This window comes from Populus alba, chromosome 6 (assembly GCF_005239225.2).
Source record: "Populus alba chromosome 6, ASM523922v2, whole genome shotgun sequence".
NCBI classification, from domain to species: domain Eukaryota; kingdom Viridiplantae; phylum Streptophyta; class Magnoliopsida; order Malpighiales; family Salicaceae; genus Populus; species Populus alba.
Window position 1 is genome coordinate 1,945,301 of NC_133289.1, and position 58,020 is coordinate 2,003,320.

Here is a 58,020-nt window from a genome sequence, read left to right on the forward strand (position 1 = left end):
AAACAAAAACAAGTGTAAAAATAAATAACGACGCGGGTCCAACACCCATCCCGTCATGTTATCGTTCGTGGGTCCAAAGCCCAATTCTTGGATATGATTATACCCATTTCTCAACGATATCAAAATATTTTTATTTTATAAACGAATATTGTTCATCGACACGTCTCTTTTTACAGAAAAGGACTGATGTCAAAAAGTTTAAATACCAAATATGGATTATGTCCATAGTTTTTTCCGTAACTTAGACGTACTTCTCCTTTTTTGGGTTAAACGTCAATATTTTAGACGAGTTTCCTATTTTTAGGAACTGATGTCATTTTTTTAACACGTCTCCTACGAATGTTGTTTGTCGACACGTCTCTTTTTACAGAAAAGGTCCGATGTCAAGGATATTTATACCAAATATGGGTTATATCCATTATTTTCTCTTGGTAACTAAGACGTAAATCTCCTTTTTAGGGTTAAACGTCAATATTTTAGACAAGTCTCCTATTTTTAGGGACTGATGTCGTTTTTAACGTGTCTCCTATTTTTAGGGACCGACGTTAACTATTTTATAAAAAAAAATAAAAATTGCAAATAAGCTCAAAATATAATAGCAATTCGAATCAAATATAAAAACACACAAGTAAGGGTAACCTTTCTTTTGAAAGGATGTTTTAAAGGTGGTGTCTACCTTCCCTTAATCATAACTAACCCAATACTCGAATCTCTGGGACCAGTGTCTAATTTGGGATTTCTAGTTCCCTCATATTACTAGATGGCGACTCCAATAAAATCTATTTCCCCCAACCAATAAAACAATCTTTTTTGTTAAAATAAACAAAAGAGCGGAGCCGTCGCCCGACGTCGTGTATCGACAATTATTATTATTATTATTATTATCTATTTTTGGTCCCCACACAAAAAATATAAAATTACAAAAAAAATCAATTAATCAAAAAAAAATATAGCATGAAAAGAGGATGTTAGAGTGCCAAGAAAATATCAAAAACAATTAGTTGAGGTAAAAAAAGAATAAAAAGATTGGAATTTGACAGTATATCATTGACCAATGAGAGGCTTGTTGATAAAGAAAATTTGACTTGAGAAAGAAAAGTACAAAATCAAATGTTTATGGACTCAATTAAATTTTATTGAAGGTTTAATTGAATTTATGGAGGGTTGATCACAAGAAAAATTTATTTTTAAGTCAATTTAGGCTTTAGTTGGAAGAAATTAAAGTTCTAGGGTCAAAACAGAATTTTTTAGAGTTGATTTGGTTAAATCAGGGGCTTAATTGCATATATATTAAAGTTTGATAGCCAATTAGGGACTTGATTGAAGAAATATAAAACCAAGGACCAAAATAAAAAATGCACGTAGATAAAAGGACTGCAATTGACCAAATCAGGGGTCAAATTGAAGAAATTGAAAGTTTATTGATCAATTAAGGGTCAAATTACATAAATCTGAAACCAAGGACCAAAAGGAAAAATGCGCCGAAATATGGGGTTTAAGTTAAAGTTCTTAATGGGTAAAATTGTACAAAATTAAAAGTTTGAAGCCCAGCAGGGGTGTATAGAAAAATAAATCACAAATTGAAGGACTAAATCGTAAGATACTGTTAATCTCCTTCTCCAGCGAGCCTGGTTGGGTGGCCCCCTTCCCAAGGCATTTGGCGCCTCATTTCTTCACCAAATTGGATTAAAGGTAGACTAAAACGATCATGTGATACCTGACTACACACTAATGTAAGCGTTTTGGGTTGATCATGGCTGCAAAGGTGGTGGCACAGCCCCAAAGTGGCCAATTTGACAAGCCATTTTTCTGCACAAAACTGACAGTTCATCATTGCTACTTTCAGCCGATGATTGGTATGCTTTTGGGTCAAAACATGGACTGAGATTTTGCACCAGAAGAGAAACGGTGTGCCTCTTCAACCACCTATAAATAGATTTTATCTTCATGTTCTAGGGAAGGAGGATCGAGGGTTCAAAGTTAGGAAAAAATCATCCTTTGTTCGGGTTCCTAGCAGTTGCTCCTCTCTCTATTTCTCTCTCCACCGTGGCCTCATGCCACAACCACCAGAGCCACCGTCCTCCTAGTCGTCAATAATAGCACCTGCATTGTGAGAAACAAAAGAAGAAGCAAAAACAGAAATAGAAGGGGGAGGGGAGCAGTGGAAGAAAAAGAAGAAACTGGAAGAGAGAGACAGGGTAATGAAAGAGCAGAAAGGAGGAGAAAGACAAAAGAAAAGGAAGAGGAAAAAGAAGAGTCACCGTTGCTCTGCCACCATTAACAGCACCACCACCGCTAGAGAATAAACCACAAAGAATATGATAAACACAGGAGAGGGGCAGAGGCAGTATAAGGGAACAGGAAGAAGAAGAAGTAGCCCTTTACAACAGCCACCATCTGCCATTGTAGCAACACCATCGGGGTTCCCAGCCACCGCTACCCTAGATACAAGCCGCCACTAGCCCAACTCTTAAAACGCCTCCATTACATGTAACTCTCTGCTCTCTCTTGTCTCCATTTCGCATTTCTTTTCATTGCATGCAGAACGTGCACTGTGCACGTTTCTGCAGGCAATGAAAAATAATTACCTAGTTAATATGCATAAGCACAGTACCCGACTAATTATTTAATAGGTTACTATGCTCATTAATTGCTTAATTATTTAACAGGTTATTGTATATGAGCATAGTAACCAGCCCTGGTGGCCACGGGCCAAATAATCAACCTAGCCCCCGGGGTTAGGCTGAGTCCAGCCTTGTAGCAAAGGTCCTGTCCAGTTTATTTTTTAAAAAAAATTAAAATAAAAATATTTTTGAAAATTTATGATTTTTCCATGTATTTTTCTACATCATTTTGATTAATATTAGTTTGTATTTTTAAATTGTAAGGATACAAATCTGGTATTAAAATTCCCGATATTTCAAAAAAAAAAAATATTTTTGTTTTCATACATACGACCAAGTCTCTCAAAACTAAAAAAATATTATATTGTATTGTCATACAAGAAAGAAAACTTCAATATATATATTAACATGTATTTTGGCTTTAATAATCAGTTTATTAAAGTCACGAGAACTTGGAAAATATTTTAAAAAATCAAAAAAATATTTTGTTTTGTTTTAATGTCTGTGATTATAAATTTATACGTGAAACGTAGTCCCGATATTAAAAGGGTAGTTCGTTTATAAACATTAGAACAATTAGGTTTTACCCTATAAGATAAGAACCTCCTTACTGAGGAGGGCTTTTCTTGAATCATAGACGGACCGACAATTAAAAAAACATGACAAGACCTTATATTTTTTTTTATCAGACAATAAAACAATGCAGCTTACCTTAGATAAAACGTATTTGGGATGTTAATACCTTCCCTTTATGCAATCAGTCTACATACCTGATCTCTGAGACCAGTTAGGGTTCCTAGTAACCAAAAACTAGGTGGCGACTCCCTTTTTTTTTTTTTTTCACTGATAAGAGACAAGAATTCATTATTTCTCTATATTTGCCAGAATAGATAGACATACTAAACCTGAGAGGGTAAACGATCGCCGCAAACGTGCGATAATTATAGTTTTAAAATCTAATTTAAAGATCAAATTGAAACAAGACCTCAGTCACAGGTTGAAAGGGTCAACCCGTGATGAACCAATTATATATATATAAACAAAATAATCAAAGTAACCTTGTTTCGAACTTAATTTTCTTTTAAAAAAAAATCAATATATTTTAACCCGTATTTTATCCAGGTTGACTTTGGTTCTTTTACTTAGTGAGGTCGGATTAATCATTTCTTTATTTTTTTCTTAAACTTGGATCAATCCAAGCTCTATATCAGTCAAGTCTCATCTAATGTCTACCAAATATAAAATAAGATAATTTTTTTAGTTTCATTCAAAATACATTAAACACAAAACAAGACAATTGTTTCTCGAGTCCTATCTAATTTGTTCATGTTTAGTCTAGTTCAATCAATAATAACTAGCATTTCAAACAATACCTAAGTGACTACCTTAAGTTGTACTTTGAAGTTATGAAGTGTGTGGGTTGGTAAAAAGGCCATTAATATGAACCATACTCTTCGGTCTTTCTTTTCCCTAATGGACCTAACAGGGCTAGACTAAAACAATTATAATCTCATGTTTTATCTAGCTTATATATATTAAAGTTTTTTAATGAAATATAAAGTTCATTATATATATTACATGGATAACTAGCTTTGAGTTTTTTTATTTCACTGATTATGGAATCCTTGATTGTTTCTGTAAACACAATTTTGAGCATCTGAAATTAAACAAGCACACGTAAACAAATATATGATTTTATTAAATATATGAATGGGTACAAACTCTATGTAATATATTCTTTCAAAAGAATATAACAATCCTCTGATTCTTCACTTGGATTTGATGTATGGTGACTTGATTTCTTTGAGTAAGCAAGCCAAGATTTGTGCTTTGCAAGAACGTGAATTTGAGTGTGTATTGCGAAGCGAGATGCTGTGATCTGATGCTTTGAAGAGTACCTTGATTTGTCTTCAAAGTATTGTTGAAGAACTATTATGGGGCATTTTGACTTGATCCAATAGAGTTTTGTTCTTTTTAGATTTCAAGCGTAGATAAAGGAGGCTTGAGAACTCTTTGAGAGAGAAAAAGAGAGAGATTGTTGAGGCCCTTTATTTATAGAGATCTCTAAGGGCTTTCAGGTCCTTTTCTAATGTCACATGACATAATTTTATTGGTTGATATTTATTGACAGGATTTTGTATTTATAACTAAATATTTGATGTGATCTTATATTTATAACAAGATATCTTGAATATCTCATCCCAAGTGTCAACTTTTTATTAACCAAGAAATATATGAAGGTTCATTTATTTTTCATGTTATTTATTTTAATTTTATTTTATCTTTTTTTTTAAAGAATAAAATAACACATGATGAAATTTAATCGGTAAAAAAAATTATGTTTCTACAATTTTACCTTGCTCGGGTCCTATTGTTTTTACAGCCACTGGTTTTTTAGGCACAGCTCGCAAGTACTCGTCCTCTTCATAATCACATGATCATCATTTACAAAAGTACAATTACAGGTAAGAAAAGTTGCATATTGCCCTTTCCATTATCAAAGGTTATTTCAGCTAAGATTCCTAGTATAAGACACTGTTTGTTTCCAAAAAATTAAAATATTTTTTTTTGTTAAAATTTAATATGTTTTGAATCGTTTTGATGTGCTGATGTTAAAAATAATTTTTAAAAAATAAAAAATTTATTGGCATGTATTTCAGTACGAAAAGTTATTTGAAAACCAACCGCTACCACACTACAAATATAAATGTTTTCTTTTACAATGTTTTATGTGATTTGTCACGGAATATAGTGATAAATATATATATAATTTTTAAAAATATATTAAAATAATATTTTATTTATTTTTTAAAAAAATTATCATGAATATATTAAAATAATTTAAAAATAAAAAAAATCTAAAATCTAAAGCAAAATAAAAAAAACATAACATATATGCTTATTGAAAAAACATCAGAACATATCATGGGACCCCAAAACAAGACAGAAAACAGAGGAAACAACTTATCTCCATGCGAATAATAATTCCAGATTTCTAGAATTTAGTTTTTTTCATGGCAAAAGCACTGCCTTCAACAACTCGTCTAAATTCATGGATGATGAACCACTTGGACCAGCGGCTTCCTCTGCTAATTTTCTCCACTCCTTGACTTTTTTCTTTACCTCCCTGCCCTTCTCTCCTTCCATCAACTCTCGAACAAGCTTCTCCACTTTATCTCTTTCCGCATTGCTATCAATCTCCATTCCAATGCCCCACTCATTGCAAGTGTACCTACAGTTCGTCTGTTTGATCAGCAAAAGAATGGCAAAACAAAGCATGGGCACCCAGAAGAAATGCTCTCAGCTGTTGAATTCCATCCACTATGTGTTAGGAAACCTCCTATTGATGGGTGGTTGAGAACTTCCTCTTGCGGACACCAGTTTGAAATAAATCCTCTGTCTTTAGTCTCGTCAGTGAATTCCGGTGGCAATATGGCGGAGTTGCCTGTGACCATGTCAGGCCTTATTATCCATAAAAATGGGTGACCACTTTTAGCAAGTCCCATTCCCAATTCAATCAGCTGCTGCTTTGTGGCGACTGCTACGCTACCAAAATTCACATAAAGCACGGAGTTTGGTTTCTTGGAATCAAGCCATTGGAGACACTCAACCTCTTCTTTCCATAGATTATATCCAATAGAATCTAGATCATCTTCTTTCATTTGATTGAGAAGTAATTGAAGTGGACCGATCGTGTAGACACGAGGAAACATTGAGGAAAGAGCACTCAGGACCTCTTTCTCCAAAGCATCAAAAGTATGGAAAATCACTGCAGAACCTTCAGATGCTCTCTCAGCACATTCCATGCAGAAGTTGAAACGGCAATCATCTGGATCTGTTGTACGAAGAAAACTTGGAAGATCCCTTAACCGCATATCTTTCATTCCTGGAATCCAGTCTAGTACTTGATCCAAATAGCCATTTGTTAAAAAGCTCTCGTCTGCGAACAAAAATTAAATGCATATGTAGCATACCAGTATGGGCTGGTAAATGAAGGCAACAGCAGAAGAGGAATTAGCGTAAAATCAGAAGAGAAGAAAGGTTCCCTAGCTTGAACTCAAATTTCAGGTTACGCAGCCGAAGGGCTACCCTGGAATTATAACCACGGATCTAGTGCATGTACTATACCATGATCCAGCATAAACTAACAGGATATTGTACCATTCAATCAGAAAGTTTTAGTCCATAAGAACTCAGTTCATGTAGCAATCTATTTATTTCCATGGATGACGGCTACGATGATGCAGCACATGAACTACTAGGATATTTGTCTAATGCCCAAATGAAATAACAGAAAATCATAATGAAGTTGTGATTTCAATTCCAATTCTTGCTCTTACCTTTTAATGGAAACAGTCCTCTTTCTTTGAGCTCTTTATATTGCTTAAACCCCATGAAACTGCAAGCAGAGATAGAAAAGAACAAGGCAACAGGAATTCCATGCCTCTGAGCAGCAGTGATGGCAGCTGGCACAAATCCATCAGATACAATGCAAGTCACTTGAGGACCATCAGAAGATGCTGTATCATTGAGCTTGGCAAGCAATTCATTAAATGGAGCTAGCAAGTTCTTCTTGCAAGCCTCCAAAATTGCCTGTCCATCTTGGGTAGCATTCTCATCTGAAGGAGGGAGGCCATCTGGGATAGATTCGAACCGAAAGTCGGGCAAGCCATTCAGGGAATAAGGACCTCTAGATTTAAGCAAGCGTCTATGGTTGAACTCTTTGTTCACAAAGGTTATGTGAAAACCTCGGTAATGCAGTAGTTTTTGCTAAGTTTAAGCATTGCCTTTACATGGCTTTGAGCTGGACAGGGAATACAGATTACATGAGGCTTGTCAGCTAAGATTTTGCGAAACATGTCTCTAGCTCTTTCCTTCTTTCTCTAACTCTTTCTTTAGAGTAATTGTTTTTGCTAAAATCGTCTGTCAAAGTGAAGCTAGCACTTTACACAGGATACCTTTTCTTATCAACAAGACTTTCTGTAGAGGTACAATATGGATTTTATCTTCTCTTTTAATTTTAATCTAATTAAAATCATTATTCTAGACTGATGCGGGACTTGGAAATTAATGGCTTACATATCAGTACTTTGATAACGGGAAAATTTTCGTGGTTGTCTATGCATGAATGTCAGGCTGCCGTCCGTCAAAAACGTTTCACGTTAGAAAGGCCGGAAACAGTCGTTACTATAGAAATGGAGCGGTGATCTTACACATTGGAGTGAGATGTGAGGAGGATATGCCTTCATAGTATACCAAAATTAAATTAGGGATAAGAACATTTAAGTATAAACTAGTAAATTTAAATCGAATGAACATATATAATTCAATGCATGATAAAAATAGTCAATAATTTATCAACCACCATGCACATGTTTTGACGAGTTATTCTTTCCTCGTTGTTTATTGGTTTTTCTTTTTCAACGAATTCCAAATATCTTGAAGGTATCCTTTCAAGATTTATCTATCAATAATTAAAAAAAAGTAATTATTTGCCTTTAAACCTTTTAAACGTTGTCCTTCTATCTGTATTATTTGCACTTCCATTATTGTGGATCCTCGAGTAGTTGACAACGACCTAACCCCAAGTACAATGAATGATGCAGTAGAAAAACACAGTAAATTAATGCTTTTTATTATTATTATTATTATTATTATTATTATTTTTCAATTATTTTAAGGTGTTAATTTCAAAAAAAAAAAAATTAAAAATATTTTTCAAGTAAAAAATACTTTTTAAAAAATAAGACTCCAGTTTTTGCTATTTTGATCTAAGAGTTTTAGTTTGTTTATAGAAGTGATAGAAAGGAAAATTCAAATTGTTATTATTATGTGGATAATTTTTAAAAAGAGTTTTTTGTTTGAAAATATATCAAATTATTTTTTATTTATTTTTGATATCATTACATCAAAATTATTGAAAAAAATACTAAAAAAATTAATTATATATTTTTTCAAACAAATATATATTTGAAAAATATCCAAAAATTTCAGCTTCGCAATCCCAATTCCAAATAGGATCTTAATCGGTGAAAGACCACCAATAATTGATTAATTACTTTATAATAAAAGAGAGATGCAATTTCCTAGCAAAGAAGTCTACATCTCCAGGACACGTTAATCTCATGCATCCAATAAAACATTAACTAATACAATGGGACTAGCATTACTTCAACTTTTCTTCATGATTTGTTAATGATGCAAAGCCATACTACATAATAGGCTTTGAAAACTTGCTCTTATATATGTAATTTAATCACACTCCACATGAAAAAGCGACTTTAAGCCGGTTCAATCATGATTTCAAGCTGAGAAGCATACATTTAAAAACGATCACATCGAAACAGTAAGTTTTTTGCTTGCAGCTAAAAGAACACCAAAATTTAGTGTGGAAAAAATTATCACCGAAACCAATTATTGTAGCATGGTCATTTGTATCGATTGCTGCTGGAGAGATGTTCTGCAAATCAGCATCATCATGTCTGGAAAGTATACAGAAGGAAATGAGATTTTAATGAAGGGATTTTATTGTCTTTTAAAAAAAATAACAAGAAGAAGGAATTCTTTTTTGTTGCTAACAAAAATAACAACAACAGAAATTCATGTGCCGGACTGTTTCGAGGTTCGAGCTCTCTATTGAAAGTAGACTATGTTCTAGTTCTGAAAAACAGAGGAACCGGTTTACTGGTTGAAAACCGGTCAACCAGTTCAAAAATGATTGACTGATTTAGTCGATAGAATAAAAATTGCTGTTTAGATTAGAGTTTTCTTATATTAGTTTAATTCTTCCTTGATTGTATGGAACTTTATGCCTATAAAAAAGCTTGTAATTCAACATTATGAACAAGTACAAAAAAGAGAGAAAATAGCTAAAAGAGCTTTGAGAGAAATACTTAATAAAAGTATATCCTTTTCTCAAACTTCTTGTTCTTGAGTTTGAGATAACAAATATTGGTCTCATGTCCTACTTCTTAGGAATTGAAATTAAACACGGAGAAAATAGAATTTTTATGAATCAAGAGAAGTTTGCAAGGGAGGTTCTAAAAAAGTTCAAGATGAAGGATTGTGTAAAAGTGAATATTGTTGCTGCGTGTGGAGTAAAGACATCAAACAATGATGAAAGGGAGAAGATTAACTCTACAACATTTAAAAGCTTAGTTAGGAGTTTGAGATATTTGACATGCACTCGTTCCAAATATATATATATATATATTTTTTGGGAGTAGGACTTGTGAGTAGATTTGTGGAGACACCTGCTATGACACACTTAAAAAGCTTTGAAGCGAATTCTTCGGTATATCAAAAAGTACTGTTGATTTTGGCTTATTATATGGTTATTCTAATGACTTTGAAGTTGTAGGCTATAGTGATAATAAATAATGATTGGATGAAGATATGAAATTATAGAAAAAACAAAAGTTTTATTTTCTAAATGGGAGACACATCATTCACATGGAATTTGAAGAAGCAATCTATAGTCACTTTGTTAAAAATAGTAATACAAAGTCAAAAACTCAAGAATAAAAAGAAGATTGAGAGGAAGATATACTTTTATTAAGTGTTTCTCTTTGAGCTCTCTTAACTATTCTCTTTCTTTTTATACTTGTTTATAATGTTGAATTACAAGCCTTTTTACAGGCATAAATCCTAGACAATCAAGATATTTGACCAGGAGTAAGGCTGCTGCTACTCCTAGTCAATCAGGGAAGACCTCACGACAGAGTCATTCCAACAGCTCCTTTTCAGATGAGACTACAGGCAACACAACTTCTTCTTCCTCACCCTCCTTATGATGTTCCTTGGTTTGTCTTAGGAACTAGTTATTTGTACCTGCTTTGGGTCTTAATCCCTTTTAGTTCTATATGCTGATGCTTTTGTTAGCTTGGTTAATGTTGGTGCTGGATTGGTGGCCTTTGGGTCTGTTGTCTGGGATCCTAGTTGTTTTGCTATTTTGTTGCAGTTTATTGCCTGTAATTATTATGTACTAATGACTGGTGACCTTTGGGTCTGCTGTTAGGGATTTCCTAGTTGTTCTACTGCTTTTTGTAGACTGGTTTCTTGATGTATTGCTGGCTTCTGCTGGACTTGGTTGCTAATTGATGGCTAGATGCTGTTTGGGATTAACTTACTGCTATCAGCTGCAGTTTTGGTTTGCAGGTTTTGAGGTGCATGGCGGTTTCAATGCTATGGTTGTTTTGGGTTTCTTGATGTATTTCTGTGGTTATTCAAGGGAGTTTGTTCCCTTTGATGATATATGTAATGTACTGCTAGTCTCCAGCTGAATCGCAAGCATGTCTTGCTGATATGCTAGTTTATTTTCCTATTGCAAATGGCTGTTATAGGGAGTTTGTTCCCTTCACCGATTTATGTAATGTACTGCTGGCCTTAGCTTGTTTCACAAGCTTGACTTGCTATTTTTGATCTATATAATTCTTACATTTGATTAAAAAAAAAATTAAACTAATACAAAGAAATTCTAATATGAACAGGAATTGTATTATGCCAACTGAACTAGGTGACCATTTCTAAATTGTTTGACCAATTCAACTTATTCAAGTCGGTCAACCGGTTTTCAATCGATAGACTGGTTCCTTTATTTTTTAGAAATGAAATCTGGTTTACTTTCAAAATCCCCTTAAACTTGATGTCTCTCATCTTGATAAAAAAAAAAAAAAAAAACATTATATTTAAGTAGTTTTGTGAATATATTTGCAACTTGATCTTGTGTTTTTACATACTCGACTTCAACTTTCTTGTATGCGATGTAATCTCGTAGGTGATGAAATCTTGTATCAGTATGCTTTCTTCTATCATGAATTACTGAATTGGTTGCTAATGCAATAATTGAGGAATTGTCCACATAAATTTCAATTGGATTCTTTTATGGTATTCACAATTCCTTCAATAATCTCCTTAGTTATATGGAATGACAAACACATGTTGACAAAGTGACTATAGATTACTTCTTTGAACTTCATGTGAATGTCATGTCTCCCATATAGAAAAAAAAAAAAAAAAAAAACTTGTAGTGCATTTTCTATCATTTATATCTCCAACCCAATCACTATCACTGTAACTCAAATGATTAAAGCTATTAAAATATTCATAACATAAGCCAAAATCAAGTCACATGTCCTACCATAAAAATAATATCCCGATGAGTGGATGTCAAATATCTTAAACTCTCAACTAGGATTTTGAATGTTATAGAGTTTATCTTTTTCTCTTCCTCATTCTTAGACATCTTCACTCCACACTCAACTGGAGTATTTATTTTTGCATAATACTTCATCTTGAACTTAAAAACGAGAAGAAGATTGAGAGAAAGATATATTTTTATTAAGTGTTTCTCTCTAAGCTCTCTTAGTTAATCTATTTCTTTTTTTATTGCTTAATAATGCTGAATTACAAGGTTTTTTTTTACAAATATAAAGTTCTAAATGATAAAAGAATTAAATTAATATAAAGCAAGCTTGATCTGAACTGAACAAAGTCCGGAGAAGGAGTCAAGAAATTTGTTGCAAAAACATTACAAAGAGAAGTTTGGTCATGGGTGGTCTCAATATCTAAGGGAGGGAGACCATCAGGAATGGTTTCGAAACGCAAGTCAGGCAAACCGTCAAAGGCATCAGAGCCTTTTGATTTCAAGAAACGTTTGTGATTGAATTCTGTGTTTACAATTGTTATGAAGAAACCTCTACAACGCAGAAGTTTTGCCAATTTAAGATTTGCTTGATGTGGCTTTGAAATGGAACTGGAACGACAAATCATGAGGCCTGTGTGCTGGCTTGGGTTCCATTGTTTTACCTGGAGAAACTCATGGAGCTTTGCTTGCTTGTTATTTCATAGATAGCTGGACGATATTTATATCTAGTTAAATGCAGCCACTGTTTTATGGCACAACTTGCTGGTACTTATCCTCTTCAAAATCACATGATCATCGTTAAAATCATAGAATTCTTCATTATTTTAATTCAGTTCTTTATCTTGCAATTCAGCTTTCACTCTCAAAATAATATGTAATTAGGTTTAAATTTGCACTCAAAAAACTTAATTATACAAAATAAAAATCTGATGATTAAATTAAAAATTTATATAAAAAAATACAATGCTGAAATTCAAAGTAAAATATAAAAGGATGAACAGTAATTAACATCGAAAATTGCTAAAGGAAAACCTCCAACTCTTTTAGTTTTTTACTATAATAAAATAAAATTATAATAGTTTCTCAATCTTCGGCCATTAAAAGGGGGTGAATCTAAAAGTAAATTGATGAAAATATTGCCTGTCGAGCAAAGAGCAGCTACACAGCTAGTTCTTGATATGTTTTCACAACTCATATACGAGTTTACCTCAACAATATATTGCTCCCTGTATTGCATCGTGATCTCATTGGTTCTGCCTTTCCTCTCCTCGCCTACTGTAATTTCTTTTGAGGGCTTTCAGCCCCTTTCTTCACACAAAAAGGTGAAAAAATAAATAAAAAAAAAGCACTTCATTACAATGAAACCACCATGTCACCTTGAGAACAATACATTCGTCTTCAGCTTTAACTGTCTTTAGTTTAGCATGCTGTTTTTTTTTTTTCACGACAAAAGCACCTCCTTCACCAATTTGTCTAAATTCATAGACGATGAACCACTTGGACCATTGGCCTCCTCTGCTAGTTTTTTCCACTCCATGGCTTTCTTCTTCATGCTCTTACCTTTCTCTCCCTCCATCAACTCTCTCACAAGCTTCTCCACTTTATCTCTTTTCACATTGTTATCAATCTCCATTCCAATTCCCCACTCAGAGCATGTGTACCTACAGTTTGTTTGCTGATCAGCAAAGAATGGCCAACAAAGCATAGGCACACCAGAAGAAATGCTCTCAATTGTTGAACCCCATCCACTATGTGTTAGGAAACCTCCTATTGATGGGTGGTTGAGGACTTCCTCTTGCGGACACCAACTACAAATAAAGCTTCTTTCCATGGTTTCTTCAGTGAATTCTGGAGGCAATATCTTGGAGTCGCCAGTGACCATATCAGGCCTTATTATCCATAAAAATGGATGGCCACTTTTAGCAAGTCCCATGCCAAATTCAACGAGCTGTTCCTTCGTAACGGTTGTTATGCTACCAAAATTCACATATATTACTGACTTGGGTTTGTTGGAATCAAGCCATTGGAGACACTCAACCTCTTCTTTCCAAAGATTGCATCCAATAGAACTTAGATATACTTCTTGAATCTGATTGAGAAGCAATTGTAGTGGACCGATCGTATAGACTCGAGGAAACATAGAGTAAAGGGCGTTCAGAACTTCTTGCTCCAAAACATCAAAAGTATGGAAAATAACAGCAGAACCTTCAGAAGCCCGCCCAGTACATTCCTAGCAGTATTTAAACATAAGATCATTTGGATCTGTTGTACGAACAAAACTTGGAAGGTCTCTTAGCCTTATATCTCTCATTCCTGGGATCCAATCTACAACTTTGTCCAAGTAGCCATTACTTAAAAAGCTCTCATCTGCAACAAAAAAAATAAAATTGAATTCATATACTAGCTTTTTGATAAAAGGTAATGCAACGTCAATGAATGAAAATGACCTTTTTCCCTTGTTCACGGACCATCCAATGAACTAGTAGAAAATCTTAATCAAAATACATATAGTTACATTTTTTTTTTCCGGGATCATACCTTTCAGTGGTGTAAGACCTTTCTCTCGGAGTGCTTGAAATTGTTTAAATCCCATGAAGCTGGAAGCAGAGATGGTGAAGAACAAAGCAATCGGAATTTGGCGCCTCTCAGCAGCATCGATAGCGACGGGCATGAAACCATCAGAGACGATGCAAGTCACTGGGGTCACATTAGAAGATGCTGAATCATTAAGCTTGTCGAGGAGGTCATTAAACGGAGCTAATAAGTTCTTCTTGGCAGCCTCACAAAGTGCAGCGACATCTTGGGTTTCATTCTGATTTGAAGGAGGGAGGCCATCTGGAATGGATTCAAACCGAAAATCGGGCACGCCATTCATGGCATCAGGACCTCTAGATTTAAGCAAACGTTTATGATTAAACTCTGTGTTGACAAAGGTTATGTGAAAACCTTTGTAATGTAGTAATTTTGATAGCTTAAGCATTGACTTAATGTGGCTCTGAGCTGGGCTGGGAATGCAAACCGCATGAGGCTTGTCAGCTAAAATATTAAAAATCATCTCTCTAATTCTTTGTTTCTTACTTTCTTTCAATATTTGCTCTATATATTGCCTACACACAATATAGAGATTCTGTCCCTGTATAGAGCAAAGCTACCATTTTTGGACGTGTAAACACACAGCGAAAGGTAAGGGTGTTTTTATAAGGAAAAGTTTTGAACTCGGATTGAGTTTTTCTAAAAAAATTTATTTAAAATGATTGTAATTAGTGTCTAGTAATTGTTTTTTTAAAATATATTTTATTTAGAAAACATATTAATATAATAATATCACGTATGATTATCTAATTGATTATAAGACATATTAAATTGCCATAACATACATGATTTTTATGACAAATCATGATCTTTAAAAATTACAAAACTCTTTTAATTAAAGATGGGTTAACTCGAATTTATTAAATTTTATTAAAATAATATTATTTTATTAAAAATAAATAAATTAAATATATATATATAAAACATGGACTAGATTGTTTATGCCTCAGATTCTCATAAATCACTCAAGTTTGAACGATCAACTTCTTCAACAATTCAAAACCAAACTTAGCCCCAGCTGAACTCCGAGTGAAGGGGTCATCGTATAAAACCACTGAGTTAAGATTTTATAACTATGCTGTCCATTATAAAAGAAATTAAAGGAGGAGGACAGATCATCAATTTCATCTTCTTCGTAGAAGCGAAGAGAGGTTCATTGTGTGCAATCACAACTTGCTGTCAATTATTATCGGCTGTCAATTATTATCAGGACGTATTTGTCGAGATTCATGAATGAGATAAGAACGTAGAAATTGCCATTTCATCTTGGCAAAGTCACAAAGGCATGAATATTCTCACCAAAATTGACATTTCATCTGGGTTGAAATCACGGCAAAAATAGTGAACTAGTGATTGCTTGGTTTTAATTTTCCTCATAAAAATAAATTGAAATAAAATCTTTTAAAAATATATTAAAATAATATTTTATTTATATTTTAAAAAAATTATCATGAATATATTAAAATAATTTTAAAATAAAAAAAATCTAAAATCTAAAGCAAAATAAAAAAACATAACATATATGCTTATTGAAAAAACATCAGAACATATCATGGGACCCCAAAACAAGACAGAAAACAGAGGAAACAACTTATCTCCATGCGAATAATAATTCCAGATTTCTAGAATTTAGTTTTTTTCATGGCAAAAGCACTGCCTTCACCAACTCGTCTAAATTCATGGATGATGAACCACTTGGACCAGCGGCTTCCCCTGCTAATTTTCTCCACTCCTTGACTTTTTTCTTTACCTCCCTGCCCTTCTCTCCTTCCATCAACTCTCGAACAAGCTTCTCCACTTTATCTCTTTCCGCATTGCTATCAATCTCCATTCCAATGCCCCACTCATTGCAAGTGTACCTACAGTTCGTCTGTTGATCAGCAAAGAATGGCAAACAAAGCATGGGCACCCCAGAAGAAATGCTCTCAGCTGTTGAATTCCATCCACTATGTGTTAGGAAACCTCCTATTGATGGGTGGTTGAGAACTTCCTCTTGCGGACACCAGTTTGAAATAAATCCTCTGTCTTTAGTCTCGTCAGTAAATTCCGGTGGCAATATGGCGGAGTCGCCTGTGAGCATGTCAGGCCTTATTATCCATAAAAATGGGTGACCACTTTTAGCAAGTCCCATTCCCAATTCAATCAGCTGCTGCTTTGTGGCGACCGCTACGCTACCAAAATTCACATAAAGCACGGAGTTTGGTTTCTTGGAATCAAGCCATTGGAGACACTCAACCTCTTCTTTCCATAGATTATATCCAATAGAATCTAGATCATCTTCTTTCATTTGATTGAGAAGTAATTGAAGTGGACCGATCGTGTAGACACGAGGAAACATTGAGTAAAGAGCACTCAGGACCTCTTTCTCCAAAGCATCAAAAGTATGGAAAATCACTGCAGAACCTTCAGATGCTCTCTCAGCACATTCCATGCAGAAGTTGAAACGGCAATCATCTGGATCTGTTGTACGAAGAAAACTTGGAAGATCCCTTAACCGCATATCTTTCATTCCTGGAATCCAGTCTAGTACTTGATCCAAATAGCCATTTGTTAAAAAGCTCTCGTCTGCGAACAAAAATTAAATGCATATGTAGCATACCAGTATGGGCTGGTAAATGAAGGCAACAGCAGAAGAGGAATTAGCGTAAAATCAGAAGAGAACAAAGGTTCCCTAGCTTGAACTCAAATTTCAGGTTACGCAGCCGAAGGGCTACCCTGGAATTATAACCACGGATCTGGTGCATGTACTATACCATGATCCAGCATAAACTAACAGGATACTGTACCATTCAATCAGAAAGTTTTAGTCCATATGAACTCAGTTCATGTAGCTATCTATTTATTTCCATGGATGACGGCTACGATGATGCAGCACATGAACTACTAGGATATTTGTCTAATGCCCAATTGAAATAACAGAAAATCATAATGAAGTTGTGATCATTTCAATTCCAATTCTTGCTCTTACCTTTTAATGGAAACAGTCCTCTTTCTTTGAGCTCTTTATATTGCTTAAACCCCATGAAACTGCAAGCAGAGATAGAAAAGAACAAGGCAACAGGAATTCCATGCCTCTGAGCAGCAGTGATGGCAGCTGGCACAAATCCATCAGATACAATGCAAGTCACTTGAGGAACATCAGAAGATGCTGTATCATTGAGCTTGGCAAGCAATTCATTAAATGGAGCTAGCAAGTTCTTCTTGCAAGCCTCAAAAATTGCTTGTCCATCTTGGGTAGCATTCTCATCTGAAGGAGGGAGGCCATCTGGGATAGATTCGAACCGAAAGTCGGGCAAGCCATTCAGGGAATAAGGGCCTCTAGATTTAAGCAAGCGTCTATGGTTGAACTCTGTGTTCACAAAGGTTATGAGAAAACCTCGGGAATGCAGTAGTTTTGCTAGTTTAAGCATTGCCTTTACATGGCTTTGAGCTGGACAGGGAATACAGATTACATGAGGCTTGTCTGCTAAGGTTTTGCGAAACATGTCTCTAGCTCTTTCCTTCTTTCTCTAACTCTTTCTTTAGAGTAATTGTTTTGCTACTGTCGTCTGTCAAAGTGAAGCAAACACTTTACACAGGATACATTCTCTTATCAACAAGACTCTATATATAAAATAGCAGCCCAGTAGAGGTACAATATGGATTTTATCTTCTCTTTTAATTTTAATCTAATTAAAATCATTATTCTAGAGTGATGCCGGCCATGGAATTTATTGGCTTTTGTATCAGTTGATAACGGGAGAATTTTCGTGGTTGTCTATGAATGCAGACTGCCGTACGTAAAAAACGTTTGACATTAGAAAAGCCGGAAACAGTCGTTATTATAAATATGGAGCGGTGATCATACAGATTGGAGTGAGATGTGAGGAGGATATGCCTTCATAGAATACCAAAATTAAATTAGGGATAAGGTCATTACAATCTAAATTAATAAATTTAAATTGAATGGACATATATAATTCAATGCATGATAAAAATAGTCAATAATTTATCAACCACACACATTTTTGCAACTAGGCCCAAATTGTCATCTTCATGTATACATCCCTTGTTTTTTATATAAACTTCATACCTATTTTCTTAAAGCTGACAAATGCTAGACAAATTTGTTTTCAATTCTAGATCAAAGAAACCATTGGAGATAGTATAAACAATATTCTTTTTGGTTTGGATTATTATCATCCCTTTTTCTATAATAAAAATTTTAGATTTATCATCAAACTTCACAAAATATTGATAAGATTCATTTAATTCAAAGAATATTGATTTATCTACATTCATATAATTGCTATATTCTGTGTCTAAATATCATAAAATTTTGTCATTTTTTTTATTACATGACAAGCCATCAATAAAGATATTTCATCTTTTTTATCCACAAAATTAGATTTTCTACATCATTCTTTAAATTTGTAATTTCCCATAAATGATAGTTAAGTTATTCAACCTTTGACTTGTCAGGCGAGATTTTTCATGGAAAGAAGCGTAGCGTGTAGTTTTTGTAAGGGATTCAGTCAGCAGGAACCCAAATTCATTGAACCATTTGGACGGAAATATGATGTTTTGTCCTTCGGGAAAATTAATACTAAGCAATCATTATTAGTTCAATATATACATATACAGACAGACACCACACTTCTCTGTAGCATATGAAAAAATATATATACATATAAGGCTGTATCAAATTTATGTCAACATTTTTCAACCATTATCACTCATTTTTCAACCACCATCATTTTTCAATCATTATATTTATTCCAGTAATTGGGAGCAGTGACAAAAACAGGAGGGGTGGTAGGGGCTCGGCCCCTACAAGGAAAATTTTCCAAATCCCAGCCCCTTCCTTATATAAAATAATTGAAATTTTAATTTTTTTAAAATAATTTTTTTAAATTCATCATCTTTTAATTATTTTTTTCTTATTCTGTCCCTGGTTGGATTGTTAGTTTTTTGTTGGTTGCTACAAAAGCTCTCATTTCATTTCTAAACAGAGACAGACAAGAGAGTGAGATCAATAAAAAAAGAGAGAGGAAGATAATGCAACTATGAGAGTGAGAAAATGCATGTTTAAGAAAAGCATTGTGCAAGAGTGAAATTTTAGGTTTTGAAATTGTATTAGGGTTGAGTTGAATGTTTATATTATTTCTCCAATAATATATAATTTGTGTTTTAAAAACACCATAAATCTACTTGTTTGTAATTTTTATTTGTGTTTATTTTCAGTATATTTGAATACATCATCTTTATCACAAATCGTGGTCCTTGGTATACACAATGAAAGGGTGCATTCGCTATTTATTTTTCCCCATCCATGTTTTTTAATTCAGTTCTTTATCTTGCAATTCAACTTTCACTCTCAAAATAATATGTAATTAGGTTTAAATTTGCAATAAAAAAAACTTAATTATACAAAATAAAAATCTGATGATCAAATTAAAAATTTATATAAAAAAAATACAATGCTGAAATTCAAAGTAAAATATAAAAGGATGAACAGTAATTAACATCGAAAATTGCTAAAGGAAACCTCTAACTCTTTTAGTTTTTACTATAATAAAATAAAATTATAATAGTTTCTCAATCTTCGGCCATTAAAAGGGGGTGAATCTAAAAGTAAATTGATGAAAATATTGCCTGTCGAGCAAAGAGCAGCTACACAGATAGTTCTTGATATGTTTTCACAACTCATGTACGAGTTTACCTCAACAATATATTGCTCCCTGTATTGCATCGTGATCTCATCATTGGTTCTGCCTTTCCTCTCCTCGCCTACTGTAATTTCTTTTGAGGGCTTTCAGCCCCTTTCTTCACACAAAAAGGTGAAAAAAATAATAAAAAAAAAGCACTTCATTACAATGAAACCACCATGTCACCTTGAGAACAATACATTCGTCTTCAGCTTTAACTGTCTTTAGTTTAGCATGCTGTTTTATTTTTTCACGACAAAAGCACTTCCTTCACCAATTTGTCTAAATTCATAGACGATGAACCACTTGGACCATTGGCCTCCTCTGCTAGTTTTTTCCACTCCATGGCTTTCTTCTTCATGCTCTTACCTTTCTCTCCCTCCATCAACTCTCTCACAAGCTTCTCCACTTTATCTCTTTTCACATTGTTATCAATCTCCATTCCAATTCCCCACTCAGAGCATGTGTACCTACAGTTTGTTTGCTGATCAGCAAAGAATGGCCAACAAAGCATAGTCACACCAGAAGAAAGGCTCTCAATTGTTGAACCCCATCCACTATGTGTTAGGAAACCTCCTATTGATGGGTGGTTGAGGACTTCCTCTTGCGGACACCAACTACAAATAAAGCTTCTTTCCATGGTTTCTTCAGTGAATTCTGGAGGCAATATCTTGGAGTCGCCAGTGACCATATCAGGCCTGAAGGGAATTCCGACCGGTGATGTACTGATAATTGCTCATCGGAGGGCAAGCACACTGACACAATATTTAACGTGGTTCGGCAAACCGCCTACATCCACGGGAGAAGCCATTTGATTATATAGGGAGAGAACAAGATTTACAACAATAGAGGAGGAGGAATCATCTCCTTTTTGGCAACTCTCAACCTCACTCTATTTCTCTCTTCTCAGTGCTGCAATGGCAGCTACTGCTGGCTGCCTTGGCAGCCCACTCTCTCCTACATTTCTCACATCTTCTTTTCTCTCAACTCTCTCTCATTTAGCTCTCTACACTTAGTGCCTATTTATAGTAGGAATGGTGGCTTCTCTTCTTCATTTTCCAGCAGCTGCAGCTGCAGTCAATGGTGGCTGCCATCTTCTTCAACAAAGGCTGCTGGTCAATGGTAATGTTAGGCACATTAAATGGCAACACACCTAACAAACCTAACAATCACCCCCTTTGACATTTATATGGGCAATTGTCCTCTTGCTTCTTCAGCACAATCTTGCATCCTGCAGCTCTTCCAAGCTTACCATTCCAAGAGCGTCTCCGGCCAAGTTTACAGGTACTCGCCAAACCTTTCAATCACCAGAGTCAACTAAGCACCCTTTGCTCACTCCAAAGGATCACTTCAACCAGATGGTTTGTTACATCTCATCTGAAGAGTGTTTAAATGTTTGTCTCTGGAACAACATTCCTTCAAGCATATCAACCATGCTTGGCCCGAAATGATTTATCAAGCCTTACATCAAGGCTTACAACACCCCCTCAAACTGATATTCCCAAGTGTGACAGTCATTGAGTATTTTAATGTGATCACGAGCTCACCACTCTTCCAAGAGTCTACTCATCCAGGAGTTGCGTCTGCCCTCTGTTCCACCTTAGGAACCACGCCTTACTTCTCCATGAGTCTCTCACTCTTAGTCTCAAGAGTTCGGGTAGCTATCCACCTTTACTTATGGGGGCAGCCCATTACAGATTGATCCATATCAATCTTCATACTCTGAGTATTACAATGCCATCTCCGAGCTCACCACCTTGACAAGAGTCAACTTGTTCCCGGAACCTGCGCATGCCCTCTGCTCCTTCATAGCAGTCGCGTCTTAATGCTCCACAAGTCACCCACTTATTGTTCAAGGCAAATGTCTTCTAGCTCATTGATCTTTAGCATGGGGGCAATATCCATGAAAGTCAATCCTGCATTTGTCTTCATACTCATCATAGCCACTTCATTGGCTATACACTTGTCCACTCATATCTGGCCATCACATCGGCTCTGGGGCGTTCTGAATTGGGGCTTCTATCCTGGCCCTCACACCTTCTCCTCAGGTGTCTCCGCTCGTCGTCATGTGGCGGTCTAAATCTGGGGCTCCTATCATGGCCCACACACCTCTTCTGAGGTGTCTCCGCTCGTCATCATGCGACGGTTTGAATCTGGGCTCACATCGTGGCCCATACCTTCCTCTGAGGTGTCTCCGCCCGTTGTCATGCGGCGGTCTGAAATGGGCTCACATTACGGCCCTCACACCATCCATCCGAGGTGTTTCTGCTCGTCATGAGACGGCCTGAACATGGACTCATATCAAGGTCCTCACACCTTTCATCTGAGGTGTCTCCGCCTGTCATCATGAGACGACCTGATCTTGGACTCATATCATGGTCCTCACACCTTCTGTCTAAGGTGTCTTCGCCTGTCGTCATGAGACGGTCTGAACATGGACTCATATCATGGTCCTCACACCTTTCATCTGAGGTGTCTCTGCCTGTCATCATGAGACGACCTGATCTTGGACTCATATCATGGTCCTCACACCTTCTGTCTGAGGTGTCTTCGCCTGTCGTCATGAGATGGCCTGAACATGGACTCATACCATGGTCCTCACACCTTCTATCTAAGGTGTCTCTGTCTGTCGTCATGGGGTGGTCTGAACCAAGTCTCTAATCTTGGCCCACACACCTTCCATCTGAGGTGTCTATACTCGTCATCATGAAACGGCCACATCCTCCTTCATAGGGGATGTCTCTAGTGGCTCCAAGATTCTCTACCACCATGTGGACTTGGGAGAGATCACTACCACTGATCACATAGAAAGAGAGAGTTGCGGTGCACTCTACGCAATCTTCCATCTCATTTTCTATGTTTGGAGCTTCTATGCCTTTCTGTTTGATAGCTCCACCCACACCAACTCTCTTTGGTGTCTTCGCCTTTCATCATAGGCGTTCGCACCCCCTCAATTAGGTGCCTCTGCAACAGCTCATCTTTCCATCCTTGCATGCACTGGAAATGTCCTCGCTTGTTGCCTTCATCAAGAGCACAAGAGACTTCTTGTTGTACAACTTTTTCACACAGTCTCTGCTCTGAGCTTCATCTGGGAACTCTTCTTCTCCTTGCACCTATTGTCTCATTACAATACCTCGTTGGATCCTACGGGTACTCCTGCACAATCTCCATGTGCTCTCGTGCAATTCCGGTTCTCCAGATTTCTCCCTATTCTTTGCTTTTATGTTTGACAGCAGCTCATCCTGTCACAACATTTATCCAAGTCAAAATAGGGTGCCAATCTTTATCCCCTTGCTGTATTTCTCTTCCATTATCAGGGTCTTCATCAATTCTCCCTTCGAGAAATCACAGTCACTGAATCTAACTTCTTTGGAGAAATCACCACTCCATCAGATCCTTGATCATACGGAACCCAATTGTTCCTTTGTGCCATCATCCTGCTAGTCTTCAACAGTTTCATTACAAACTGTTACATATACAAAAATAGTACTGTGTGGATGATCCTTCAACTAAGCAAGTTCCCAGGAAAGATTTGGAGGGGTCACAACGGTCCCGCTTAAAACCCAATCTCCTAGACAGAACTTCTTAGAACGTATCTATCCACCGTACTGCCTTTTTGTATATACAACCATTTGCTAGCTTTGTTGCGGCTTTCCTTTACAAGTGATCTGGGGTATCCCGGTTTTATACCTGATTTCTCAACATCTGGCGAGACTACCAGTGCTTAGATTCGACAAGATTGGTCTTCATCAGTTTTCACTCTACACCTCAAATCGTCCACATCTCGGGTGTCCTGAGTGTCCCAATTTTGCCTTCCATCAAGGCATTAAAATTTTCCCATTTAACAGTTCAGCACATGTAATTGGGTAAACATGTGCACCTTCTTCTTCTTCATCTCCATCGACCACCAGGATGACCTTCAGATGCCTCCTGATCGGGCAATCTCTCTTCAATAATTCACCACTGCCATTTTCGGTCTTGAATCTCAACGATCGGACCATACCATTGCATCCGGAATGATCAAATTAGCTGGAAACATGTCTTGAATCGTCCAAATCGCACTTCAGACGGCTAAGTTTTGATCAAAACAATTCTGACCTGATCAACGGCTCAGATTCAATTTCAGATCCGGTTGCACGTAGGATCAGCTCCACTGGATCCTATCCCTCGGCTCGCGGCTCGGCTCAGCTCCAATTAGGCTCGGCTCCCTCGGCTCGTCGTGGCTCGGCTCGCGGCTGATGACGTGGCAGGTGGGTCCCCCTATGCTGACATGGATGTTGACTAGTCAATTCCTTGCTGACTGTGTACTCTGATGTCATCCTTGCATCATGCTGATGTCATCCTTTGCATAGTACTGTTCATGGCACTGTCACTGTTCATGTCTACTGTTCACATGGGTCGGGTCAACTGGTATTCGGGTCGGGTCAACTCATCCGGGTGAAGAAGACACGTGGGGCGCGTCTGCGCGCGTGGCCGCCACCTCACGGAGAGTGATGGAGAGTGCGGCCATGTCCGACGTCCGATTTTGACGCCGTTTTCACCAGTGGCTTCGTCTCGGCCTCCTCTACACAGTGGGATGGTCAAAACAACATTTGACAACTTTCATTTTTGAGCAAAAAAATCAAAAGCACCACTTAAACCATATGCTCTGATACCAATTGTAGGGAATTCCGACCGGTGATGTACTGATAATTGCTCATCCGAGGGCAAGCACACTGACACAATATTTAACGTGGTTCGGCAAACCGCCTACATCCACGGGAGAAGCCATTTGATTATATAGGGAGAGAACAAGATTTACAACAATAGAGGAGGAGGAATCATCTCCTTTTTGGCAACTCTCAACCTCACTCTATTTCTCTCTTCTCAGTGCTGCAATGGCAGCTACTGCTGGCTGCCTTGGCAGCCCACTCTCTCCTACATTTCTCACATCTTTCTTTCTCTCAACTCTCTCTCATTTAGCTCTCTACACTTAGTGCCTATTTATAGTAGGAATGGTGGCTTCTCTTCTTCATTTTCCAGCAGCTGCAGCTGCAGTCAATGGTGGCTGCCATCTTCTTCAACAAAGGCTGCTGGTCAATGGTAATGTTAGGCACATTAAATGGCAACACACCTAACAAACCTAACAAGGCCTTATTATCCATAAAAATGGATGGCCACTTTTAGCAAGTCCCATGCCAAATTCAACGAGCTGTTCCTTCGTGACGGTTGTTATGCTACCAAAATTCACATATATTACTGACTTGGGTTTGTTGGAATCAAGCCATTGTACGAACAAAACTTGGATCCAATCTACAACTTAGCCTTATATCTCTCATTCCTGGGATCCAATCTACAACTTTGTCCAAGTAGCCATTACTTAAAAAGCTCTCATCTGCAACAAAAAAAATAAAATTGAATTCATATATTAGCTTTTTGATAAAAGGTAACGCAACGTCTATGAATAAAAATGACCTTTTTCCCTTGTTCACGGACCATACAATGAACTAGTAGAAAATCTTAATCAAAATACATTTTTTTTTTTTCCTTGCTCATACCTTTCAGTGGTGTAAGACCTTTCTCTCGGAGTGCTTGAAATTGTTTAAATCCCATGAAGCTGGAAGCAGAGATGGTGAAGAACAAAGCAATCGGAATTTGGCGCCTCTCAGCAGCATCGATAGCGACGGGGCATGAAAACCATCAGAGACGATGCAAGTCACTGGGGTTCACATTAGAAGATGCTGATCATTAAGCTTGTCGAGGAGGTCATTAAACGGAGCTAATAAGTTCTTCTTGGCAGCCTCACAAGTGCAGCGACATCTTGGGTTTCATTCTGATTTGAAGGAGGGAGGGCCATCTGGAATGGATTCAAACCGAAAATCGGCGCACGCCATTCATGGCATCAGGACCTCTAGATTTAAGCAAACGTTTATGATTAAACTCTGTGTTGACAAAGGTTATGTGAAAACCTTTGTAATGTAGTAATTTTTTGATAGCTTAAGCATTGACTTAATGTGGCTCTGAGCTGGGCTGGGAATGCAAACTGCATGAGGCTTGTCAGCTAAATTATTAAAAATCATCTCTCTAATTTCTTTGTTTCTTACTTTCTTTCAATATTTGCTCTATATATTGCCTACACACAATATAGAGATTCTGTCCTATATAGAGCAAAGCTACAATTTTTGGACGTGTAAACACACCAGCGAAAGGTAAGGGTGTTTTTATAAGGAAAAGTTTGAAACTCGGATTGAGTTTTTTTCTAAAATTTTTTATTTAAAATGATTGTAATTAGTGTCTGACAGTAAGATAATAATTATTTTTTAAAGTATATTTTGTTTAGAAAACATATTATATATATAATCATCATATGATTATCTAATTGATTATAAGAGATATTAAATTGCCATAACATACATGATTTTTATGATAAATCATGATCTTTAAAATTACAAAACTTTTTTAATTAAAGATGGGTTAACTCGAATTTATTAAATTTTATTAAAATAATATTATTTTATTAAAAATAAATAAATTAAAATAACATATATATATATGGACTAGATTGTTTATGCCTCAGATTCTCATAAATCACTCAGTTTGAACGATCAACTTCTTCAACAATTCAAAACCAAACTTAGCCCCGGCTGAACTCCGAGTGAAGGGGTCATCGTATAAAACCACTGAGTTAAGATTTTATAACTATGCTGTCCATTATAAAAAGAATTAAGGAGGAGGACAGATCATCAATTTCATCTTCTTCGTAGAAGCGAAGAGAGGTTCATTGTGTGCAATCACAACTTGCTGTCAATTATTATCGGCTGTCAATTATTATCAGGACGTATCTGTCGAGATTCATGAATGAGATAAGAACGTAGAAATTGCCATTTCATCTTGCAAAGTCACAAAGGCATGAATATTCTCACCAAATTGACATTTCATCTGGGTTGAAATCACGGCAAAAATAGTGAACTAGTGATTGCTTGGTTTTAATTTTCCCCAAGGACAAACATCATATTTACGTTCAATGGTTCAATGAATTTGGGTTCCTGCTTGACTGAATCCTTCTCAAACACTACACGCCACGCTTCTTTTCTTGAAAAATTCTCGTGAAATTAATGTTGCTCTTGCTTCTACGTTTTGTTTTAAAATATTGTTCATCTTGTAAGAAAAATTTAAATTGTTTTTTTACTATTTTTTCATGATTTTAATTTATTTATATCAAAAATAAAAAAATATATAAATTTGAGGTCATATTAAATCAACATATATCAATCTAAGTTAACATGTCAAATTTACGACCTGAATCATAAAACTATAACTTTATATAAAGAAAATCAAAACAAAATATGAAGTCCATTTCCCAAACAACCCGATATTTATTAAATGATGAAATTGAAAATTAAATAATTAAAAAATAAAACAAAAAAAAAATGACCCGAGTCAACCTAAAATAATTTGTCAAACCCACAACTCGAATTATGTAACCTCATAAAAAGTAAATTGAAATAAAATCATTAAGTCTAATTTTCAATCTACCTAATGTTAAATGATAAATTAAAAAAAAAATTATATATATAATGTTTAAAAATATAATTTTTTTTTTAATTTTATCATTTAACATTAGATAGATAGGTAGATTGAAAATTAAACTTTATAATTGAAAATTAAACCTGAGTAAATTCAGGTAAACTCATCAAACCTATGATTCAGATCATGAAACTAAAATAATATTATAGAAAGTAAATTGTAAAAAATAACTTGAATCAATATGTTAAATTTACAACCCGGATCATTATACTGAAATAATCTCATATAAAACTAATTTAAAAAAAATTATAAAATTCAATTATCAATTAACTTAAGATTAAGAGATAGATAGAGAGGGAGAGAGAGGGAGAGAGAGAGAGAGAGAGAGAGAGGTTGCTATAGACATTTGCATAGTGAATGCCATTCTATTATCTGGGATGAGTATGAAGATAGTGCGGATTGATTTACTTCGACGAAAACATGTGGTTTCCTTAATATTTGGTGATGTAATTAGGTGGATTTGGTGCATGGTACATGAATTGAAATCAGGTAAAGATGGTTCTAATTTTATCCAAAATCTCCTCCTCCACCTAACACCATTACCATCATCACTATTATTAAATAAAAATTATTATTATTATTATTATTATTATTATTATTGAAAATCAGCTAGCAAGTTCTTCTTGCAAGCCTCCAAAATTGCCTGTCCATCTTGGGTAGCATTCTCATCTGAAGGAGGGAGGCCATCTGGGATAGATTCGAACCGAAAGTCGGGCAAGCCATTCAGGGAAAAAGGACCTCTAGATTTAAGCATGCGTCTATGGTTGAACTCTGTGTTCACAAAGGTTATGAGAAAACCTCGGGAATGCAGTAGTTTTGCTAGTTTAAGCATTGCCTTTACATGGCTTTGAGCTGGACAGGGAATACAGATTACATGAGGCTTGCCAGCTAAGATTTTGCGAAACATGTCTCTAGCTCTTTCCTTCTTTCTCTAACTCTTTCTTTAGAGTAATTGTTTTGCTAAAATCGTCTGTCAAAGTGAAGCTAGCTCTTTACACAGGATACCTTTTCTTATCAACAAGACTTTCTGTAGAGGTACAATATGGATTTTATCTTCTCTTTTAATTTTAATCTAATTAAAATCATTATTCTAGACTGATGCGGGACTTGGAAATTAATGGCTTATATAACAGTACTTTGATAACGGGAAAATTTTCGTGGTTGTCTATGCATGAATGTCAGGCTGCCGTCCGTCAAAAACGTTTCACGTTAGAAAGGCCGGAAACAGTCGTTACTATAGAAATGGAGCGGTGATCTTACACATCAGAGTAAGATGTGAGGAGGATATGCCTTCATAGTATACCAAAATTAAATTAGGGATAAGAACATTTAAGTCTAAACTAGTAAATTTAAATTGAATGAACATATATAATTCAATGCATGATAAAAATAGTCAATAATTTATCAACCACCATGCACATGTTTTGACGAGTTATTCTTTCCTCGTTGTTTATTGGTTTTTCTTTTTCAACGAATTCCAAATATCTTGAAGGTATCCTTTCAAGATTTATCTATCAATAATTAAAAAAAAAGTAATTATTTGCCTTTAAACCTTTTAAACGTTGTCCTTCTATCTGTATTATTTTGCACTTCCATTAAAGTGGATCCTCGAGTAGTTGACAACGACCTAACCCCAAGTACAATGAATGATGCAGTAGAAAAACACAGTAAATTAATGCTTTTTTATTATTATTATTATTCAATTATTTTAAGGTGCTAATTTCAAAAATAATAAAAATATTTTCAAATAAAAAAACACTTTAAAAAAAAAAAATAAGACTCCAGTTTTAGCTATTTTGATCTTAGAGTTTTAGTTTGTTTATAGAAGTGAAAGAAAGGAAAATTCAAATTGTTATTATTATGTGGATAATTTTTAAAAGAGTTTTTTGTTTGAAAATATATCAAATTATTTTTTATTTATTTTTTGATATCATTACATTAAAATTATTGAAAAAATACTAAAAAAATTAATTATATATTTTTTTTTCAAAATAAATATATTTTTGAAAAATATCCAAAAATTTCAGCTTCGCAATCCCAATTCCAAATAGGATCTTAATCGGTGAAAGACCACCAATAATTGATTAATTACTTTATAATAAAGAGAGATGCAATTTCCTAGCAAAGAAGTCTACATCTCCAGGACACGTTAATCTCATGCATCCAATAAAACATTAACTAATACAATGGGACTAGCATTACTTCAACTTTTCTTCATGATTTGTTAATGATGCAAAGCCATACTACATAATAGGCTTTGAAAACTTACTCTTATATATGTAATTTAATCACACTCCACATCAAAAAGCGACTTTAAGCCGGTTCAATCATGATTTCAAGCTGAGAAGCATACATTTAAAAACGATCACATCGAAACAGAAAGTTTTTTGCTTGCAGCTAAAAGAACACCAAAATTTAGGGTGGGAAAAATTATCACCGAAACCAATTATTGTAGCATGGTCATTGGTATCGATTGCTGCTGGAGAGATGTTCTGCAAATCAGCATCATCATGTCTGGAAAGTATACAGAAGGAAATGAGATTTTAATGAAGGGATTTTATTGTCTTTTCGAAAAAATAACAAGAAGAAGGATGACGTAGCGGAAGCTAAGTGATCTCGAATCCACGAGAGAAGTTGTGTTCAATGAACAATTTTATTGATGAATGAATTAATAATGAAAACATCCTTGGGGACTAGTAATGCCGGTACTGCACACGGGCTCCTCCCAATTAATAATGCTCCTCCCAATTGGTCGATCATGTCTTGGATAGTAGGTATTGGATGCCGGTAACGGATGGTGATTCTATTGATTGCTCGGCTGTCGATACACATTCGCCAGGTGCCATCTTTCTTGGGGACTAGTAATGCCGGTACTGCACACGGGCTCTTGCTCTCCTGGATGTATCCTCTACATAATAAGTCATCAACTTGATCCTGTAGTATCTTGTGTTGTTGGGGACTCATTCTATAATGTGCTAAGTTTGGTAAGCTGGCTCCTGGAATCAAATCTATGTGATGTTGTATGTCTCTCATTGGTGGCAAACCCATTGGTAGCTCTGCAGGTGTTATATCAGAAAATTCGGTCACTAAAGGGAGGACCTTTTCAGGTATTCTTTCCTCTCTTGTGTCCTCCTCTTGAGCTAGTAACGCACAAGCTCTGCACTCCTCAGTCACATGTTTTGATGCTATGGTTAAAAGACTTTCTCCCTCCACTTGTCGTGCCTCTGTCTTTAAAATGGGTGGCTTCAAGATGATGTGTTTCCCTTTCCACCAGAATTCATAGGTATTGGCCCTCCCTTTGAAACTGATGTCTACATCGTACTGCCATGGCCTTCCTAACAAAATCTGGCAAGCATCCATCACCACTACATCACACACAATTTCATCTTGATAAGCATCCATCACCACTACATCACACACAATTTTTACCAATTGATAATGGTACCCTACACACTTCGTTCACCACATCAGCAACGCCTTCCACCTTTCGAATCCAACGTAGACCATATGGTTGTGGGTGCTTCTCAGTGGTTAGTTTCACTTTTTGAACCAGTTCTTTGGACACTAAGTTTTCAGAACTTCCTGTGTCTATTACTACCTTTGCTATCACTCCATTGATAATGGCATTGGTTCGAAAAACTTGATGGCGAGTCGAAATCTCTAGTCCCTTTTTTGGTGTCAAAAAAACCCTTTGAACAATGCAATTGAATTTTTCCTTCCCACTTTGTTCTGCTGCCAGATTTTCTATTGAATTGCACTGAGTTGATGTTGTTATTATTTTTTTTTCTTGAATGTCACATGGTTGACGCATCACCATTCCAACAAAGTCGTCCTCCTCACCCTCCTCAATTCCGTCAACCACCTCTGTATCATGATCATCATCTCCTGCTACGTCATAGCCACCTTCAGCAAAATGGACAGCAGGTCTTTGTGGACATTGATTCAATCGGTGTCCTGGTTGATGACATCTGTAACATAGCGAGGGTGTTGGTCTAGCATAGGGGTTTGGTGCTAGTTGTGGTGCAGCTCTCCTTGGTCGATGTTCAGCCGCCACGGTCTCATTGGTTGGTTCAGTTGCAGGTGTTACTCTGCTTGGTCCGGCTTGGTACTGCTGGTTTGTAAACCTGGGTCGTACAAATGGTGTTCGGATTGGTTCTTCAGCTTTTCGTGCCAAATCGAAAGCTTGGCCGAGTGTGAATGTATTAATCATCTTCATTTGATCCTGTATGTCCCGTTTCAAACCTCCTCTAAACCTTGCGATTTGCATGTTTTCATTGTCTGGTAGCAAGTTTCGTGAGTTTAATCGAATGAACTCGTCGATGTACTCTTCCACAGTTCGATTCCCTTGTTTGCAATTCTGTAATTGGACATATAAACGTTGCTCATAATCAGGAGGTAAGAACTTGCTCATGAATTTGCTTTTTATTTTCTCCCACGTTGCAATCGGAGGTTTTCCATCTAGCACTCGTTTGTTTTTCAAGTACTTCCAATAAGCTGCAGCTGATCCTTTTAGCTTATTGGCCACCACTTTGAGTTTCCGATCTTCAGAGCAGTCGATCACCCCAAATCCCGTCTCAACCTCGTCGATCCAAGAGAAAAATGCATCCACATTTTGTGTTCCTCTGAAGATTGGTATCTCCACATTGAGTTTATAATCTCGGTCACCTTGGGTTCTCCTTGGAGCCCAATCTTCAGTTTCAATAATTTGAAAATTGGTTGACGACATCATAGGTAATGATTGTGTGTTTTGGTATTGTGGTATGTTTTCAGGATTACGGGTCAATGACGTCGGGCCACAAGTGATCTCATCTGCCCCTCCACGTCGTTGATCGTCTATCCTGTTGCCATTAGGGGACAACGCCTCTAATCTTTGAAGAACCTCCTCAAGCTTAGCCTGCAGTAATGGAACCCCATCGAATAGTGGACGTATGTCATTGATGGCGGCAGTAACAACCCCGGTTGCTATGGCCCTTATTCGCTGATCATCGTCAGTCGAACGACTACTCCCAATATCATCGCGTGCCATCAGAAATTTTTTTTGCTGAGAGCTTAGGCTCTGATACCACTTGACGTAGCGGAAGCTAAGTGATCTCGAATCCACGAGAGAAGTTATGTTCAATGAACAATTTTATTGATGAATGAATTAATAATGAAAACATCCTTCCTGCCTCTATGCTTTTAAAGAGACAAAATAGAATCCTAAAGGAATTGGGAACTAATATCAAACAGGTTTGATTTGTTCCCAACACTAACAACTAATGATAATTAAACGAAATAATAAAAGATAGAAGACCTAACAGAATCAAATAACTAGAAATCCTAACAGAATCAAATAACTAGCTAACAGTATTAACTTCCAGCGGCCCCTTCCTCACGTCCTGCATTAACTTCCAGCTACCTCTTCCTCATGTCCTACATCAAAGGAATTTTTTTTTGTTGCTAACAAAAAACACGACAACAGAAATTCATGTGCCGGACTGTTTCGAGGTTCGAGCTCTCTATATATTGAAAGTAGACTATGTTCTAGTTCTGAAAAACAGAGAAACCGGTTTACCGGTTGAAAACCGGTCAACCGGTTCAAAAATAATTGACTGATTTAGTTGACAGAATACAATTGCTGTTTAGATTAGAGTTTTCTTATATTAGTTTAATTCTTCCTTAATTGTATGGAACTTTATGCCTATAAGAAGGCTTGTAATTCAACATTATGAACAAGTACAAAAAAGAGAGAGAATAGCCAAAAGAGCTTTGAGAGAAATACTTAATAAAAGTATATACTTTTCTCAAACTTCTTGTTCTTGAGTTTGAGATAACAAATATTGGTCTCATGTCCTACTTCTTAGGAATTGAAATTAAACACGGAGAAAATAGAATTTTTATGAATCAAGAGAAGTTTGCAAGGGAGGTTCTAAAAATGTTCAAAATGAAGGATTGTGTAAAAGTGAATACTGCAGTTGCGTGTGGAGTAAAGACGTCAAACAATGATGAAAGGGAGAAGATTAACTCTACAACATTCAAAAGCTTAGTTAGGAGTTTGAGATATTTGACATGCACTCGTCCAATTTATTTTTTTTTTAGTAGGACTTGTGAATAGGTTTGTGAAGATACCTGCTATGACACACTTAAAAGCTTTGAAGCGAATTCTTCGGTATATCAAAAGTACTGTTGATTTTGGCTTATTATATGGTTATTCTAATGACTTTGAAGTTGTAGGCTATAGTGATAATAATAATAATTGGATGAAGATATGAATGATAGAAAAAACAAAAGTTTTATTTTCTACATGGGAGACACATCATTCACATGGAATTTGAAGAAGCAATCTATAGTCACTTTGTTAAAAATAGTAATACAAAGTCAAAAACTCAAGAATAAAAAGAAGATTGAGAGGAAGATATACTTTTATTAAGTGTTTCTCTTTGAGCTCTCTTAGCTATTCTCTTTCTTTTTATACTAGTTTATAATGTTGAATTACAAGCCTTTTTACAGGCATAAGTCCTAGACAATCAAGATATTTGACCAGGAGTAAGGCTGCTGCTACTCCTAGTCGATCATGGAAGACCTCACGACAGAGTCATTCCAACAGCTCCTTTTCGAATGAGACTACAGGCAACACAACTTCTTCTTCCTCACCCTCCTTATGATGTTCCTTGGTTTGTCTTAGGAACTAGTTATTTGTACCTGCTTTGGGTCTTAAGCCCTTTTAGTTCTATATGCTGATGCTTTTGTTAGCTTGGTTAATGTTGGTTCTGGATTGGTGGCCTTTGGGTCTGTTGTCTGGGATCCTAGTTGTTCTGCTATTTTGTTGCAGTTTACTGCCTGTAATTATTATGTACTAATGACTGGTGACCTTTGGGTCTGCTGTTAGGGATTTCCTAGTTGTTCTACTGCTTTTTGTAGACTGGTTTCTTGATGTATTTCTGGCTTCTGCTGGACTTGGTTGCTAATTGATGGCTAGATGTTGTTTGGGATTAACTTACTGCTATCAACTGCAGTTTTGGTTTGCAGGTTTTGAGGTGCATGGCGGTTTCAATGCTATGGTTGTTTTGGGTTTCTTGATGTATTTCTGTGGTTATTCAAGGGAGTTTGTTCCCTTTGATGATATATGTAATGTACTGCTAGTCTCCAGCTGAATCGCAAGCATGTCTTGCTGATATGCTAGTTTATTTTGCTATTGTAAATGGCTGTTATAGGGAGTCTGTTCCCTTCACCGATTTATGTAATGTACTGCTGGCCTTAGCTTGTTCCACAAGCTTGACTTGCTATTTTTGATCTATATAATTCTTACATTTGATTAAAAAAAAAGTTAAACTAATACAAAGAAATTCTAATATGAACATAAATTGTATTATGCCAACTGAACTAGGTGACCATTTCTAAATTGTTTGACCAATTCAACTTATTCAAGCCGGTCAACCAGTTTTCAACCGATAGACTGGTTCCTTTATTTTTTAGAAATGAAATTTGGTTTACTTTCAAAATCCCCTTAAACTTCATGTCTCTCATCTTGATAAAAAAAAAACATTATATTTAAGTAGTTTTATGAATATATTTGCAACTTGATCTTATGTTTTTACATACTCGACTTCAACTTTCTTCGGCCATTAAAAGGGGGTGAATCTAAAAGTAAATTGATGAAAATATTGCCCGTCGAGCAAAGAGCAGCTACACAGCTAGTTCTTGATGTGTTTTCACAACTCATGTACGAGTTTACCTCAACAATATATTGCTCCCTGTATTGCATCGTGATCTCATTGGTTCTGCCTTTCCTCTCCTCGCCTACTGTAATTTCTTTTGAGGGCTTTCAGCCCCTTTCTTCACACAAAAAGGTGAAAAAAATAATAAAAAAAAAAGCACTTCATTACAATGAAACCACCATGTCACCTTGAGAACAATACATTCGTCTTCAGCTTTAACTGTCTTTAGTTTAGCATGCTGTTTTATTTTTTCACGACAAAAGCACTTCCTTCACCAATTTGTCTAAATTCATAGACGATGAACCACTTGGACTATTGGCCTCCTCTGCTAGTTTTTTCCACTCCATGGCTTTCTTCTTCATGCTCTTACCTTTCTCTCCCTCCATCAACTCTCTCACAAGCTTCTCCACTTTATCTCTTTTCACATTGTTATCAGTCTCCATTCCAATTCCCCACTCAGAGCATGTGTACCCACAGTTTGTTTGCTGATCAACAAAGAATGGCCAACAAAGCATAGGCACACCAGAAGAAATGCTCTCAATTGTTGAACCCCATCCACTATGTGTTAGGAAACCTCCTATTGATGGGTGGTTGAGGACTTCCTCTTGCGGACACCAACTACAAATAAAGCTTCTTTCCTTGGTTTCTTCAGTGAATTTGGAGGCAATATCTTGGAGTCGCCAGTGACCATATCAGGCCTTATTATCCATAAAAATGGATGGCCACTTTTAGCAAGTCCCATGCCAAATTCAACAAGCTGTTCCTTCGTAACGGTTGTTATGCTACCAAAATTCACATATATTACTGACTTGGGTTTGTTGGAATCAAGCCATTGGAGACACTCAACCTCTTCTTTCCAAAGATTGCATCCAATAGAACTTAGATATACTTCTTGAATCGGATTGAGAAGCAATTGTAGTGGACCGATCGTATACACTAGAGGAAACATAGAGTAAAGGGCATTCAGAACTTCTTGCTCCAAAACATCAAAAGTATGGAAAATAACTGCAGAGCCTTCAGAAGCCCGCCCAGTACATTCCAAGCAGTATTTAAACATAAGATCATTTGGATCTGTTGTACGAACAAAACTTGGAAGGTCTCTTAGCCTTATATCTCTCATTCCTGGGATCCAATCTACAACTTTGTCCAAGTAGCCATTACTTAAAAAGCTCTCATCTGCAACAAAAAATAAAATAAAATGAATTCATATATTAGCTTTTTGATAAAAGGTAATGATACGTCAATGAATAAAAATGATCTTTTCCCTTGTTCACGGACCATCCAATGAACTAGTAGAAAATCTCAATCAAAATATATATAGTTACATTTTTTTTTTTCATTGCTCATACCTTTCAGTGGTGTAAGACCTTTCTCTCGGAGTGCTTGAAATTGTTTAAATCCCATGAAGCTGGAAGCAGAGATGGTGAAGAACAAAGCAATCGGAATTTGGCGCATCTCAGCAGCATCGATAGCGACGGGCATGAAACCATCAGAGACGATGCAAGTCACTGGGGGCACATTAGAAGATGCTGAATCATTAAGCTTGTCGAGGAGGTCATTAAACGGAGCTAATAAGTTCTTCTTGGCAGCCTCACAAAGTGCAGCGACATCTTGGGTTTCATTCTCATTTGAAGGAGGGAGGCCATCTGGAATGGATTCAAACCGAAAATCGGGCACGCCATTCATGGCATCAGGACCTCTAGATTTAAGCAAACGTTTATGATTAAACTCTATGTTGACAAAGGTTATGTGAAAACCTTTGTAATGTAGTAATTTTGATAGCTTAAGCATTGACTTAATGTGGCTCTGAGCTGGGCTGGGAATGCAAACTGCATGAGGCTTGTCAGCTAAAATATTTAAAATCATCTCTCTAATTCTTTGTTTCTTACTTTCTTTCAATATTTGCTCTATATATTGCCTACACACAATATAGAGATTCTGTCCCTATATAGAGCAAAGCTACCATTTTTGTACGTGTATACACACAACGATAGGTAAGGGTGTTTTTATAAGGAAAAGTTGGAATTCGGATCGTGTCTTTTTTTAAAAAAATTATTTAAAATAATTGTGATTAATGTTTGAAAATATAATAATAGTTATTTTTTAAAATATTTTTTATTTAAAAAATATATTAATATAATAATATCACGTGTGATTAACTAATTGATTACAGGACATATTAAATTAACATACATGATTTTTATGACAAATCATGATCTTTAAAAATTATGAAACTCTTTTAATTAAAGATGGGTTAACTTGAATTTATTAAATTTTATTAAAGTGATGTTGTTTTATTAAAAATAAATAAATTGAAATAACATTATATATATATATATATATATATATATATATATATATATATATATATATATAACATGGAGTAGATTGTTTATGCCTCAAATTCTCATAAATCACTCAAGTTTGATCGATCAACTTCTTCAACAATCCAAAACCAAACTTAGCCCTGGCTGAACTCCGAGTGAAGGGGTCATCGAATAAAACCACTGAGTTAAGATTTTATAACTATGCTGTCCATTATAAAAGAAATTAAAGGAGGAGGACAGATCATCAATTTCATCTTCTTCGTAGAAGCGAAGAGAGGTTCATTGTGTGCAATCACAACTTGCTGTCAATTATTATCGGCTGTCAATTATTATCAGGACGTATCTGTCGAGATTCATGAATGAGATAAGAACGTAGAAATTGCCATTTCATCTTGGCAAAGTCACAAAGGCATGAATATTCTCAGTTGAAATCACGGAAAAAAATATTGAACTAATTATTGCTTGGTATTAATTTTCCCAAGGACAAAACATCATATTTACGTTCAAATGGTTCAATGATTTTGGGTTCCTGCTGACTGAATCCTTCACAAACACTAGACGCCAAGCTTCTTTTCATGAAAAATCTCGTGAAATTAATGTTGCTCTTGCTTCTACGTTTTTTTTTAAAATATTGTTCATCTTGTAAAAAATATTAAATTGTTTTTCAGTATTTTTCATGATTTTAATATATTTATATAAAAAATAATATATATATTTGAGGTCATATTAGATCAACTCATATCAATCTGAGTTAACATGTTAAATTCACGACTTGAATCATAAAAATATAATAACTTTATATAAAGAAAATCAAAATAAAATATCAAGTCCATTTCCCAAACAACCCGAAATATATTAAATGATGAAATTAAAAATAAAATAATTAAAAAATAAGATAAAAAAATGACTCGAGTTAACCCAAAATAATCTGTCAAACCCACAACTCGAATTATAATGTTAGGATAACCTCATAGAAAGTAAATTGAAATAAATTATAAAGTCTAATTTTCAATCTACCTATCTACCTAATGTTAAATGATAAAATTAAGAAAACATTACACACACACACACACGTATAACCTGAGTAAATCTACGTAAACTCATCAAACTTATGACTCAGATCATGAAACTACAACAATATTATAGAAAGTAAATTATAAAAATAACTTGAATTAATCTGTTAAACTTACAACCCAGATTATTATACTGAAATAATCTCATATAAAACAAATTAAAACAAATTATAAATAAATTATAAAATTCAATTATTAATTAACTTAAAATAAAAAAAATAAATAATAAAAAAAGAGAGAGAGGATGCTATAGACATTTGCATAGTGAATGCCAAACTATTATTTGGGATGAGTATGAAGATAGTGCGGATTGATTTACTTCGACGAAACACATGAGTTTCCTTAATTTTTGGTGATGTAATTAGGTGGATTTGGTACGTGGTACATGAATTGAAATCAGGTAAAGATGGTTCCAATTTTATCCAAAATCTCCTCCTCCTCCTAACACCATTACCATCGTCATTATTATTACTATTATTAAATAAAAATTATTATTATTATTATTATAACCCATTTTTTGAATTCCCGCACAAAAAATACAAAATTAAAAAAAAATCAATTAATCAAAAAATATAGCATGAAAAGAGGATGTCAGCGCGCCTAGAAAATGTCAAAAAACATTAGTTGAGGAGTTTAAAAAAAATAAAAACATTGGAATTTGATAGTATATCATTGATCGATGAGAGGCTTGTTGATAATGATTAGAGAAAGAAAAGTACAAAATCAAATGTTTATGGACTCAATTAAATTTTATTGAAGGTTTAATTGAATTTATGGAGGGTTGATTACAACACAAAATTATTTTTAAGTCAATTTAGGCTTTAATTAGAAGAAATTAAAGTTATGGGGTCAAAGTAGAATTTTTTAGAGTTGATTTGGTCAAATCAAGGGCTTAATTACATAGATATTAAAATTTGATGGCCAATTAGGGACTTGATTGAAGAAATACAAAACCAATGACCAAAATGGAAAATGCGCGTGAATAAAGGGACTTTAATTGACCAAATTAGGGGTCAAATTGAAGAAATTAAAAGTTTATTTATCAATTAAAGGTCAAATTGTATAAATCTGAAACCAAGGACCAAAGGGAAAACTGCCTCGAAATCTAGGGTTTAAATTGAAGTTCTTCATGGGTAAAATTGAACAAAATTAAAAGTTTGAAGCCAAGTAGGGGTGTACAGAGAAATAAATCACAAATTGAAGGACTAAATCATAAGATACTGTTCATCTCCTTCTTCAGCGAGGCTGGTTGGGTGTCCCCTTTCTCAAGGCATTTGGCGCCTTGTTTCTTCACCAAATTGGATTAAAGGTACACTAAAACAATCCTATGATACCTGACTACACGCTAGTTAAGCATTTTAGGCTGATCGAAGCTACAGAGGCAATGGCACCGTCCCAAAGTGGCCAATCTGACAAGCCATTTTCCTGCACAAAACTAACAATTCATCATTGCTATTTTGAGCCGATGGTTGGTATGCTTTTGGGTCAAAACAAGAACTAAGATTTTGCACCAGAAGAGAAACGGTGTCCCTCTTTAACGACCTATAAATAGATTTTATCTTCATGTTCTAAGGAAGGAGGATCGAGGGTTCAAAGTTAAGAAAAAATCATCCTTTGTCCGGGTTCCCAGCATACATCTACTCCTCTCTCTATTTATCTCTCCACAATGGCCTCCTGCCACAACCATCAGAGCCACTGCTAGCTACCACCGTCCTCCCAGTCATCGATAATAGCACCTGCACCGTGAGAAAACAGAAGTAGAAGAAAAATAGAAACAGAAGGGGGAAGGGAGCAACGGAAAAAAAGAAGAAACCAAAAGAGAGAGACAGGGGAGTGAAAGAGCAGAAAGGAGGAGAAAGACAAAAGAAAAGGAAGAGGAAGGAGAAGAGCCATTGTTGCTCCGCCACCGCCAGAGAATAAATGATGAAGAATATGATAAACACAGGAGAGGGGCAAAGGCAATAGAAGGTAGCATGAAGAAGAAGAAGTAGTCCCTTGCAGCAGCCACCGTTTGCCACTACAGCAACACCACCGAGGTTCCCAGCCACTGCCACCCTAGATACAAGTTGCCACCAGCCCAACTCTTAGAGCGCCTCCATTACAGGTAACTCTTCGCTCCCTCTCGTCTCTGTTTCACATTTCTTTTCTTTGCATGCAGAATGTGCATTGTGCACGTTTCTGCAGGCAAGGAAAAATAATTACCTGGTTACTATGCATGAGCACCATAACCAGCTAATTATTTAACAGATTACTATGCTCATTAACTGGCTAATTATTTAACGGGTACATGAGTACAGTAACTAGCCCTGGTGGCCACGGGCCAGATCATCAACCCAGCCCCCAGGGTTGGGCTGAGTCCAACCCTGTAGCAGAGGTCCGGTCCAATTCCATTTTTTAAAACAAATAAAAATAAAAATATATTTGAAAATTTATGATTTTCCCAAATATTTTTCTACACCATTTTGATTAATATTGGTTTGTATTTTTATATCATAAAAATACAAAATCCGGTATTAAAATTCCTAGCATTTTAAAAAAATATTTTTGTTTTGTTTTCATACACACAGTCAAGTCTCTCAAAACTAAAAAAAAAATTATATTGTATTTTCATACAACAAAGAAAAATTTAATATATATATATATATATATATATATGTGTGTGTGTGTGTGTGTGTGTGTGTGTGTGTGTGTGTGTGTGTGTGGGCGCGCGCGCGCATTTTGGCTTTAATAACCAGTTTATTAAAGTCACAAGAACTTGACCAATATTTCAAAAAATCAAAAAAATATTTTGTTTTGTTTTAACGTATGAGATTATGAATTTATAAGTGAAACGTAGTCTCGATATTAAAAGGGTAGTTCTTTTATAGACATTAGAACGATTAGGTTTTACCCTATAAGATAAGAACTTCCTTACTGAGGAAGGCTTTTCTTGAACCATAGATGGACCAACAATTAAAAAAACATGACAAGACCTTATATTTTTTTATCAGACAATAAAACAATGCAGCTTACCTTAGGTAGAGCGTATTTGGGGTGTTAATACATTCTCTTTAAGCAATCAATCTCCATACCTGATCTCTGATACCAGTTAGGGTTCCTAGTAACCAAAAACTAGGTGGTGACTCTCATTCTCTTTTTTTTTTTCACTGATAAGAGACAAGAATTCCTTATTTCTCTATATTTTCCGGAATAGATAGACATATTAAACCTGAGAGAGTGGACTATCGCTGCGACGCCGCACACGTGCGACAATTATAGTTTTAAAATCTAATTTAAAGATCAAATCGAAACAAGACCTCAGTCACAGGTTGAAAGGGTCAACCCGTGATGAACCAATTTTATATATATATAAAATAAAATAATCAAAGTAAACTTCTTTCGAACAAATTTTTTTTAAAAAAAATCAATATATTTTAACTCATGTTTAATCCCAGGTTGACTTGGGTTTTTTACCTAGTGAGGTCGGATTAATTATTCCTTTATTTTTTTTCTTAAACTCGGATCAATGCAAGCTCTGTATCAGCCAAGTCTCATCTAATGTCTATGAAATATAAAATAAGATAATTTTTTTAGTTTCATTCAAAATATATTAAACACAAAACAAGACAATTATTTCTCAGACTCCTATCTAATTTGTTCATGTTTAGTCTAATTCAATCAATAATAACCAGCATTGCAAACAATACCTAAGGGACTACCTTATGTTCTACTTTGAAGTTATGAAGTGTGTGGGTTGGTAAAAAGGCCATTAATATGAACCATACTCTTCGGTCTTTCTCTTTCCCTAATGGACCTAACAGGGCTAGACTAAAACAATTATAATCTCATGTTTTATCTAGCTTATATATATTAAAGTTTTTTAATGAAATATAAAGTTAATTATATATATATATAATATTTTTTTTTTTTGCATGCATAACTAGTTTTGAGTTTTTTTATTTCACTGATTATGGAATCCTTCTGGCTCGGGTCCTATTGTTTTACAGCCACTGTTTTTAAGGCACAGCTCGCTAGTACTCGTCCTCTTCAGAATCACATGATCATCATTTAAAAACTTACAATTACAGGTAAGAAAAATTGAATATTTCCCTTTCCATTATCAAAGGTTATTTCAGCTAAGATTCCTAGTCTAAGTGTTTTCTTTTACAATGTTTTATGTGGTTTGTCACGTGATTACAGTGATAAATATATATATTTTTTAGAAATATATTAAAATAATATTTTATTTATTTATTTATTAAATTTATTTTTAACATGAATATATTAAAATGATTTAAAAAATTTTAAAAATAAAAAATCTAAAGCAAAATAAAAAAACATAACAGATATGCTTATTGAAAAACATCAGAACATATCATGGGACCCCAAAACAAGACAGAAAACAGAGGAAACAACTCATCTCCATGCGAATAATAATTCCAGATTTCTAGAATTTATTTTTTTTTCATGGCAAAAGCACTGCCTTCACCAACTCGTCTAAATTCATGGATGATGAACCACTTGGACCAGCGGCTTCCTCTGCTAATTTTCTCCACTCCATGACTTTTTTCTTTACCTCCCTACCTTTCTATCCTTCCATCAACTCTCGCACAAGCTTCTCCACTTTATCTCTTTCCGCATTGCTATCAATCTCCATTCCAATGCCCCACTCATTGCAAGTGTACCTACAGTTCGTCTGTTGATCAGCAAAGAATGGCAAACAAAGCATGGGCACCCCAGAAGAAATGCTCTCAGCTGTTGAATTCCATCCACTATGTGTTAGGAAACCTCCTATTGATGGGTGGTTGAGAACTTCCTCTTGTGGACACCAGTTTGAAATAAATCCTCTGTCTTTAGTCTCGTCAGTGAATTCCGGTGGCAATATGGCGGAGTCGCCTGTGACCATGTCAGGCCTTGTTATCCATAAAAATGGATGGCCACTTTTAGCAAGTCCCATTCCCAATTCAATCAGCTGCTGCTTTGTGGCGACTGCTATGCTACCAAAATTCACATAAAGGACGGAGTTTGGTTTCTTGGAATCAAGCCATTGGAGACACTCAACCTCTTCTTTCCATAGATTATATCCAACAGAATCTAGATCATCTTCTTTCATTTGATTGAGAAGTAATTGAAGTGGACCGATCGTGTAGACACGAGGAAACATTGAGTAAAGAGCACTCAAGACTTCTTTCTCCAAAGCATCAAAGGTATGGAAAATCACTGCAGAACCTTCAGATGCTCTCTCAGCACATTCCATGCTGAAGTTGAAACAATAATCATCTGGATCTGTTGTACGAAGAAAACTTGGAAGATCCCTCAATCGTATATCTTTCATTCCTGGTATCCAGTCTAGTACTTGATCCAAATAGCCATTTGTTAAAAAGCTCTCGTCTGCGAACAAAAATTAAATGCATATGTACCTTAACAGTTATGGGCTAGTAAATGAAGCCGACAGCAGAAGAGGAATTAGCGTAAAATCAGAAGAGAAGAAAGGTTCCCTAGCTTGAACTCAAATTTCAGGTTACGCAGCCGAAGGGCTACCCTGGAATTATAACCACGGATATGGTACATGTACTATACCATGATCCAGCATAAACTACCAGGATATTGTAATTCAATCAGAAAGTTTTAGTCCATAAGAACTGATCAGTTAATGTAGTAATCTATTTATTTCCATGGATGACGGCTAAGATGATGCAGAACATGAACTACTAGGAAATTTATCTAATGCCCAAATGAAATAACAGAAAATCATAATGAAGTTGTGATTTCAATTCCAATTCTTGCTCTTACCTTTTAATGGAAACAGTCCTCTTTCTTTGAGCTCTTTATATTGCTTAAACCCCATGAAACTGCAAGCAGAGATAGAAAAGAACAAGGCAACAGGAATTCCATGCCTCTGAGCAGCAGTGATGGCAGCTGGCACAAATCCATCAGATACAATGCAAGTCACTTGAGGACCATCTGAAGATGCTGTATCATTGAGCTTGGCAAGCAATTCATTAAATGGAGCTAGCAAGTTCTTCTTGCAAGCCTCCAAAATTGCTTGTACATCTTGGGTAGCATTCTCATCTGAAGGAGGGAGGCCATCTGGGATAGATTGGAACCGAAAGTCGGGCAAGCCATTCAGGGAAAAAGGACCTCTAGATTTAAGCAAGCGTCTATGGTTGAACTCTGTGTTCACAAAGGTTATGAGAAAACCTCGGTAATGCAGTAGTTTTGCTAGTTTAAGCATTGCCTTTACATGGCTTTGAGCTGGACAGGGAATACAGATTACATGAGGCTTGTCTGCTAAGGTTTTGCGAAACATGTCTCTAGCTCTTTCCTTCTTTCTCTAACTCTTTCTTTAGAGTAATTGTTTTGCTACTGTCGTCTTGCAAAGTGAAGCAAACACTTTACACAGGATACATTCTCTTATCAACAAGACTCTATATATAAAATAGCAGCCCAGTAGAGGTACAATATGGATTTTATCTTCTCTTTTAATTTTAATCTAATTAAAATCATTATTCTAGACTGATGCCGGCCATGGAATTTATTGGCTTTTGTATCAGTTGATAACGGGAGAAATTTCGTGGTTGTCTATGAATGCAGGCTGCCGTACGTAAAAAACGTTTGACATTAGAAAAGCCGGAAACAGTCGTTATTATAAATATGGAGCGGTGATCATACAGATTGGAGTGAGATGTGAGGAGGATATGCCTTCATAGAATACCAAAATTGAATTAGGGATAAGATCATTACAATCTAAATTAATAAATTTAAATTGAATGGACATATATATAATTCAATGCATGATAAAAATAGTCAATAATTTATCAACCACACACATTTTTGCAACTAGGCCCAAATTGTCATCTTCATGTATACATCCCTTGTTTTTTATATAAACTTCATACCTATTTTCTTGAAGCTGACAAATGCTAGACAAATTTGTTTTCAATTCTAGATCAAAGAAACCATTGGAGATGGTATAAACAATATTCTTTTTGGTTTGGATTATTATCATCCCTATTTCTATAATAAAAATTTTAGATTTATCATCAAACTTCACAAAATATTGATAAGATTCATTTAATTCAAAGAATATTGATTTATCTAGATTCATATAATTGCTATATTCTGTGTCTAAATATCATAAAATTTTGTCATTTTTATTATTACATGACGAGCCATCAATAAAGATATTTCATCTTTTTTCTCCACAAAATTAGATTTTCTACATCATTCTTTAAACAGTAATTAACATCGAAAATTGCTAAAGGAAAACCTCTAACTCTTTTAGTTTTTACTATAATAAAATAAAATTATAATAGTTTCTCAATCTTCGGCCATTAAAAAGGGGGTGAATCTAAAAGTAAATTGATGAAAATATTGCCTGTCGAGCAAAGAGCAGCTACACAGATAGTTCTTGATATGTTTTCACAACTCATGTACGAGTTTACCTCAACAATATATTGCTCCCTGTATTGCATCGTGATCTCATCATTGGTTCTGCCTTTCCTCTCCTCGCCTACTGTAATTTCTTTTGAGGGCTTTCAGCCCCTTTCTTCACACAAAAAGGTGAAAAAAATAATAAAAAAAAAAGCACTTCATTACAATGAAACCACCATGTCACCTTGAGAACAATACATTCGTCTTCAGCTTTAACTGTCTTTAGTTTAGCATGCAGTTTTATTTTTTCACGACAAAAGCACTTCCTTCACCAATTTGTCTAAATTCATAGACGATGAACCACTTGGACCATTGGCCTCCTCTGCTAGTTTTTTCCACTCCATGGCTTTCTTCTTCATGCTCTTACCTTTCTCTCCCTCCATCAACTCTCTCACAAGCTTCACCACTTTATCTCTTTTGACATTGTTATCAATCTCCATTCCAATTCCCCACTCAGAGCATGTGTACCTACAGTTTGTTTGCTGATCAGCAAAGAATGGCCAACAAAGCATAGGCACACCAGAAGAAATGCTCTCAATTGTTGAACCCCATCCACTATGTGTTAGGAAACCTCCTACTGATGGGTGGTTGAGGACTTCCTCTTGCGGACACCAACTACAAATAAAGCTTCTTTCCTTGGTTTCTTGAGTGAATTCTGGAGGCAATATCTTGGAGTCGCCAGTGACCATATCAGGCCTTATTATCCATAAAAATGGATGGCCACTTTTAGCAAGTCCCATGCCAAATTCAACGAGCTGTTCCTTCGTCACGGTTGTTATGCTACCAAAATTCACATATATTACTGACTTGGGTTTGTTGGAATCAAGCCATTGGAGACACTCAACCTCTTCTTTCCAAATATTGCATCCAATAGAACTTAGATATACTTCTTGTATCTGATTGAGAAGCAATTGTAGTGGACCGATCGTATAGACTCGAGGAAACATAGAGTAAAGGGCATTCAGAACTTCTTGCTCCAAAACATCAAAAGTATGGAAAATAACTGCAGAACCTTCAGAAGCCCGCCCAGTACATTCCAAGCAGTATTTAAACAATAGATCATTTGGATCTGTTGTACGAACAAAACTTGGAAGGTCTCTTAGCCTTATATCTCTCATTCCTGGGATCCAATCTACAACTTTGTCCAAGTAGCCATTACTTAAAAAGCTCTCATCTGCAACAAAAAAAATAAAATTGAATTCATATATTAGCTTTTTGATAAAAGGTAACGCAATGTCTATGAATAAAAATGACCTTTTTTCCCTTGTTCACGGACCATTGATAGCATTCTCGTCTGAAGGAGGGAGGCCATCTGGGATAGATTTGAACCGAAAGTCGGGCAAGCCATTCAGGGAAAAAGGACCTCTAGATTTAAGCATGCGTCTATGGTTGAACTCTGTGTTCACAAAGGTTATGAGAAAACCTCGGGAATGCAGTAGTTTTGCTAGTTTAAGCATTGCCTTTACATGGCTTTGAGCTGGACAGGGAATACAGATTACATGAGGCTTGTCTGCTAAGGTTTTGCGAAACATGTCTCTAGCTCTTTCCTTCTTTCTCTAACTCTTTCGTTAGAGTAATTGTTTTGCTACTGTCGTCTTTCAAAGTGAAGCAAACACTTTACACAGGATACATTCTCTTATCAACAAGACTCTATATATAAAATAGCAGCCAAGTAGAGGTACAATATGGATTTTATCTTCTCTTTTAATTTTAATCTAATTAAAATCATTATTCTAGACTGATGCGGGACTTGGAAATTAATGGCTTATATATCAGTACTTTGATAACGGGAAAATTTTCGTGGTTGTCTATGCATGAATGTCAGGCTGCCGTCCGTCAACAACGTTTCTCGTTAGAAAGGCCGGAAACAGTCGTTACTATAGAAATGGAGCGGTGATCTTACACATTGGAGTGAGATGTGAGGAGGATATGCCTTCATAGTATACCAAAATTAAATTAGGGATAAGAACATTTAAGTCTAAACTAGTAAATTTAAATTGAATGAACATATATAATCCAATGCATGATAAAAATAGCCAATAATTTATCAACCACCATGCACATGTTTTGACGAGTTATTCTATTCAAAGTAGTCGGAGTTGTTGCCTCTTTCCTCGTTGTTTATTGGTTTTTCTTTTTCAACGAATTCCAAATATCTTGAAGGTATCCTTTCAAGATTTATCTATCAATAATTAAAAAAAGTAATTATTTGCCTTTAAACCTTTTAAACGTTGTCCTTCTATCTGTATTATTTGCACTTCCATTATTGTGGATCCTCGAGTAGTTGACAACGACCTAACCGCGTACAATGAATGATGCAGTAGAAAAACACTGTAAATTAATGCTTATTATTATTATTATTATTATTATTATTATTATTCAATTATTTTAAGATGTTAATTTCAAAAATAAAAAATATTAAAAATATTTTCAAGTAAAAAACACTTTAAAAAAAATTAAGACTCCAGTTTTAGCTATTTTGATCTTTTTAGTTTGTTTATAGAAGTGAAAGAAAGGAAAATTCAAATTGTTGTTATTATGTGGATAATTTTTAAAAAAGTTTTTTGTTTGAAAATATATTAAATTTTTTTTTATATCATCACATCAAAATTATTGAAAACAATACTAAAAAAATTAATTATATATTTTTTCAAGATAATTTTTTTTTTTTTAAATATCCAAAAATTTCAGCTTCGCAATCCCAATTCCAAATAGGATCTTAATCGGTGAAAAACCACCAATAATTGATTAATTACTTTATAATAAAGAGAGATGCAATTTCCTAGCAAAGAAGTCTACATCTCGAGGACACGTTAATCTCATGCATCCAATAAAACATTGACTAATACAATGGGACTAGCATTACTTCAACTTTTCTTCATGATTTGTTAATGATGCAAAGCCATACTACATAATAGGCTTTGAAAACTTACTCTTATATATGTAATTTAATCACACTCCACATCAAAAAGCGACTTTAAGCTGGTTCAATCATATGATTTCAAGCTGAGAAGCATACATTTAAAAACGATCATATCGAAACAGAAAGTTTTTCGCTTGCTGCTAAAAGAACACCAAAATTTAGGGTGGGAAAAATTATCACCGAAACCAATTATTGTAGCATGGTCACTGGTATCGATTGCTGCTGGAGAGATGTTCTGCAAATCAGCATCATCATGTCCGGAAAGTATACAGAAGGAAATGAGATTTTAATGAAGGGATTTTATTGTCTTTTAAAAAAAAATAACAACAAGAAGGAATTCTTTTTTGTTGCTAACAAAAATAACAACAACAGAAATTCATGTGCTGGACTGTTTCGAGGTTCGAGCTCTCTGTTGAAAGTAGACTATATTCTAGTTCTAAAAACAGAACCGGTTTACAGGTTGAGAACCGGTCAACCAGTTCAAAAATGATTGAGTGATTTAATCGACAGAATACAATTGTTGTTTAGATTAGAGTTTTCTTATATTAGTTTAATTCTTCCTTGATTATATGGACCTTTATGCCTATAAAAAGGCTTGTAATTCAATATTATGAACAAGTACAAAAAAAAAAAATATAGCTAAAAGAGCTTTGAGAGAAACACTTGTTCTTGAGTTTGAGATAACAAATATTGGTGTCATGTCCTACTTCTTAGGAATTGAAATCAAACACGGAGAAAATAGAATTTTTATGAATCAAGAGAAGTTTGCAAGGGAGGTTCTAAAAAAGTTCAAGATGGAGGATTGTATAAAAGTGAATACTCTAGTTGAGTGTGGAGTAAAGATATCAAACAATAATGAAGGGGAGAATATTTACTCTACAACATTTAAAAGTTTAGTTAGGAGTTTGAGATATTTGACACGCACTCGTCCGAATATATATTTTTTTTTTTGGAGTAGGACTTGTGAGTATGTTTGTGGAGACACCTATTATGACACACTTAAGATCTTTGAAGTGAATTCTTTAGTATATCAAAAGTACTATTGATTTTGGCTTATTATATGGTTATTCTAATAACTTTGAATTTGTAGGTTATAGTGATAATAATAATGATTAGGATGGAGATATGAATGATATAAAAAACACAAGTTTTATTTTCTACATGGGAGACACATCATTCACATGGAGTTTGAAGAAGCAATATATAGTCACTTTGTTAAAAATAGTAATACAAAGTCAAAAACTCAAGAATAAAAAGAAGATTGAGAGGAAGATATACTTTTATTAAGTGTTTCTCTTTGAGCTCTCTTAGCTATTCTCTTTCTTTTTATACTTGTTTATAATTGTTATAACCCAATTTTTGACCATTTTATTTTTATTATTATTATTTTATTTATGGAAAAGGAAAAAAAATGATGAAAAATAATGATGATGATGATGAAATAAATAAAGAATGAATTAAATTTTGGGTTAAGGGCAATATGAATGGAAGTTTTGGGGTTTTATTGAACTTTGGAATTAATCTAATTAAGTTGGAATTAATTTGTTTAATTAAGGATTTAATTGAAGAATTGATAAATTTTTAGACTTAATTAAGCTTGGAATTAATTTAGTTCATCCAATCAAGGGTTTAATTGGAAAATTAATAAGTTTTGAGACTTAATTAAGCTTGGAATTAATTTAATTCATCCAATCAAGGATTTAATTGGAGAATTGATAAGTTTTGAGACTTAATTAAGCTTGGAATTGATTTAATTAATCCAATTAAGGGTTTAATTGGAGAATTGATAAGTTTTGAGACTTAATTGGACTTGGATTTAATTAAATTAATGAAATCAGGGACTTAATTGAAGAAATATTAACGTTTGAGGGCACGATTGCAATAAATTAAAATCCAAGGATCAATATGTAAATGGCGCTGAGATGCAGGGGTTCAATTAAAATTTACCCAAGGACTGTACTGCAAAAATTCAAAATTTCAAGGATCAAAACGCAAATTGCCATTAAACACCCCACTGTTCATCTCCTCCATCCCAATTCAACAGAAACGGCAGAGAACGTGGCAACGTTTTTTGCCCACGATGTGCCATTAATGCATGCTAGGAGGTGTAAGGTTGCTCGGTTGCTTATAAAGAGAAGCACAGCAAAGAGAAAAAGGGGGACCGAGGGAGAAGAGAGAGGAGCAGAACCGAAAAAAGGAAAGAAAAACTGGGGAGAAGAAAAAGCCATGCACGACAGGGAGAGAAGACAGAGAGAGTGAGCGACCGAAAAGGAGAAAACAAAAGGAAAAAAAAACTAAGAGACAGGTGAGAAAGGGCAGAGACACAAACAAGGAAGAGAAACTGGGGAGAAAAAGGGAAGGAGACGCAGGAGACTAGAAGAAAAGAGCAGACTTTTTGTTCCCCTGTTTCTTCTCAAAGAAACAGAGGAGGCCACGGAGAAGGGTCACGAGCAGCTGAGGAACAAAGCAACTACCCGACCAGTCCTCCATCACGTCTCCGTTTCCCTGCTTCCAGAGAGGAAGTAACACCGGGAACACAACAAGACGAGCAAAAACAGAGGGCCATAAGAGAAGGAAATACACACAAAACAGGGGACGGACATGAAGAAACTAAGCGGAGAAAACCAAAAACAGAGGTGAAGCGAAAGAAAAAACAAAAGCGGAGGAAGAAAATACCCAGCCGGCCACGCCTTCGTCATCGTTTTCGTTCCTACTTTTAGGTAAGCTTCCCACCCAGCCCATGTGGGCTGAGATAGGCCCAGCCCAAAAAAATAAAAAAATAGAAAAAGTAAAAAAATAAAAAAGCAGAAAAATAAAAAATAAAAAAATGTGTATGCATGAATAAAAATAATGTAAATTTATTGGTTTATTCACTGACGCCAGAGTCAGGAATAAAAATACCAGTTTAAATTTATATTATTTTTATTCGTTGTATTTTTATTTTATTTAGCTAGAAAAAAAAATGTGCATGCGTAAAAATAAATTTTATTTTTATTTATTTATTCACTAGCGCTAGAATAGGGAATAAAAATATATTGATCTAATTTTTGTTGTAGCTACGAATTTTTTACCAACGTCAGAGTTGGAATTATTCGAGCTCGAATATTCACTGGTGCCAGAGTCAGGAATATTATAAACAAATCATGACAGCATAAATTAATAAATATTTAGCAATTTAAGACAAAACCAACAATGCAGTCTGCCTTAGGCAGAATGTTTAAGGGGTGATAATATCTTCCCTTTTACGTAACCAATCCCGAGTCATAGAATCTCTGTTGACCAGTTAGGGTTCCTAGTGACCATAATACTAGGTGGCGACTCCTCAAACGAGATATTTTTTCTAAAAGAACCGGATGCCAGAATCTGTTCTTTTTCCATAATTAATTCAAGAGAATTATTATTTTTTAGGGCCGCCGTGATGTCGAGTGCGACAATAATGTTGAATTACAAGCCTTTTTACAGGCATAAGTCCTAGACAATCAAGAAATTAAACTAATACAAAGAAATTCTAATATGAATAGGAATTGTATTCTGCCAACTGAACTAGGTGACCATTTCTAAACTGGTTGACCAATTCAACTTATTCAAGCCGGTCAACTGGTTTTCAACCGATAGACTAGTTCTTTTATTTTTTTTTAAATGAAATCTGGTTTACTTTCAACATCCCCCTTAAACTTGACGTCTCTCATCTTGAAAAAAAAACATTATATTTAAGTAGTTTTGTGAATATATCTGCAACTTGATCTTGTGTCTTTACATACTCGACTTCAACTTTCTTGTTTGCGATGCAATCTCGTAGGTGATGAAATCTTGTATTAGTATGCTTACTTCTATCATGAATTACTGAATTGGTTACTAATGCAATAACTGAGGAATTGTCCACATAAATTTCAATAGGATTCTTTTATGGTATTCACAATTCCTTCAATAATCTCCTTAGTTATATGGAATGACAAACACATGTTGACAAAGTGACTATAGATTACTTCTTTTGAACTTCATGTGAATGTCATGTCTCCTATATAGAAAAAAAAAAAAAAAAAAAACTTGTAGTGCATTTTCTATCATTTATATCTCCAACCTAATCACTATCATTATAACCCAAACGATTAAAGCTATTAAAATATCCATAACATAAGCCAAAATCAACTCACATGTCCTACTCTAAAAATAATATCCGGATGAGTGGATGTCAAATATCTTAAACTCTCAACTAGGATTTTGAATGTTATAGAGTTTATTTTTTTCTCTTCATCATTCTTAGACATCTTCACTCTACACTCAACTGGAGTATTTATTTTTGCATAATCCTTCATCTTGAACTTAAGAACGAGAAGAAGATTGAGAGAAAGACATATTTTTATTAAGTGTTTCTCTCTAAGCTCTCTTAGTTATTCCCTTTCTTTTTTTATTGCTTAATAATGCTAAATTACAAGGTTTTTTATATATATATATATATAAATATAAAGTTCTAAATGATAAAAGAATTAAACTAATATAAAGAAATCTTGATCTGAACTGAACAAAGTCCGGAGAAGGAGTTAGGAAATTTGTTGCAAAAACATTACAAAGAGAAGTTTGGTCATGGGTGGTCTCAATATCTAAGGGAGGGAGACCATCAGGAATGGTTTCGAAACGCAAGTCAGGCAAACCGTCAAAGGCATCAGAGCCTTTTGATTTCAAGAAACGTTTGTGATTGAATTCTGTGTTTACAATTGTTATGAAGAAACCTCTACAACGCAGAAGTTTTGCCAATTTAAGATTTGCTTGATGTGGCTTTGAAATGGAACTGGAACGACAAATCATGAGGCCTGTGTGCTGGCTTGGGTTCCATTGTTTTACCTGGAGAAACTCATGGAGCTTTGCTTGCTTGTTATTTCATAGATAGCTGGACGATATTTATATCTAGTTAAATGCAGCCACTGTTTTATGGCACAACTAGCTGGTACTTATCCTCTTCAAAATCACATGATCATCGTTTAAAATCATAGAATTCTTCATTATTTTAATTCAGTTCTTTATCTTGCAATTCAGCTTTCACTCTCAAAATAATATGTAATTAGGTTTAAATTTGCACTCAAAAAACTTAATTATACAAAATAAAAATCTGATGATTAAATTAAAAATTTATATAAAAAAATACAATGCTGAAATTCAAAGTAAAATATAAAAGGATGAACAGTAATTAACATCGAAAATTGCTAAAGGAAAACCTCCAACTCTTTTAGTTTTTACTATAATAAAATAAAATTATAATAATTTCTCAATCTTCGGCCATTAAAAGGGGGTGAATCTAAAAGTAAATTGATGAAAATATTGCCTGTCGAGCAAAGAGCAGCTACACAGCTAGTTCTTGATATGTTTTCACAACTCATATACGAGTTTACCTCAACAATATATTGCTCCCTGTATTGCATCGTGATCTCATTGGTTCTGCCTTTCCTCTCCTAGCCTATTGTAATTTCTTTTGAGGGCTTTCAGCCCCTTTCTTCACACAAAAAGGTGAAAAAAAAAAAAGCACTTCATTACAATGAAACCACCATGTCACCTTGAGAACAATACATTCGTCTTCAGCTTTAACTGTCTTTAGTTTAGCATGCAGTTTTATTTTTTCACGACAAAAGCACCTCCTTCACCAATTTGTCTAAATTCATAGACGATGAACCACTTGGACCATTGGCCTCCTCTGCTAGTTTTTTCCACTCCATGGCTTTCTTCTTCATGCTCTTACCTTTCTCTCCCTCCATCAACTCTCTCACAAGCTTCTCCACTTTATCTCTTTTCACATTGTTATCAATCTCCATTCCAATTCCCCACTCAGAGCATGTGTACCTACAGTTTGTTTGCTGATCAGCAAAGAATGGCCAACAAAGCATAGGCACACCAGAAGAAATGCTCTCAATTGTTGAACCCCATCCACTATGTGTTAGGAAACCTCCTATTGATGGGTGGTTGAGGACTTCCTCTTGCGGACACCAACTACAAATAAAGCTTCTTTCCTTGGTTTCTTCAGTGAATTCTGGAGGCAATATCTTGGAGTCGCCAGTGATCATATCAGGCCTTATTATCCATAAAAATGGATGGCCACTTTTAGCAAGTCCCATGCCAAATTCAACGAGCTGTTCCTTCGTCACGGTTGTTATGCTACCAAAATTCACATATATTACTGACTTGGGTTTGTTGGAATCAAGCCATTGGAGACACTCAACCTCTTCTTTCCAAAGATTGCATCCAATAGAACTTAGATATACTTCTTGAATCTGATTGAGAAGCAATTGTAGTGGACCGATCGTATAGACTCGAGGAAACATAGAGTAAAGGGCATTCAGAACTTCTTGCTCCAAAACATCAAAAGTATGGAAAATAACAGCAGAACCTTCAGAAGCCCGCCCAGTACATTCCTAGCAGTATTTAAACATAAGATCATTTGGATCTGTTGTACGAACAAAACTTGGAAGGTCTCTTAGCCTTATATCTCTCATTCCTGGGATCCAATCTACAACTTTGTCCAAGTAGCCATTACTTAAAAAGCTCTCATCTGCAACAAAAAAAATAAAATTGAATTCATATATTAGCTTTTTGATTAAAGGTAATGCAACGTCAATGAATAAAAATGACCTTTTTCCCTTGTTCACGGACCATCCAATGAACTAGTAGAAAATCTTAATCAAAATACATATAGTTACATTTTTTTTTTTCCGTGATCATACCTTTCAGTGGTGTAAGACCTTTTTCTCGGAGTGCTTGAAATTGTTTAAATCCCATGAAGCTGGAAGCAGAGATGGTGAAGAACAAAGCAATCGGAATTTGGCGCATCTCAGCAGCATCGATAGCGACGGGCATGAAACCATCAGAGACGATGCAAGTCACTGGGGGCACATTAGAAGATGCTGAATCATTAAGCTTGTCAAGCAGGTCATTAAACGGAGCTAATAAGTTCTTCTTGGCAGCCTCACAAAGTGCAGCGACATCTTGGGTTTCATTCTCATTTGAAGGAGGGAGGCCATCTGGAATGGATTCAAACCGAAAATCGGGCACGCCATTCATGGCATCAGGACCTCTAGATTTAAGCAAACGTTTATGATTAAACTCTGTGTTGACAAAGGTTATGTGAAAACCTTTGTAATGTAGTAATTTTGATAGCTTAAGCATTGACTTAATGTGGCTCTGAGCTGGGCCGGGAATGCAAACTGCATGAGGCTTGTCAGCTAAAATATTAAAAATCATCTCTCTAATTCTTTGTTTCTTACTTTCTTTCTATATTTGCTCTATATATTGCCTACACAATATAGAGATTCTGTCCCTATATAGAGCAAAGCTACAATTTTTGTACGTGTATACACCCAATGAAAGGTAAGGGTGTTTTTATAAGGAAAAAGTTGGAACTCGGATTGAGTTTTTTTTTTTTTTTTTTTAAATGATATTGTTTTCTTAAAAAAATAAATTAAAAACTACGTTTTTTTTTTTTTTTGGATATAAATTTACTAAAACATTGACGAGATTGCTTAGGTCGCAAATTCTCATCAAATCACTCAAGTTTCATCGATGAACTTGTTCAACCATTCAAAACAAAACTTAGCTAGGGGTGAACTCCAAGTTAACGGATCATTGAATGAAACCACTGAGTTAAGATTTTATAACTATGCTGTCTGTTATAAAAGAACGAAGGAGGACAGATCAATTAATATTCTTCCCAGAAGCGAAGAGAGGTTCACTGTGTCCAATCACACACCTTCAACATCTGAAGGTTTTTTTTTTATATATATAAAGAATCAGGGCTGTCGATTATTATCTTTGCAAAAGATTGTTGTTAGTTGTTAGTGTTGGAAAGTGTGGTAGTGATTATTTTTTAAATATTTTTTATTTAAAAAGTATATTAATATAATAATATAATGTGTGATTAACTTATTGATTACAAGACATATTAAACTAACATAACATACATTATTTTTATGACAAATCATGGTCTTTAAAAAATATGAAACTCTTTTAATTAAAGATGGGTTAACTTGAATTTATTAAATTTTATTAAAATAATGTTATTTTATTAAAAATAAATAAATAAATTGAAATAACATTGTTTATATATATATATATATATATATATATATATATATATATATATTTCATAAAACATTGACTAGATTATTTAGGCCGCAAATTCTCATAAACCACTCAAGTTTGATCGATCAACTTCTTCAACAATTCAAAACCAAACTCAGCCCCGGCTGAACTCCGAGTTAACGGGTCATCGAATAAAACCTCTGAGTTAAGATTTCATAAGAAAGGAGGACAGATCATCAATTTCATCTTCTTCGTAGAAGCGAAGAGAGGTTCATTGTGTCCAATCACATCTTGGCAAATATTCTCACCAATATTGGCAAAGTCATAAAGGCACGAATATTCTCACCAATATTACCATTTCATCTGGGTTGAAATCACTGCAAAAATATTAAACTAATGATTGCTTGATATTAATTTTCCCCAAGGACAAAACATCATATTCACGTCCAATGGTTCAATGAATTTGGGTTCCTGCTGACTGAATCCTTCACAAACACTACACGCCACGCTTCTTTTCATGAAAAATCTTGTGAAATTAATGTTGCTCTTCCTTCCAAGTGATTTTTAGAATATTATTTATCTTGAAAAAAAATATTAAATTGTTTTTTTAGTATTTTTCATGATTTTAATATATTTATATAAAAAATAAATAAATTTGAGATCATATTAAATCTACTCATATCAATCTGAGTTAATATGTTAAATATGTTAGAGAATAATATAAATTATATCCTGAACCTCAGCTAACAGTTTAAACTATTGTATTGAGATGATTCTCTAACATGGTATCATAGCCTTAATGACCAAGTGGTCACGAGTTCGAATCTCACAACCCCCATTTATTTGGTAAAAATTAAGCATAAGGTAATGTAAGCATGTGCAAGTTTCAAGCCTAAAGGGCTTTCACTT

At 35.1% G+C, this 58,020-nt stretch overlaps 6 protein-coding genes and 4 pseudogenes across 6 annotated transcripts; all 10 read right to left on the reverse strand.

Moving 5' to 3' along the window:
• Positions 1-5,636: 5,636 nt before the first annotated feature.
• On the reverse strand, positions 5,637-6,508 carry LOC118052927 (7-deoxyloganetin glucosyltransferase-like). The gene is made up of 2 exons (XM_073410245.1): positions 5,910-6,508; positions 5,637-5,856 (listed from the first exon to the last, which is right to left on the reverse strand). The coding sequence occupies exons 1-2, from the start codon at positions 6,506-6,508 to the stop codon at positions 5,637-5,639; spliced, it is 819 nt and encodes a 272-aa protein (XP_073266346.1).
• A 62-nt stretch (positions 6,509-6,570) lies between these two features.
• LOC140954295 (7-deoxyloganetin glucosyltransferase-like) lies at positions 6,571-7,522 on the reverse strand (annotated as a pseudogene).
• A 5,388-nt stretch (positions 7,523-12,910) lies between these two features.
• Positions 12,911-14,842, reverse strand: LOC118052924 (7-deoxyloganetin glucosyltransferase-like; annotated as a pseudogene).
• Positions 14,843-15,861: 1,019 nt separating this feature from the next.
• Positions 15,862-18,034, reverse strand: LOC118052926 (7-deoxyloganetin glucosyltransferase-like). Its single transcript, XM_035064028.2, has 2 exons — positions 17,330-18,034; positions 15,862-16,926 (listed from the first exon to the last, which is right to left on the reverse strand). Exons 1-2 carry the CDS (start codon positions 17,844-17,846, stop codon positions 16,001-16,003), a joined length of 1,443 nt encoding a protein of 480 aa, XP_034919919.1. The 5' UTR covers positions 17,847-18,034; the 3' UTR covers positions 15,862-16,000.
• Positions 18,035-20,298: 2,264 nt separating this feature from the next.
• On the reverse strand, positions 20,299-20,739 carry LOC140955749 (7-deoxyloganetin glucosyltransferase-like). The gene has a single exon (XM_073410246.1). It carries the CDS (start codon positions 20,737-20,739, stop codon positions 20,299-20,301), a length of 441 nt encoding a protein of 146 aa, XP_073266347.1.
• Positions 20,740-28,209: 7,470 nt separating this feature from the next.
• On the reverse strand, positions 28,210-32,640 carry LOC140955750 (uncharacterized). The gene is made up of 4 exons (XM_073410253.1): positions 31,065-32,640; positions 30,331-30,979; positions 30,052-30,128; positions 28,210-28,385 (listed from the first exon to the last, which is right to left on the reverse strand). Exons 1-4 carry the CDS (start codon positions 32,638-32,640, stop codon positions 28,210-28,212), a joined length of 2,478 nt encoding a protein of 825 aa, XP_073266354.1.
• Positions 32,641-35,323: 2,683 nt separating this feature from the next.
• On the reverse strand, positions 35,324-37,267 carry LOC118052925 (7-deoxyloganetin glucosyltransferase-like; annotated as a pseudogene).
• Positions 37,268-43,022: 5,755 nt separating this feature from the next.
• Positions 43,023-45,263, reverse strand: LOC118052929 (7-deoxyloganetin glucosyltransferase-like). The gene is made up of 2 exons (XM_035064029.2): positions 44,484-45,263; positions 43,023-44,081 (listed from the first exon to the last, which is right to left on the reverse strand). The coding sequence occupies exons 1-2, from the start codon at positions 44,998-45,000 to the stop codon at positions 43,279-43,281; spliced, it is 1,320 nt and encodes a 439-aa protein (XP_034919920.1). The 5' UTR covers positions 45,001-45,263; the 3' UTR covers positions 43,023-43,278.
• Positions 45,264-46,071: 808 nt separating this feature from the next.
• Positions 46,072-47,351, reverse strand: LOC118053124 (7-deoxyloganetin glucosyltransferase-like). Its single transcript, XM_035064285.2, has one exon. The coding sequence runs from the start codon at positions 47,240-47,242 to the stop codon at positions 46,373-46,375; it is 870 nt and encodes a 289-aa protein (XP_034920176.2). The 5' UTR covers positions 47,243-47,351; the 3' UTR covers positions 46,072-46,372.
• A 7,199-nt stretch (positions 47,352-54,550) lies between these two features.
• Positions 54,551-56,396, reverse strand: LOC118052928 (7-deoxyloganetin glucosyltransferase-like; annotated as a pseudogene).
• Between the last annotated feature and the right edge of the window lie 1,624 nt (positions 56,397-58,020).

Excerpts from the sequence above, each read along its gene's own strand:
- LOC118052927 (XM_073410245.1), bottom strand. The coding sequence starts at position 6,508 with ATGAAAGATATGCGGTTAAGGGATCTTCCAAGTTTTCTTCGTACAACA. Across the intron at positions 5,857-5,909 it reads GCTGAGAGCATTTCTTCTGG|GTACACTTGCAATGAGTGGG; the intron begins GTGCCCATGCTT and ends GACGAACTGTAG.
- LOC118053124 (XM_035064285.2), bottom strand. The coding sequence starts at position 47,242 with ATGAGAGATATAAGGCTAAGAGACCTTCCAAGTTTTGTTCGTACAACA.
- LOC118052926 (XM_035064028.2), bottom strand. The coding sequence starts at position 17,846 with ATGTTTCGCAAAACCTTAGCAGACAAGCCTCATGTAATCTGTATTCCC. Across the intron at positions 16,927-17,329 it reads AGGACTGTTTCCATTAAAAG|ACGAGAGCTTTTTAACAAAT; the intron begins GTAAGAGCAAGA and ends TTTTGTTCGCAG.
- LOC140955750 (XM_073410253.1), bottom strand. The coding sequence starts at position 32,640 with ATGGCACGCGATGATATTGGGAGTAGTCGTTCGACTGACGATGATCAG. Across the intron at positions 30,129-30,330 it reads TTATTAATTGGGAGGAGCCC|ACATGATGATGCTGATTTGC; the intron begins GTGTGCAGTACC and ends TATACTTTCCAG. Across the intron at positions 28,386-30,051 it reads TGCTACAATAATTGGTTTCG|AGTTCAACCATAGACGCATG; the intron begins GTGATAATTTTT and ends TTGTGAACACAG.
- LOC140955749 (XM_073410246.1), bottom strand. The coding sequence starts at position 20,739 with ATGGTCACTGGCGACTCCAAGATATTGCCTCCAGAATTCACTGAAGAA.
- LOC118052929 (XM_035064029.2), bottom strand. The coding sequence starts at position 45,000 with ATGTTTCGCAAAACCTTAGCAGACAAGCCTCATGTAATCTGTATTCCC. Across the intron at positions 44,082-44,483 it reads AGGACTGTTTCCATTAAAAG|ACGAGAGCTTTTTAACAAAT; the intron begins GTAAGAGCAAGA and ends TTTTGTTCGCAG.